We start from the raw sequence: 72,089 nt of genomic DNA, 5'->3' as shown, positions 1-72,089 counted from the left end.
AGGCATTGCAACGACCAGATAGGAAGCTCACCGAAAACCCAACAGAGATACAACCCATGGCTCTTGATTTCTATAAAACATTGTATACATCCAACGGAGTTCAGGGAGTCAAGATGTTCTAAATGCTGTGCCTGCAAAAGTGTCACCGGGGATGAATGAGATGTTGACAGCTCCGTATGAGAGGGAGGAAGTCCAAAAAGCCATATTCCAAATGTTTTCGACTAAGTCACCGGACTCGATGGGTTTCCGACACACTTTTTCCAAGAGCATTGGGACATTTGTGGACCTTCTGTTAGACGCAATTTTAGAGATTCTACCGGGAAAGGAAAGTGCAGCTTGTACTAATGACACCCTACTGGTTCTAATCCCGCAGGTATCCAATCCAACGCTCTTATCCAAGTTCCGGCCAATTAGTCTATATAATGTGTTTTGTAAAATAGCATCAAAGATGGTGGCCAATCGGGTAAAGATGATCCTTCATTAGACTATTTCTAAGGAGCAGCTAGCGTTTGTCATGGGCAGGCTCATCACGGACAATATTATCTCGGCTTATAAATGCATTTTATGAAGAGGAGTAGATCCAAAAATAACAGCTTTTGTGCACTCAAGTTGGATATGATGAAGACATACGCCAAGGTCGCATGGAGCTACTTGAAGGCAATCAAGGAGAAACTTGACTTTGCATCACAATGGATTCTGTTTGTTATGAATCTGGTGAGCTCTGTTTCTTTTTCAGTAATGTTTAACGGAACTAAATTGGAGGAGTTTAACCATCTCGGAACTAAATTGGAGGAGTTTAACCATCTCGAGGTATACGGCAGTGAGATCCAATCTTTTTATATATTTTCTTGTTAGTATCAGAGGGCCTTTCGTGCCTCTTAAAATCTTAAAATAAGTCATCACAACTCAGTGGAATAAAGGGCCCCACTGGCTCCGCCAGTGAACCATCTTTTATTCGCGAATGACATCCTGCTGTTTTTCAGGGCAAGTGTTAATGGAGCTGATGAGGTATCAAATCTACTCGATACATACTGTTTGGCCTCTGGTCAGAGGATTAACAGGGATAAATTTTTAATTTTCTTTAGCAAGGGCTGCCCTCAGATTATTCGAGATGCAATCAAAGGCTACTTGCATGTCCCTAATGAATCTTTGGCGAATATGTATTTGGGTATGCTGACATATGTTGGACAATTAAAGAGGAACTTTCAAATATATTAGTGATCGCATTTGGGACAAAGTTAAAGGATGGATGGGAAAACTTTTATGCGCAGGCTATACTTGTCTATTTCATGTCTTGCTTCAAGTTACCACGAGGGCTATGCAAACATATAAATTCTATCATCATTTTTTTTGGTGGGGATGTAAACAAGGAGGAAGGGAACCAACCTCGGTGTCATGGGAAGTGATGACTAAACCAAAATATTTGGGAAGTCTCGGCTTCCGGGATTTGGAACTTTTTAACCTCACTTTATTAGCATGGCAGGCGTGGAGATTACTTTAGGAACCCTCCTCACTGAGTGCAAGAATTCTAAAAGCATCCTACTACCCGAAGGGATAAATTCTTACAGCCGAACTTGGATCTCGCCCCTCTCAAATGTGGCGTGCTATTCTGGATGGTAGGTAAATTATGAAGCAAGAGATCATAGGAGGATTGGTAACTGGCAGTCAATGGTCATTTGATCTGAATAATTGGATACCTAGGAAATCATCACTTAGGCCAATCCTTTCATTAGTAGCCGACCCGCTATCAAAAGTCCAGAGCTACTGGTGTCAGCGACCGCACAATGGAATGAGGAGTTGTTATGTATTATCTTCTTGTCGATCGATGTGGAAGCTATATTGAAAATTTTAGTGTGCACCAAAAACATGGAAGATTTTTGGGCCTGGCATCCGGATAGGAAAGGCCTCTTCTGGATGAGTTTGGCCTATAAGCACACCATCAAAGTTCAAACACAGAGAGAAGATTGGCTCGAGGGAACAAGTGGAGCTTCGGACAATGCAAGGCAAGAGAAAGTTTGGTCCTTGCTTTGAAAATTTTCGGTCCAATCCAAAGTGAAGGTTTTTCTGTGGAGGCTAGAGTGTCACTCTTTGTTGACAATGAATGTGCTCCATAATAAAAATATGTCAACCATCAACACATGCCCATTGTGTGGTAGGGAAGATTCTCGGAGACATGCGTTGATAAGCTGTATGATGGCATGATGTATTTGGGATCCGTCAGATTAGGAGTTAGTAAATCATATGGTGGAAAATAAGGAGCCAAATGCTAAGAATTTCATCTTTTAAATGCAAGAAAGCTTGTCTCGGGATCAGTTCACAATGCTGGTAGTCACACTTTGGCCTATATGAGATGCAAGGCGTAAAGCAGTGCATGAGGCAGTTATTTTTTTTTCACTTTTTCGGTACAACCCCCTGGACACATCAACGGTCCAGATTAGAAGATAACCTTTCGTGAGGATAAGTGAGTAGGGGTAGGATGAAAAATTTAGGTGGGGGCGGCGTACCGCGGCGTAGCGAGGCGCGTGGCCGTACGACCCGCTGTACGCCCGTATGTGGGCGGTGTACGCCGCGTGAGGAGGAGGGCGTGCCCACACGTACTAAACCCTAATAAGATCCAGTAATTCAGTCGGATTAGGCGAATCCATTAACGCCGGCGCAGTGAGACGTCCCGTCGCCGACGTCGGTCCGCGGGCGGCGCCGATTCACACGCCACCGTCTGACCGCCTGCCGCGTACCTGCGCACGCCACCGCTTGACCGCCCGCGCACGCCGCCCCCTCGCAGGCATTAATCGCCGGCGCCGATTCTCATGCCGCCGCCTGACCTCCTGCGCCCTTAACCGTTCAGTGCACGCCGCCCGCTCGGCTGCCCCGACATTGATCGCCGGCACCCACACACCCATCACTACGCCCTATAAAGAGCGCCTCGCGCCCGCCGTCGGCTCGCACACCACCCTCGCCTCCCCTCCTTCTCCCCCTGTCGCCGGCGTCGCCCTCTTGCGCCCTTCCCCCTCTTGTGCCCTACCTCCCCCTCTCGCCGGCGATGGCACACCCCAACTTGACGCTCGAGGAGGCGGAGGAGCTCGCCCACTTCGTCATCCCCGCCACGCCCGACGTGCGCCTGCCGGCGAGGTGGCGCCTGAGCATCGACGACGTGCCTGTGGCGCCGGTGCCCGAGGTCGGCACCAACCTCTTCGCCTGCGCCGTCGGCCTATACAGGGCTCGCCTGTCGCCGGAGGAGCTCGCCGACCCCCAGTACGCCCCCAACAACCCCGGCTAGGCGGACCGCCTCGCCGACGACCACCTGCGTCACCTCCACGCCTACGCTGGCCCGCCCCCGCCCACGAAAAACAACCACGCGCTGCGGCATCAGCTCTGGGATGGGCGCACCTTCGAGGAGGTGGTCGCGCCGTACCGCGCGCAGGCGGTCGCCGGTGCCGTGCCCGCTCCGCCGAGGTACGACTTTGAGTTGTACCGCCGCGGCGAGGCGTGCTCCACCCGCGCCCACGTCGACTTCGGCGCCATGCACCCGCCCGCGCCCCGCGGAGGCCCAGGCGGTGACCGCGGCGCTATCCGCCTCGGCCCCGGCGATCGCCGTATGGCGGGCAGGAACGACGCCGGGTCCAGCCGTACCGCGGGCAGGAACGACGCCGGGTCCAGCCGCGCCCGTCCGCCCAAGCCGCAGCAGCAGCCAGAGCCGGCATTGGTGGCGGCGTACAAGCGGCTGGCGGCGGAGGCCGGCGAACCGGACGACATGCCGGGCTACCTGACGGCGCTGCGGGAGTCGGAGAACATGCCGCAGCCGCCGCCGCTCGTCCAAGAGTACATTCATCTCGCCTCGGGCGCCGTCCACCCGGAGGACTTTCCCGGGTATCACGCCGCGCTCGAGGACTCGATGGCTGCGCCGGCCGTGCCCGTGGTGCCCCTCGAGGACAGCAGCAGCAACAACGACAGCAACAACGGCGACGGGCTCTATGACGAGGCAGACTTCGGTGGCGTCGAGGACGAGTAGTTTAGGGTTACTTTCAAAATGTCGTTTAGTAATGTTTAATTATTTTCGTAATATTGTTTAGTTAAGTTTAATTTCTAGTATTATGTAAAATATCTATGAAAACTATAATGAAATATCGAGTGTTTGAATGGATGGTTTCTAAATATTGTTGAAGAATGAAGTGTTTGAATCGATACTGTTATTTTAGTTTTAAAAAGAGTTGTATTGTAAAAAATAAAAAATCAGAAAATAATTAAACTTGAATTGAAATAAACCTATGAAAACTAGAAAAGTAAATAAAAAACCAAACAATAAAAAATTAACATAAAATTAGGAAAACAAATTAGAAGATTTTTTTTAAAAAAGAACACCGGCCCGGAGCCGAGCGAGGCTTAGTAAGTCGATCCCGATCAAGCTGATCGGCGAAAGGGACCGCTTTTTGGCCCCGCAAGGCCCACGGGCCCAACCAGCCGGCGTAGAGAAAGTAGGCGTTCTATTTATTTTTCTTCGGATCACGGCGGTGTAGGGTGGGCCGAATTCTATGGGCCGCTGTAAGGCGCGCGTGCGAGCGGCCTCTCGCGGCGCTGCGCGTGGACTGGTAAGGTGGGCCGATTTCAGTAGGCCTAGTGGGCCGCTGGAAGGCACGCATGCACCCTAGTGGGCCGATTTCAGTAGGCCCAGACCGGCTTAAATAGGCGGATTCATGCACCCTAGCAGATAAGATAGTTAGTAATAATGTGATTTGACTCTGCACTGCCCGGACAGCTCTGCCGCAGCTGCGGGAGTGCTGCTAGTGCATTGTAAACTCAGATCACATCATTACTATGTATCTTATTTTTGATAGTTTAGCACTTTACGCAAAATTTGTTTTATTAATACCAACATTTTTGTAATATTTTTGTCCGATCAGCGTTTTACATGTTTCAAATTCATAAAATGGGAAGAAGGCACGAAACTTGTCATGCATCCGGTACAACACTATGGAAAAAATTTGGCTTCATTTGAAGGATGTCGAAAAAAAATTCGTTTTCGGACAGGGCCTTTGCTCCTACCCGAACGGTGTACGGAGAAGGAGGTCAATTTTTTGACATCTTCAGAATGGCCTGAAATTTTGCATGTGAGTTAGTATGCCCACTCTCATACGGAATCCAAAAATTGATTGTATTTTAATACGAAGAGCACGTTGCGTCACGTCCGGTCAGCGTTTTAAGTGTTTCGATCGAAAAAATTATAGAAAATTTATAAAATGGCAAAAAGGCACAAAACTTGTCATGCATACTAGTCATGATGATACAACAGTGTGGAAAAAAATTTGGGTTCATTTGAAGGATGTAAAAAAAAACTCGTTTTCGGACATGGCATTTGCTCCTACCTGAACGGTCTACGGAGAAGGAGGTCAATTTTTTGACATCTTCAGAATGGCCTGAAATTTTGCATGTGAGTTAGTATGCCCACTCCCACACAGAATCCAAAAACCAAACGCACGTTCTGTCACGCACAGGTCATGCAAATAACCATACACAATTTGAAGGATGTAACAAAATTCTCCGTCGGGACGTACAAAAAAAATCTTTAAGCGCGGATAGTCATACCTTACAACACTTATACAGGTCATGCTATATCAGTCCACAATAATTGTGGAGTGACAGAGCAGAACCTACATAAGCATAATGAGGTATGGCCACCACGATTAAAGATTTGATGTTGTAGACGGATGAAGCTATTTAAACACGTTATTAGCCGTGAAAACTAGCAATGTGCGACTAAAAACACAACACTGTGGGTGATTGGCGCCACTAGCGACGCACACACGGCCGGCCGCCACCTCTTCTCCCGTGTGCGCCGTGAGCCGCCCCTGATTTGGCCCATGTGCGCCGTGGGTCGCCCCCGCGCGCCTTTTAGGCCACCGTAGGCGAACTTTTTATTTTTAATAAATATAAAAATAATGTGTCTAAAAAGTACTGTATTTGTAAATATTAAAAAACAGAATAAAAAAACTCCTGTAGTGTTGACGGATTTACCACAGAAGATTAATGTGAATTTTTTGCTGTCACACTCCATGATTATGGAGTGCCAGAGCATCATTCACATTATCGTAATGAGAAAAGACCGCAACACCAAAGAAATTAATACTGTACGCAGAGAATGATGTTTAAACAGGTGAATAAGCGTGTTCAAAAGCAATGTGGGACTAAAAAATTAGCAGGTTGGGCGGTGGCCGCCGTGGATTTTTGGCTTTCATGGGCCGTAAAGTGTGCGCCGCAAATGGCGCCCAAGTGGCCGCCGTGGGTCGCCTGCCTAGCCCGGCAGTTTGCGCCGCGCGCGCCGGCTGTTAAAAAAATCATTGCATATTTTGTATTTTTCATGCACTAATTTATATTAAAAAAATGTAATGACGAAATGCATCCAACTTTTGCGTGCGCGTGTGAGTGACCCCCACGGTCTCGCACGCCAGATTTCGACAGAGTCGGAGTACGAACGGAAGTTGCGTCACGTCGGGAGACCATTTGTGGGTATTTTTACGGAGAAAATCGTAGTAAATGCATCGAGTGTCGAAACGCACCCAAATTTTGCAGGCTTGGTTGTGTGCCACACTGTAGCGTGTGAAAAAAATGGCGACGTTTCATGGCTTTGCGAAAGGGAACACCCACTGAATGCATGTCACACCCCAAACCGATATCTGAGGTTTGTACTGTGACTACACCAGATTTCAACGAAAACGGAGTATGAACGGAAGTTGCATCACGTCGGGAGACCTTTTCTGGGTATTTTCACGGAGAAAATCGTAGTAAATGCATCGAGTGTTGAAACGCACCCAAATTTGACACGCGTGCTTGTGTGCCACATTGTAGCGTGTGAAATAAAATCCCGTACTGTGTGAAAATAAATTGTGACGTTTCATGGAAACATAAAAAATAAATAAAAAACAAAAGTATAAAAAAATCCCGTAGTGTGGACGGATTTACTCAAGAAGATTAATATAAATTATTGATTTGACACTCCATGAATTTGGAGTGCCAGAGCATAATCTACATTAACCTACTTAAGTAAGGCCGCCACAATTAGGGACTTAACATTGCAGACAGAGAACGGTATTTAAACAAGTGACTAAGCATGACGAGAAGCAATATGGGACTAAACATTAGCAGGTCGGGCGGTGGCCGTCGTCGCACGGATAGGTTGGGCGGTATCGGGCCTGGCCCAATCGGCGTCGGACGCCCGTTTTTTCCTCTCCATCGCCGTATACCGCCACGCACGGGCGGAACCCTACCCAACCCCACCACTCGCCCCCGTACGCCGCCCCGTGCCCCCCCAAGACGCCCTACCACGATCGCCCCGTTTGTGCAGCGCCGTCACCGCGTGAGCAGCGCCGTCCATCACCGTCCATCGCTGTCGATCGTCAAGACCGCACGTTGCCACATTGGGTGTTAAGCCTCCCGAGTCCACCGGTGCAGATCGCCGATGCTCGGCTGCCTGCTTTCGTTCCGCCACGGCCGTTGTTTCGGCGGCTGCCGCCCGGATCAAGGTCACGTTTTTCCGTCTCGTATAATTTCTTCGGACGTATTGCGTAATTAAATTTATTAATAGGAAAAAAAATTTAACATGCAGTATGGACATCGATGGTGTGATTCCATGTTCCATAGAGAAGTGGATAAGTCTTATTGTGAAATTAACAACCGCTCAGCGATTTAGGTTCTACGAAACAAACTTGCAAGAGATGTTGATTATTCCGTTAGTACAAATGAGGGATTTTTTGCTGCATTTTATGATGTTAGGTTACAACCCAAACAACAAAAAATTCATGGTACGAGAAGATAGTTGCAGTAAAGGCCTTATTTCACTTAGACCGGACGACGTGTTTCCAATATTTGGGTTTAAGAATGAAGGTGAGGATGTTTTTGGCATTCTTGCAACGGAAGGAAAAGAGTTAATAAAGAAAATTCATATTCAGTACGTTCACAAAAAATGGTCAGATAATGATAGATGACTTGATTCAAAAAATTGTGAGGAATAAATCCGCCGACGATGAGTTTCTTTATATGGTTGTTCTTGTTTTGTTGGGGACTATTATTGCACCGATGTCGGCTGTCTCCATACCAAAGGAGTACTACGCGTTGGTGCATGACGTGAAGCGGATAAGCACGTTGAATTTTAACGTTTTCACTTTGCGAACTTGTTTGACGGAGATTGGTAAACTCAAGCAGGACGGCCGTGTCAGGCAATAGCCATGTGATAATCTAGCCCTACTCCAGGTATGGTATTAATTAATGCTATTTAATATTCCTTCATGTTATGTGTTCGTAATTTATTTTGTGATTTGTTTTGTAGTACCTGTATTGGGAGAAGGTGCAGCCAACCACCGGCCCGAAAAATGACCCGTTGTCGTTGCAAGTTCCCCTAATGAAAAACTGGACTGAATCTAAAGCGGAGAAACGAGACAAGTACGACCTGGAAAATGGTCGTGGTCATGAATTGGTAATATTGTAATGTTTATTTAACAATACATTGATTATCTATTGAGAATGTTATGTACTCATATTTTCATTACATACCCACTTTGCAGATAGATGACTGCATTACGAAAAAGTATAGAATGAAAAAACTTACAGATGAACAAGCTGAAAGCAGTAAGAAACATAGCAGCCGAAAGTCATCCGTTACGGGAAAGAAAAAAGTGGAATGTGTGTCCGAGGTCCCTGCTAACTTAAAGCCTTTTATGGACCGGGTTATGAATGATATGAAGGAAATTCGTAAGGAATTGTTTCGTATGCCGGAGTTATGCGCACAGGTAAAAATGTAGCAATTCTGTTATGCACTCTATTAAACTTGATAAATTGACAAAAATATATAACATGTAACTAGGATTACTTTGGCAAAGATTATTAGAGAAAATGAATAAAACAGGTGTACGATACAAACCAGGCACAATGGCAGAGGAGGAAGAAAATCTGTTTGGACAGAATAGTGAGTCCAGGTATGAAAACAAGTATCCTAAAAAAGAATTTCAGTATGATGACATACACACACCTAATGGCCGAAATGGCAGTGGGCATTATGATTTGGATTCTGAAGGAGGAGGTTCGTTCAAACTAAGTACTGGTCACTTGAGTAGCTATAAAGGTGAGAAGGATGATCCTATAGATGTCCCAGAGCAGTCGGAAAAAAAGAAGCATCATCTCTAAACACCGATGAAATAGAAGCAACAAGATGGCAAGTGCAAAAAAATGAGCAAGAAGTGTCACAGGGCGTGTTAGATGGTAATAGCGAGATAGAAGAGAAGATGGAGGTGATTCCAGGGAAGCGAAAGTGGAGTGCGTCAAAGTGACAGAAATCTCCTTATGTTAAAAAGACTCCGAGAAAACGTGCGAAACATTGCGCGAAAGCGAGTAAGTTAAACATGGTATGAATATTTTTTTGATAATTATATATTACAAATTTGTACTATAACTATATTGACTTCTGTTGTAGAACTGTTTAATGAAACAACCCCTCAGTTTGATCATTCTGTGGATGATACGGTGCGTGCCGCTGTGCAGTACGTGAAAGCGTACGAGCACTCACCAAAGTACAAGAACCATGAAATATTCAACAACGGTAAACATGAAGGACTTTTTGCGGCAAGAGTTGCCAGATACTTAACCATGCATGGTTATCCGGTGATGTATGTACTTTTATTGTCATGCTTATTTCACGTGTTAAATATATTACATCCATGTTAAATTTAGTCATCTATTTCAGGTAATTGACGCATATGGACGTACATATCGGATTCAAGTATCGTCAAGGACAGGTATCTTGTACCCATCCATAGGTCTTACTGGTTATTAAACACCCGTTCAAAGTTAGTAAGATGAGGGAAGTCGGTAGATGATCTAGAAGGTTTAGCACATGCAAATGAACCTTTCAACAGATGCATGACAGAATATTTTGCAAAACCGAAGATACCGTTTGTATTGTAGAATTGTACATTATTATCATATGCGAGCTTAGTAACAATATTTAACTTGTGAAATAGGCTTATTTTGCTTTAAATAAGGATAAAAGCCATTGGATTACGTGTGTTATGCACACTAGAAAGAAGGAGTTCCAAATTCTTGATTCTTTGAGGGGGGAAGAAAATATCTCTTAAGCTACCAGGAAATTCGTTGAAAATTTTGTAAGTCGTATTCATGTGTGTACAATTAACCATATAATTTGTTTACCGTATGTGGTCAACATGTTTATATTTTTTTTGTCAGAGAGAACAACTTGCAGGAGATATCCAAGATGCAAATGATAGTGCAATTATATCGTTCCCGGATGTGTCTGCATGGCCTATAGTCCTGTACGACATGCCTCAACAAGAAGATGAGTGAGTTACATGTTGCATGTGCTTTTGAAATACATTAATTGATTAGTGCTATCTTACTTAACGTGGTTTGAAAATTACACTTATGATTTTCGAACATAGGAATTCATGTGGACTGTTCGTTCTTTGCTGTTTTCAATCCTGGGACGGAAAAAAATTTATTACTGTTATTTCTCAGGTGGGTACATTGTTAGTATGAAAAATTACTTCATCATATTATATATAAGTGATGAAATTAAAATTATTTTTATTCCTTTTGAGGAATCTATTGACAGTTCGAGAGAAAGAATGATAGCTGAAATTATTTTGTCCCCAGAAAATAAGCTTACAGTTACAGAAGTGAAGAACAAAGTAATTCGACTTGCAAAGAGGAAACAAAAATAAAAATCTCATACGAGATTTCTACATAGTTTTCGAAACATGACGTGTTCATGAGTGAGGATTGTGTGTGGATGATTTTATTTTTTTATGTGAGTTCTAAATATATTTCACATGTCCAGATTATGTAGACTGATAAATTTATTTAAAGTATATTTTAATCATTTGATTTTTTTAGAATTTAATTTATATTTTATGTTGAATGAGTGTTCTCGCGAAAGTACCCAGTTGATATATCATGTTGACTTATCAGAGGCGAGCGTCGCCCGTGCCGTTTGAGGCGACCGTCGCCCGCGCCGCTCGAGGCGAGCGTTGGCTGCGCTGCACCACGTGTTCGGCGCGAGATAGCACACGTGGGCCGCGTCATTTGGCCAGCCGGCCCGCACCGCGCGTCGCTCCAGGGTTCGTCTGTGCCGCACCCGAGGTTCATTCCCCGTCGGCCCGCGTGCGCCCCTCTGCGCCCGAGGGCGGCGTCTGCCTCGGGATCGCCATCTGCGGCGGCAGCATAATCGTCCTCGTACGTACTGCCCATTTGCGCCCACTGGCGCCACTCGCCGCAACGGCTATTAACGTTTTTATTTTAAAATAAAGCAACCGCCAGCCGTACAACGCCTCCAATCGCCCATCATGCATGTTTTATATACAAAATCATATATTTTTACGAAAATAATGTATACATCATATATCGTATTAAAAACAATTCCTATAGCGCCAAAAAATATATATTATAACGTAATATGTGTATGTCGCATATCATATTAAGAACAACGAGTATAGTATTAACAAATATGACATAAGTAAACAGCGATTACAAGTCCCCTATATCGATGTTCCGAAACAAATATATAAGTACTATTCTTCAATACAACCAAATAAATCATCAACTCTATTCAGAAGTTGTTCTTCTTATTCGAACAATCCTTGCTATGATCATCATGCCATGTTCCTGCATAGAAAGATCATAATATACGTCATAATTTTGTAAAGAATAAACTTAATAAGAAAAGAACGTTAATAAAAAGGTATGCACATACTTAGGATTCTGAGGACAATTGTTTTTTAAATGACCTTTTATTGTGCACAAACCGCATAGGCGGACATGAGGTTTCTCATCAAAACCTTTAGGTCTACCGTTTTTAGTAACGTCAGGTTCCTTACCACGGCCTTTGTTATTCTGCCCTTTCGGTGCTCCTTTCGTATTGATTTTCTCTGGATCACCAACAAAAACATGATCTTGATCCAGCACAAAAGCATCGTCTTGTGCAACCCTATGCTGTCTCACATAATCTTCCTCCTCAACGTCCTTGTTTGCTATCACATCCTCCATAGCAGCCTTCAGTTTATCAAATAGGAATGGCCTATGACATGCCGCATGATTTGCTTTCGTTGAAAAAATATTCAACTCACTGTACTTAGTTCTCTCCTCAGTACCTGCCCATCCCCATGCGAAGAGATCGCTAGTGCATTTCACGGGCAGTCCACCTCTAGCATTCTTGGTGAATCTTTGCAACACTAAGCACTTAGGTAAGTCCTTCACGTTCAACCTGGCTAAAACATAAAGAACATGCTTGCATGGAAGACCTTTACGTTTCATACTATCACAACTGCACTTCACTATTTCTTCTGAATTAGTAGGTGTATAGTCCACTTTGAATCTCAGTTGCCTCTTATTTTTCCATGCCACTATGAATCTCCTAATGACGGCTCCACTGAGTATATCTATGATCTCAAGATCTGCTTCCTTCTTCATTTCTTTCTGCAAGAGGTAAAAGTTCACCGCAGTGAAGTCACAGGCAGCGGCTTTTTCAATGCATTTGAACTCGTCGAGTACTGGTACAGGGAGTGTCTGTGTGGGCATGCAGTCGTCGTGTGACTCGTTCTCATGGAGCCGAACAATGCAATTCTCATAATGCACAACCATATCAACAATTGTCATGCCAGAGTCAAGATGCATATGAAGGCAAGAGTTCAGACTCTCGCTCCTCTGGTTACTCCGCATACCAAGGAAGAACCCACCGGTGAGATATGATGCAGCCCAAAGCCTTTTCTTCATGTACATCCTAAGCAACCATATTTCAGTTTTCTCCGACTCCCATTTAGCTCTAAAAGCTGCCCATCTCGCCTCAAACTCATCATGTGTAGTGCCATAGTAAATAAGAGCTCTGAACTCCTTAAGGGACTTGTGGTGGAGGTGTTTCTGCATGTTTTTCTCTATATGCCACGAACAAAGTCGATGCCACACGTAAGTAAGGACCTTCTTGACGGCCCTTATCATGGTTGCGTCTCCGTCTGTAATTACAGACCTCGGCTTCTTCTGACAATGAGCTCTCAAGAAGGTCTGCAACACCCAAACATATGTATCCTCCGTCTCATCTGACACAACAGTACAACCGAACATAGTGGTGCAACGATGATTGTTTAGACCAACAAAAGGTATGAATGGCATTCCGTACCTATTCATCTTGTAAGTGCTGTCAAAGACGATTACATCACCAAAGTCAAGGTAATCCTGACGTGACTGAGAGTCACACCAGAACATGTTCTTCAGCTTGCCTTCTGCGTCAATAGTGTACTCAAAGAAAAAGTCTGGATCCTTTGCCTTTCTCGTCATCATGATACCAATCGTAGTGTCCGCATCACCCTTTGCTAGCAACTTCATTTTCTCCCTATAACACATGTTATAAAGCTTCCTCCTGCCGAAACCAGCCCGTGCATGTGATCCATACCTACTAACGAAGTTGTCATAAATCCAATGTTTTTTGAGCCCATCACCAGCCATTGCTAAGATCTCGAGCTTCTGGTATTCCTTTATCTGATTATGAGATCGAAGATATATAACTTCATCCGGTCTAGCAAGAGTGTGACTATGATCATCGCTGAAACTACTGACATACCAAATGGAGCGCTCTCTGTCAAGCTTCACAGTTAGATGGGCCTCGCAATAGCACCGAGTCTCCACTCTCAGCCTGCGCTTCTTCCCTTCCATGGTACAAAACTTGGCCTGTCGTTTCCCAGCCCTTGAACAGAGAAACCTCCTCAAGCGCCTAGGTGTGTCGATACCCTTTACATATTTCAAGTTGTCCTTCCTAATGCTGAATCCACACTTTTTTTGCATAATCATTATAGAAATCATATGCCTCCTCGTCTGTCCTGAACATCGTGGACATCACCGTCCAATGCTTGTCCAGTGATTCTTGCTGGTATTCATTGTACCCAGTGTCAAAATTGCACTCATCACCATCGGCATCATCATTGTTTTCGCACGCGCCACCAACCTCTCCCTGGAAAAAATTACAAACAACTGTAGCGACCCGACCTCAAACGTTCAAGTCTTTGTGCTTCCGTGTCATCCTTGGATCGGTAATGCTGACACACATAGTACTCGAAGACTTATAACAGAGTAGCAATCACACACTTATTACATCGAATGTCTCAAAAGAGAACTTATTACAATAAATATGGCTTAAGGCCATCTAATAAGATAACAACGGAAGGCTTGAAAGATAAAGTGAGTCCATCAACTCCAACGGCATAGCTGAGCTGCACGGCAACGACCTAACGAACCTTACTCCTCGTTTGAAAAGTCTGCAACATAATACGTTGCAGCCCGAAAACGGGTCAGCGCGTGGAATATGCTGGCAATATAACAAGGTAGAGCAAGAACAGAATATTGCTATCACTACATGCATATTTTGCTGGTGGAAAGCTCTATGGTTATAGTTTTTACGAAAAGCCAATTTTTGCCTACAACAAAGGAATAGATTTTAATTTAACTATCATGGTAGTTGAAACATTATTGAGAAGGTTCCTCCAACTCAATCCGAATTAAAGTAATTATCAACCCAACAATATTAATTTAAAGAGTGATGAGATACTTAAGATACTTCAAGTACTAGATACTCAAGATTATCCATAACCGGGGACATGGCTAACCATGATTAGATTATACACTCTGCAGAGGTTTGCGCACTTTTCCCCACAAGACTCGATCGCCTCCGTTGAATTTCTCGCACTACATGGTGTTTGAGAAACGGATGACCGAGACACAGTCTTTCAGAAATATTAACTCTCTACTCCGGGCAGACCATACCAAACCTACAACCCACTACCTGCTGATCTACCTCTTCGAGAGCTTCACGTAACTTACTCAACTATGCTAGAGCCCATAATAGCTTGTAGCTGCACACTGAAGTTTCTAGCATGAATCGTCTCAGTTCCCTTTGAGCCTGGGTGGCGGTCCATAGGAAGATCACACAGAACCCCGGGATTTCCAAAAATACAGGCAACACTGGGTTCTCCAGGTGCCTCAATCCACCCAGATGTGTATTCAAGTTGCCACCTTAAGTTGAACCGTTAATTAACAATCTCACATCTTTCATGGATTTCACTCACCCAAACCACGTCTACAAGCATAGCATAGCAATATAAGCAATACGTGGAAGTAACTCCCAAGGGTTTGAATGTAATAGGGCAATAGGTTCTACCTCATCAACTACTTTCCAACCCACATGTTAATGACATCCTAATCATGCAATGTTTGAGGATTGAAACTAATGCATAAAAACTGGGTATGGAAACATTATGATCAATGTGTTACTTGCCTTGCTGACAATCCGTGAACCTAGGGATTCGATGTAGCACGCTTCGCACTCCGGGAATTCTATCGCAAACAAACAATAGCATACATAAGAAATCAAGCAAAGATGCACGGGCAAAACTCAAATAAGAAGAATTGACCAGAAAGTTCAACTTAAGAACTCCGGTTTGCAAAAAGAATCAAATCGAACGGAGCAACAAAACTCAAATGGCGAAAGAAACAAGATCCGTTTACTAATCTGGACTAAGGTCAATTTTTACAGTAGAAAAATCTTGTTTAAGTTGATTAAGCAGAAATAGGGTCTCGAGACGAAGATCTAGGCGCTTGAATCGCCTGATCCGATAAACGAGCGAAAAGATAAACTGAAACGAAAATCGGATCAGAAATTGTGATTGAAAATAATCGCGGAAAAAATTGATAAAAAGAAAACTGATGAACAGGCTAACGAACGAGCGTTCGTTGTCTGTAACTAACGAGCGAAAACCGTTCGTTTAACCGAATGTACGGACGAACGTCCGCTAAAAAGAAGAATCGGGAAAAACCGACGAACCGATCTAAAAAAACGAACTAGGTTTTTTTTAAACCGAATCGGTTTTTCTTAAAAAAACGGCGGTGAACGGCTAACTCGTCAGATCCGGCGAGGCGCGGGGCTTCGGCGGCGGGCTTGCGGGGCGGCGGGGCGAGGCGGCGCGGCGGCGGCGGCGAGGCGCGGGGTGAGGCGGCGCGGCTCGGCTCGGGGCTGCGGGCGGCGGGGTTTGGTGGTGGTGGCGGGGGCTTGGGGCGGCATAAAAAGGGGGGCGGTGGCTTGGGGGAAGGGGCAAGGCGGCGGCGGAAGAGGAGTCCGGCTCGGATTCTTGTCCGAGTCGGCGGCGGCGGCGGCACGTCCTGGGGAAGACGGCAGCGCGGGGAGATGGGCCGGCCCGGCTGGGTTTCCGCCCAGTCGGTGGCCGAAGTTTTTTTTTTAAACAATTCCCCGAACAGAAAAAAATCCTAAAAAATTAAATAAAAATCTGAAAATGCCAAAAAAAAATTCACCGTCTAAATAAAATATTTAGAATGATATGAACATTTTCTTGGACCTAAAATGCAATTTTTCTAATGTAAATAAAATTGCAATAAAATCCGAATAAAATCAAATATTTGATTTTAATATTTTTCCTCCAATATTTCAATTATTTTGGATAAGTCATATTATCTCCTCTCATATGTTTTTATATGAAATATTTTACGAGAGAAAAATAATTAAAACCAACCTCCTCGTTTCAATATTCGATAAAAATCAAATATGAAAACCGGGAAATCCCCAACTCTCTCCGAGGGTCCTTGAGTTGCTTAGGATTTTTGAGGATCGCAAAACGAAAATGCAATAACATATGATATGCAGGAATGATCTATGTATAACATTCCAAATTGAAAATTTGGGATGTTGCAAACCTACCCCCTTAAGATGAATCTCGCCCTCGAGATTCGGGTTGGCTAGAGAATAGGTGTGAGTGGTCTTTGCGAAGATCATCCTCTTGTTCCCAGGTGGCTTCATCCTCGGTATGGTGGCTCCACTGAACTTTGCAAAACTTGATAACCTTGCTGCGGGTGACTCAACTGGCAAACTCCAAAGTCTTGACTGGCTTCTCCTCATAAGTCAAATCACTATCCAACTGAATCGCCTCCAAGGGTACGGTATCTCTTAAAAGTATATCGGCCATCTCAGCATGGCACTTCTTCAACTAGGAAACGTGAAACACATCGTGAACTCCTGACAGTCCTTCAGGTAACTCCAACTTGTACGCAACTTCTCTCATCCGTTCCAAAACACGATACGGTCCTACAAATCTCGGGGCTAACTTTCCCTTAACTCCAAAACGTTTCACTCCTCGCAAAGGTAATACTCGCAGATATGCTCTATCTCCAATTTCATAGGATACCTCCGTGCGTTTCGAATCTGCATAACTCTTCTGCGTGGACTAAGCTATCTTCAGTCTATCTCGAATTAGTTTAACTTTCTCCTCAGACTCTTTGATCAAGTCTGGTCCAAAGAACTGTCGGTCTCCAACTTCATCCCACATCAACGGTGTTCTGCACCTTCGTCCATACAGGGCTTTGAACGGTGCCATCTTCAAACTGGCTTGGTAACTATTGTTGTATGAGAACTCTGCGTAAGGCAAATTGTCATCCCAACTAGATCCATAATCTAGCGCACAGGCCCTCAACATGTCCTCCAGAATCTGGTTGACTCTCTCGGTCTGTCCATCCGTCTGTGGGTGAAATGTTGTACTGAACTCCAATCTCGTTCCTAAAGTCTGGTGCAACTGATGCCAAAAACTTTGAGGTAAACTGTGTTCCTCTATCTGATACGATGGTCCTCGGAACTCCATGCAGACATACGATCCTGGACATATATATCTTGGCCAACTTCGCACTTGTATAAGTTGTTTTCACTGGGATAAAGTGAGCCACTTTGTTCAAGCAGTCAACTACTACCCATATTGAATCATATCCTGATTTGGTCCTGAGTAATCCGGTGATAAAGTCCATGCCAAGTTTATCCCACTTCCATTCGGGTATCGGCATAGGCTGTAACAATCCTGCTGGCTTTTGATGCTCTGCCTTCACTCTCTAACATACATCACATACGGCTACATACTCGGCGATATCTTTCTTCATCCCTTTCCACCAGAAATGTTCCTTTAAATCCAAATACATCTTGGTGTTTCCGGGGTGTATCGAGTATGGTGAGTCATGAGCCTCTTGAAGTATTAACTTCCTGATCTCTGTATTATTGGGCACATAAACTCGGTCCTCAAACCATAAGGTGTTGTGTTCATCCTCACGAAAACCTTTGGCCTTTCCTTTGCTCATTCTCTCTTTTATCTCATCAATCTCTTTGTCATCCTTCTGAGCTTCTCGAATTAATGTAGACCGAACCTCCATTGTTGCAACAAAACCTCTAGGAACAATCTCCAATTGAAGTTCCCTGAGATCCTCTGCTAACTCCTTTGGTAATCCCATACCCCTTAGGATATTAGCATAACTCTTCCGGCTCAAAGCGTCTGCTACGACATTGGCCTTTCCTGGATGATAGTGCAGCTTCATGTCATAATCCATTATAAGCTCTAACCATCTTCTCTGCCTAAGGTTCAACTCCTTCTGTGTGAAGATGTACTTCAAACTCTTATGATCCGTGTACATGTCACAACGGTTTCCAATAAGGTAATGTCTCCAAGTCTTCAACGCATGCACTATGGCTGCTAGCTCCAAATCGTGCGTGGCATAATTCAACTCGTGTGGTTTTAGTTGTCGTGAGGCATACGAAACAACTCTTCCGTCCTGCATAAGCATACTTCCAAGTCCTAAGCATGAGGCGTCGCAATACACTTGGAAATCCTTGCATATATCTGGTAGTGTCAGCACTGGGGCTGTAGTCAGCCGTTTCTTTAACTCCTGGAAACTTGCCTCCCAATCTTCGGTCCATTTAAACTTGGTATCCTTCTTCAATAACTCTGTCATTGGCTTCACAATCTTGGAAAAATTCTCAATGAATCTCCGATAGTATCCTGTGAGTCCAAGAAAACTGCGAATCTCGCTAACTGAAGTGGGTGCCAACCATTCAGTGACAGACTGAACCTTGGTGGGGTCTACTGCTATACCTTCTCCTGATATAACATGTCCAAGGAATCCAACTTCCTTCAACCAAAACTCGCATTTGCTGGACTTGGCATACAACTGGTGTTCCCTGAGTTTCTCGAGAACTAAACGCAAATGCTCCTTGTGCTCCTCTTCATTATTCGAGTATACCATTATATCATCAATAAACACCACAACAAACTTGTCCAAATACTCCATGAACACCTTGTTCATCATGCTCATGAAATAGGCAGGGGCGTTAGTCAGTCCAAACGACATGACCGTATATTCATACAACCCGTACCGCGTGGTGAATGTTGTCTTTGGTATGTCCTTCTCTCGAATCTTCAACTGATGGTATCCCGATTGTAGATCGATCTTCGAAAACACCTTAGCTCCTTGCAGCTGGTCAAACAAATCATTGATCATTGGCAGTGGGTATTTGTTCTTGATGGTCACTTCATTCAAGGCCCGATAATCAACAACCATTCTTAAAGACTTATCCTTTTTCTCAACCAAAAGCACGGGGGCTCCCCATGGTGATGAGCTCCGTCGAATGTAACCTTTCTCCAATAATTCCTTGATCTGTTTCTTAATATCCTCCAGATCATTTGCGGGCATTCGATAGGGTCTCTTGGATATTGGTCATGTACCTGGCAATAGCTCTATCAAAAACTCGATGTCTCGATCCGGTGGCATGCCTGGTAACTCCTCTGGGAAAACATCCGGGTAATCCTTCACTACCGGCACTTCCTCCTGAACAACTCTCGTGAGGGTATTCACTTGGCTCCTCCTAGGCACATGCCTAGATACATACTTGATCCTTTTTCCCTCCGGGGTGGTGAGCTAAATCGACTTACTAGCACAGTCAATGCTTCCCCCATACTTTGACATGCAGTCCATGCCTAATATCACATCCAATCCTTGTGACTCCAAGATAATTAGGTCGGAGGAAAAACATGGTTGCCAATGGTTAAGGGTATCTGGTCGCACCATCGACTAGCCATATATTCTGCTCCAGGTGAACTCACTAATAGAGGGGTCCTAAGGGTTTGGGTTGGTAGTCTAAACTTATCCACGAATTCCCTTGATATGTATGAATGCGATGCACCAGTATCAAAAAGAACAAGAGCAGTAAATGACTTAATCAAAAACTTACCCATAACCGCGTCAGGCTGCTCTTCAACCTCCTCCACGTTAACGTGGTTCACTTGTCCTTTGTTGAATGGATTGGGCTTCTTCCCAATGCTCCCATTCCCGTTTCCATTCTTCCCTTTAGGGCACTCCATGGCATAGTGTCCAGTCTTCCCGCACTTATAGCAAGTACTGTGACTTAGATCTCTTTTGGCGGGTGTGGCTGGATTAGGGCGGTTCTGATTGTTGCTTGCTCCATTCCCATTCCCATTCCTTGGGCCAGTATGGTTATGGTTACTTCCTCCATTATGGGTGTGGCCTCCATGGTTATGAACAAGTCCTCCTGAGTTCGGGATTAGGCGAGGCTTCTGCTGAGCTCCTGGGTTATACCTCCCTTGTCCATACTTCCTCTTACGGCTCTCAATCTGCTGCTGCTTCCCTTCAATCGTAAGAGCCTTATCTACCAACTCCTGGTAGTTGTTGAATGTTGCCACCATCAACTGCATGCTCATCTCATCATTCAGCCCTTCCATAAACTTCTCCTGCTTCATGGCATCTGTGCCCACGTCATCAGGGGCATAGCGAGATAACTTTCTAAACTCATCCACGTACTGAGCTACAGTACGGTTCCCCTGGCATAAGTTGCGGAACTTACGCTTCTTCATACTCATAGCTCCAGTTAAGACATGGGCTGTACGGAAAGCTTGCTGAAACTGATCCCATGTCACCGTGGCTATACGGTAAGTGACAGTGTAATTCTCCCACCATGAGGCTGCTGGTCCATCCAACTGATGTGCGGCAAAACACACCTTCTCAGCATCGGTACATCCTGCAGTGGTTAACTCCCTTCCAATCCCGCGGAGCCAATCATCTGCTACTATGGGCTCGGTGCTACTGGAAAACACTGGCGGTTGCAATCTCAGAAAACGGGCTAAGTTATCAACTGGTGGTGGTGGTGGATTGTTGTTGTTGTGGTTGTTGCCTTGGTTCTAGACTAACAACTACATCAGGGTATTCTGCTGCTGGATCAACTGAGTGAGCTCCGGTGGGAAGGTAAACCCGGGGTCACGTCTCGGAGGCATCTGATGGGTTTAGAGGGGAGAGATTAGAATAGAATGAGATCTAATGAGAAAACACTACCCATATGCACATGAGACAAACACAACCATTTCACTCAATCAATCAAGCAAGGGCATACAACGGTCTAGAACTATCGCAAAAGTGCTCAACTACTACTAAATACATGGGGGAATACTACTAATTATTTGGTGGTCATCTAGAAATTTTGATCGGTGGAAGACTCCATGATGTATGCTCCAGTTTTGTCTTCAAAGTCATCATCACTGGGGTCAGAGTCGGTGTCGTCGATGATGATGTAGTTCTCCGGGCAAGTGGAATCATTGTCTTCTCTTCCCGGTGCTGGATCTCCCATGAAAACTCCGATCTTCTTAATCAGGTCGTCATTCTTCTCCAATAGTGTCGCAATTTCCTCCTCGTATCCATCGCGTCTAGACTTAAGTTCTTCTTCTAGCTCGATGATCCTTGTCTTCGCCTTCTTCAGATCTATCATGCCTGCGCACATCTGGTTCTCCTGGCGACGAATGTGCTGGTTTAACTCCTGGATGAAAGCTATAATTGATCTATCTTTCCTGGTGCTGATCATCTCCCATTGCTCATCTCGGCGCCCACAAATCTGGTAGATAGTATCCTTAAGCTCCTTTTGGTAAACTTCTCCAATGTGTCCCATGGTGATGTGAGCTGCCATACTCTTTCCTAGACTCCAGGTTGGTGCATCAAAGGAAAACTCTATGGGCTTAGTGACTGGCGTGAATGTCCTTCCTGGAACTTGAACTTGAATCATCCATCGCTCCTCTTCTGGTAAAGTGGCATTGTAAGTCCCGGTGAAGCTTGGTATTCCTATGTTCAGGTACCTAATGACTTCCTTCAAGTGTCGTCCAAAAGGTGCGTCTTCATCCGGTTGTGCAAACTTGTTCCTTGCGTCCGGCATCCTAAAGAGTGGAAAATGGAGAGGAGTCATAAATGAGAAGAGAATAGTGATCTAGGGATTTAGCTTAGTGGTCGTGTCCTACACTCAGCGTGTGCTCTGATACCATCTTGTAGCGTGTAGCGACCCGACCTCAAACGGTCAAGTCTCTGTGCTTCAGTGTCATCCCTGGATCGGTAATGCTGACACACACAGTACTCGAAGGATTTATAACAGAGTAGCAATCACACACTTATTACAGAATGTCTCAAAAGAGAACTTATTACAATAAATATGGCTTAAGGCCATCTAATACGATAACAGCGGAAGGCTTGGAAGATAAAGTGAGTCCATCAACTCCAACGGCATAGCTGAGCTGCACGGCAACGACCTAACGAACCTTACTCCTCGTCTGAAAAGTCTGCAACATAATACGTTGCAGCCCGAAAATGGGTCAGCACATGGAATATGCTGGCAAAATAACACAGTAGAACAGAATAATGCTATCACTACATGCATATTTGGCTGGTGGAAAGCTCTATGGTTATAGTTTTGTGAAAAGCCAATTTTTCCCTACAACAAAGGAATAGATTTTAATTTTAACTATCATGGTAGTTGAAACATCATTGAGAAGGTTCCTCCAACTCAATCCCAATTAAAGTAATTATCAACCCAACAATATTAATTAAAGAGTGATGAGATACTTAAGATACTCCAAGTACTAGATACTCAAGATTGTCCATAACCGGGGACACGGCTAACCATGATTAGTTTGTACACTCTGCAGAGGTTTGCGCACTTTTCCCCACAAGACTCGATCGCCTCTTGGATTTCTCGCACTACATGGTGTTTGAGGTGTTTGAGAAACGGATGACCGAGACACAGTCTTTCAGAAATATTAACTCTCTACTCCGGGAAGACCATACCAAACCTACAACCCACTACCTGCTTATCTACCTCTTCAAGAGCTTCACGTAACTTACTCAACTATGCTAGAGCCCATAATAGCTTGTGGCTGCACACGGAAGTTTCTAGCATGAATCATCTTAGTTCCCTTTGAGCCTGGGTGGCGGTCCATAGGAAGATCACACGGAACCCCGAGATTTCCAAAAATACAGGCAACACTGGGTTCTCTAGGTGCCTCAATCCACCTAGATGTGTATTCAAGACGCCACCTTAAGTTGAACCATTAATTAATAATCTCACATCTGTCATGGATTTCACTCACCCAAACCACGTCTACGAGCATAGCGTAGCAATATAAGCAATACATGGAAGTAACTCCCAAGGATTTGAATGTAACAGGGCAATAGGTTCTACCTCATCAACTACTTCCCAACCCACATGTTAATGACATCCTAATCATGTAATGTTTGAGGATTGAAACTAATGCATAAAAACTGGGTATGGAAACAGTATGATCAATGTGTTACTTGCCTTGCTGACGATCCATGGAACCTAGGGATTCAATGTAGCACGCTTCGCACTCCAGGAATTCTATCGCAAACAAACAATAGCATACATAAGAAATCAAGCAAAGATGCATGGGTAAAACTCAAATAAGAAGAATTGACCAGAAAGTTCAACTTAAGAACTCCGGTTTGCAAAAAGAATCAAATCGAACGGAGCAACAAAACTCAAACGGCGAAAGAAACAAGATTCGTTTACTAATCTGGACTAAGGTCAATTTTTATAGTAGAAAAATCTTGTTTAAGTTGATTAAGCAGAAGTAGGGTCTCGAGACAAAGATCTAGGCGCTTGAATCGCCTGATTCCGATAAACGAGCGAAAAGATAGACTGAAACGAAAATTGGATCAGAAATTGTGATTGAAAATCATCGCGGAAAAATTTGATAAAAAGAAAACTGATGAACAGGCTAACGAACGAGCGTTCGTTGTCTGTAACTAACGAGCGAAAACCGTTCGTTTAAACGAACGTACGGACGAACGTCCGCTAAAAAGAAGAACCGGAAAAACCGACGAACCGATCTAAAAAAACGAATTAGGGTTTTAAAAAAAACCGAATCGGTTTTTCTTAAAAAAACCCGGCGGCGAACGGCTAACTCGTCGGATCCGGCGAGGCGCGGGGCTTCGGCGGCGGGGCGGCGGGCTTGCGGGGCGGCGGCGGCGACGCAGCGGCAGCGGCGACGCGCGGGGCGAGGTGGCGCGGCTCGGCTCGGGGCTGCGGGCGGCGGGGTTTGGTGGTGGTGGCGGGGGCTTGGGGTGGCATATCAATGGGGGGAGGGGCGGTGGCTTGGGGGAGGGGCAAGGCGGCGGCGGAAGAGGAGTCCGGCTCGGACTCCTGTCCGAGTCGGCGGCGGTGGCGCGTCCTAGGGAAGACGGCGGCGCGGGGAGATGGGCCGGCCCGGCTGGGTTTCGGTCCAGTCGGCGCTCGAAGTTTTTTTTAAAAAACAATTCTGCTGAACAGGAAAAAAAATCCTAGAAAATAAAATAAAAATCTAAAAATGGCAAAACAAAATTTCACCATCTAAATAAAATATTTAGAATGAGATGAACATTTTCTTGGCCCAAAAATACAATTTTGAAAACGTGCAATTTTTCTAATGCAAATAAAATTGCAATAAAATCTGAATAAAATCAAATATTTGGTTTTAATATTTTCCTCTAATATTTCAATTATTTTGGAGAAGTCATATTATCTCCTCTCATATATTTTTATATAAAATATTTTAGGAGAGAAAAATAATTAAAACCAACCTCCTTATTTCAATATTCGATAAAAATCAAATATGAAAACCGGGAAATCCTCAACTCTCTCCGAGGGTCCTTGAGTTGCTTAGGATTTTCGAGGATCATGAAACGAAAATGCAATAAAATATGATATGCAGGAATGATCTATGTATAACATTCCAAATTGAAAATTTGGGATATTACAACAACCTTATATATCAGTAAGTAGTTGTATAAGGACTATCATATGTATTCACTTTCCACTACTTACTTTGCTCGAGCTATCATTATAAGATGCATCAATATCATTTTCGTCATTGGCATCATCTAAAAAATTCCACTCATAGTACCCTTCCACTTCCATCTGCGCAAATTGTAAATATGATATGTAAGATTTGATGCGTTTTTCATGTCACTTAAAAAAACTACAATACATAAATCTAAACCTACATGGCTTCCGTTTTCAGCATATGAATCATCTACATCCATATCCTCATTGTCATCATCCCCTCCTATCTGTGAAAATTCAAACATGTTATTGTCATCGCGGATGCTTGTATTTAATATGTAAGACAACATGCAGTACATTGCCACTGTAAGACTCATCCAAACTCATATAATTTTCGCCGTCATGTTCGTCTTCATCCAATGACAATGATCCATCCTCGCTACCGCCATCATCACCGTCATATCCTACCGCCATCAGGACTTGGAGGAGGAGTGGCTGACTCTTTGCTGGACTTGGAGGAGGAGGAGTGGCCTGACGCGTTGGTGGACTTGGAGGAGCGGGAGTCTGCTGACTTGGTGGCGGACTTCGACGAGGAGTCGGCTGACGCGGTGTCGGTGGCCTTCGAAAGATGATGCAATCCTTTCTCCATAGGATGATACGATGTTTGGCCTCTCCCAGTGTGTGCTCCTCGTCACCTCCAGGAATGTCAAGCTCTAGTCCCGAATATTGGTCCACCACCTCACCAACCAAGAGACGAGCATAGCCCGCTGGAATCGGGTTGCAATGGAAGGTTGCCTCGGGGGGATTTGTAAAAGCAACGGCGTCCGCCACCTTCATGGATAGGTTCTTCATTTTGAAATGTAGCTCGCAGTTAGTGTTCTCCATGATATCATCCACGGGGTATCTATCCAGCATTGCGTCGCCCGGGGCGGAACCCACGCTGCTTCTCGGCATGGATGGGACGGTGCTATCCAATGCTGGATCATCCGCTAGTTGCTGCAACTATTGAGACCCCCTTTGCTGGCTAAGTGAGTCGATCTGCTCCTGCTGCCGCTGGACTTTGACTGCCAAGTCTGCGTGCACTGATTCTAGGCCTTGAAGGCGTTCATAGTCCAGCTTCCTCTGCTCCTCCTCCATCTTCCTCTTCTTCTCCTCCACAATCTTTTTTCTCGCACAGGTTCTGTAGTCGGTGTTCCAGTCCGAAAACCCCTCATACCACGGAATAGCGCCCTTGCCTCGTGTTCTTCCTGGGTGTTCAGGATTTCCCAGGGCACGCGTAAGCTTGTCGTTCTCTCTGTTGGGCTGGAACACCCCCGATCGAGCCTCTTCTATTGCAACAAGTAGCTTATCTTCGGCTCCGTTCAGACATGCCTTCTTCGAAACTTTGCCTGTCTTCAGGTCCAACTCCCTCCCATGCGCATAGAACCAAGTCCTGCACCTGGGGGGCCAGCTCAATGTTTCTGGAGTGACACCTGCATCCTCCATCTCTTTCTCAGACTTAGCCCACTTAGGCATTGGCACCGCATAGCCACCTGACACCAGTTTATGGAACTTATCCTTTTTTCGGCATTGGCCTTGTTTATTCCCGACCGTTCCTTAGATAATTCCGAATCCTTGAATTTCACGAAATCGTCCCAATGAGCACTTTGCTTCTCTAGTGTTCCCTCGAATACTGGAGTCTTTCGTTCCTCCCTTGACGTACTTGTCCCATACACGATTCTTGTGGTTGTTGAATGCAACCGCCATCTTCCTAAGAGCAGCGTCCTTGACTTTCTCCACATCTGCATCTGTGAAATGATCTGGTAGGGTGAAATGTTCCATGAGAGTTTCCCAAAGCAGAAGTTTTTGTCTTTCGTCGACAAATGTAAGATCTGGACGTGGCTTTGCTGGCCCTCTCCATTCTTGAAGGGAGATCGGGAGTTGGTCCTTCACAAGAACTCCGCACTGACGAATGAACTTGTCCGCAATCTTCTTAGGCGCTAATGGTTCGCCATTAGGTTTGATGGCCTCGATATTGTACTTTACGCCCTCCTTCAACTTTTTGTTCGGGCCTTGTTTCCTGCTGCCTGAAGATTTGCTCGATCCGGATGGCTGAAAGAAGAAAGATCGATTCGTTAATATATCTTCAAGTCATTTAAAACATGTGATGATCACCAGATGCCTGCTTATATAAATATACCTCGCCGATCTTTGTTTTTTCAAGGTCAACATTTTCTTCGTCATCAATATCATAATCATAGTTCATGACTTCATCAATTCGGTCGTCGCGATCGAATATCATATCACCCTACCCGGTGTTGTTTAGATATCTGGAGCCGTCATAATCTTCTTCATTCTGATCATCATCTGGCCCGCGAGGATGGCGTATGATATTGAACAGGGTCTCTTCTCCCTCTCTGCCGGTATTGTCCGCCATAGCTTTTATTTAACTAATCCAAAAGAAATATAAAACAATTTAGTATTCAAATTACAATGCATGGATGCAATCAATTAATAAGGAAAAACTGAATCAATCATAGTACATAATAAGCATTATCGAATATAATCTTGAATACATCGTCTCGAATAATAGATATAATCTCGAATACATCGTCTCGAATAATATATATCGAATACATCACTAGCTAGCTAGATAATAAAGATTGAATACTAAAGAGTAATCTAGGCCACTCACGGTTCCTGAGGCGCGGGCAGTGGACAACCAAAGTGAAGGAACTATCACTGGATCATAGCTCGTGTGATCTCCCCAAAGAACCTGCCAGGTATTGGAGAACCTGATGTCCATAGCAGCCATGTAGCGATGGACATGCTCGTCCTCCTTCCTGACACAGCGACGTACCACCTCCGGCGGGGCCGGCTCCCTCCGCACCGAAAGTGGCCCACGCGAACGCCATCAAAGGAGATCAGGGTCGACGGTAGGACCTGGGGCCGGGTTCCTCACCAAAGCGTCGCGCCCCTGAAGGTAGCACCTCCCAGTGCCAGCCCGGCGGAGCCCAGTCCCGGACATGGGTCCTCTGAAGCAGGACGTCGTCGCGAACATGTCGACGACGAGGATGCGGGCAGGGCATCATCGACAACAAATACTATATGCCGCAAAAGTAAAGTAACATTTTTAAATGATGGATTGTGATTTCATATATGCAAATTCTAAATTTTATAACTAAAAATATAAGAAACTAAAAAAACATCGATCATCGTCTAACAATTTGAAATTAATCTAATTCATCTAGCTAAAACTAACATTTCCAAAATTTCTAACATTTCTATATAACTAACATTTCTATAACATTTGTATAAAAATAGAAAAAACCTTTGACATTATATATATATCATAACTAACATTTCTATATACTATTTGACATTAATCTAATCTAATTAATTAATTCATCTAAAACTTTGTATGAAAAACAGAAAAACAGAAAAAACTAAAAACTAAAAACAGAAAAATTGTGTGTGTGTGTGTGCGTGCGCGCGCGCGTGTGTGTGTGCAGTAGGTACGGCCGGCGCCGGTGGCGCGGTGGCTTTGATCGGGGGGGGGGGGGGGGGGGGGGGGGGGGGGGGCTCACAACGCGCGCGGGCGAGGTCGAGGCGGCGGCGACGACGAGGCGAGGGGACGGCGACGGGCCGGTGCGGCCACGGGGACGGGCCGACGACGGGGGCGGCGCGGAGTCGATGGGGACGACGCGACGAGGACGGGGGTGTCGCGGAGTCGACGGGGACGACGCGATAGGGGCGGCGACGACGCGGGACGGGGCGACGGCAGAGAGAAGTGGGAGATGAGAAACTGAAATTTTTCGAAGTGTTTGTTATATAGGGGACACCTTTAGTACTGGTTAGTGCCACCACCCGGTACTAAAGGCCTGTTTTGGCCAGGCCAAGCGGCGGGAAGAGCACACCTTTAGTACCGGGTGGTGGCTGGAACCGGTACTAAAGACCCACCCTTTAGTACCGGTTCCAGCCACCAACTGGTACTAAAGGTGGTGCCCTGGCGCAGGTGCGGTGCGGCAAGTTTAGTCCCACCTCGCTAGCCGAGGGGCGCCCGCACTGGTTTATAAGCCCCAGTGCGGTAACTCTCTCGAGCTCCTCTCATAAGCAGGCCTTCCGGGCCTACGTCTGCTGCTATGCCCTGATGGGCCTATTGGGCTAGCGGGTCTGCATCCTGGCCCAATTAGAATTTGGGTTTCTAGTCGTATGCAGGCCGCTGTGGCCCAGTAGGTGGGCTTTTTTTCATTTAGTTTTTTCTTTTCTGCTTTATTTATTTATTTTTATTTATTTTTAGTTGTTTTTTTGCTGTATTTAGAGTTTCTTTGTGAATATTTTTGCTTTAGGTACAAAAAATTAGAAACTTTCTATTAGTGCTGGTAGTTTTCAAATTTGAATAGTTTAAATTTTGAATTTTTTGAAATTTGTGTGAATCACTAGTTTGTGAATAACTTAACTTTAAAAATACATTTTTCAGTGATTATTTTTTATTATGTTTAATATTAGTGTGTTTTATCATTATATTCAATTTGGTAATGCTTAGGTTATTTAAAAAATGAAATGCCTTTGTAACAGATGAGTTTTCGTCCGAAACCCTGATAGTTCGAAAGAGATTGTCCATTTTGTACATGAAGTGCATCCAGTTTTTGCAGTAACCCTCTCTACTTTTTTGCACATGCTATGTGGGTGAAATTATAATACCATGCCAACTTCCAACCTTTTCAGAGTTCATTTGAAGTGTTTTTCAATTTAGCTGAAAAAAATCAGTAAATGCATGAAAGAATTTGTTTGCACATAAAATTTCTTCGCGTTTCAAATGCCAAAACACATAACTACCCCTAACTATTACAGAGATTCTCTCCTGGGTGTGAAACACAGAAGAAAGTGATGATATATAGTGAAGCCGATCACATCCCAGATCTTTGGGTGTGAAACTTTTTCTTTCCGTGTGTCCCTTTGCGCCGTAACCATGGAAAATTTTCATCATTTAACGGGATGCTCGAGTCAATATTCACTGTGAATGGAGCAATTTCATTAAACTTTTCATAATCTCCTGACGTCTGTTTTGTTATCCACTCCCACGATGTTTCTCTTCCCAAAAAGAACTATGTGCCGCTTTGGCTCATCGTATGATGCATTCGCTTCCTTATCTTTTTTTTCTTGGCTTGGTAGACATGTCCTTCACATAGAAAACCTGTGCCACATCATTGGCTAGGACGAATGGTTCGTCTGCATACGCAAGATTGTTGATATCCACTGTTGTCATTCTGTACTGCGGGTCTTCTGTTACCTCGCCTCGTGTCATGTTGACCCATTTGCACCGAAACAAAGGGACCTTCAAACCATGTTTATAGTCAAGTTCCCATATGTCATGTATATAACCATAATATGTTTCCTTTCTTGTCTTGGTTTCTGTATCAAAGCGGACATCACTGTTTTGGTGGTGCTCTTCTTATCTTGGGCGATCGTGTAAAATGTATTACCATTTATCTCGTACCCTTTGAAAGTCATTATATTTGAAGATGGTAACTGGGACAACAAGTACATGTCATCTTCAATAGAGGCGTCATGCATGGTACGTGTCTGCAACCAGCTGGCAAAACTCCTGATTTGTTCACGTGTAATCCAGTCATCAGACCGCTCCGGGTGTTTGGAGCGTAGCAAATTCTTGTGTTCTTCCATATACGGAGCCACCAAGGCGGAATTCTGTAGAACTGTGTAGTGTGCTTTAGTGAGAGAATGTCCGTCCATACATATTATTTGATCCCCTCCTAGCGTGTCTTTTCCATCCAGTATGCCCTTATGCCGCGATTCAGGAACACCAATCGGCTTAAGGTCAGGAATAAAGTCCATACAAAACTCAATGACCTCCTCATTTTCATGGCCCTTGGAGATGCTTCCTTCTGTCCTAGCATGGTTATGAACATATTTCTTTAAGACTCCTATAAACCTCTCAAAGGGAAACATATTGTGTAGAATTACATGACCCAAAACGTTAATTTCTTCACATAGGTGAACTAGGACGTGCGTCATGATGTTGAAGAAGGATGGTGGGAACACCAACTCGAAACTGACAAGACATTGCACCAAATCATTCTCTAACCTTGGTATGATTTCTGGATCGATTACCTTCTGAGAGATTGCATTGAGGAATGCACATAGCTTCATAATGGCTAATCGAACGTTTTCCGATAGAAGCCCCCTCAATGCAACCGGAAGTAGTTGCGTCATAATCACGTGGCAGTCATGAGACTTTAGGTTCTGGAACTTTTTCTCTGCCATATTTATTATTCCCTTTATATTTGACAAGAAGCCAGACGGTACCTTAATACTGAGCAGGCATTCAAAAAAGATTTCCTTCTCTTCTTTGGTAAGAGCGTAGCTTGCATGACCCTGATGTATGCCGTCTTTTCTGTGCATACGTTGCTGGTCCTCCCATGCCTCAGGTGTATCTTTTGTCTTCCCATACACGCCCAAGAAGCCAAGCAGGGTCACACAAAGATTTTTCGTCACGTGCATCACGTCGATTGCGGAGCGGACCTCTAGGTCTTTTCAATAGGGCAGATCCCAAAATATAGATTTCTTCTTTCACATGGGTGCGCGTCCGTCAGCATCGTTTGGAACAGGTTGTCCACCAGGACCCTTTCCAAAGACCACCTTCAAATCCTTGACCATATCATGTACATCAGCACCAGTACGGTGGCGAGGCTTCGTCCGGTGATCCGCCTCACCTTTGAAATGCTTGCCTTTCTTTCTTACGGAATGCCTACTCGGAAGAAATCGACGATGTCCCAGATACACATTCTTCTTACAATTAGCCAAATATATACTGTCAATATCGTCCAAACAGTGCGTGCATGCGCGGTATCCCTTATTTGTCTATCCTGAAAGGTTACTGAGAGCAGGTCAATCATTGATGGTCACAAACAGCAACGCCTTTAGGTCAAATTCTTCCCCCATGTGCTCATCCCACGCACGTACACCTGTTCCATTCCACAGTTGTAAGAGTTCTTCAACTAATGGCCTTAGGTACACATCAATGTCGTTGCCGGGTTTCTTAGGGCCTTGGATGAGCACTGGCATCATAATGAACTTCCGCTTCATAGCACAACCAAGGAGGAAGGTTATACAAACATAGAGTCACAGGTCAGGTGCTATGATTGCTGATCTTCTCCCCAAAAGGATTAATGCTATCTGCGCTTTGACCAAACCATACGTTCCTTATGTCATCTGCAAACTCCTTCCCGTACTTTCTCTCGATTTTTCTTCACTGCGACCCGTCAGCGGGTACTCTCGACTTTCCGCCTTTCTTACAGTCTTCTCTCTGCCATCGCATCGCCTTGGCATGCTTTTTATTTTGGAACAAACGTTTCAACCGTGGTATTATAGGAGCATACCATATCACCTTGGCAGGAATCTTCTTCCTGGGGCGCTCGCCCTCGACATCACCAGGGTCATCGCGGCTGATCTTATAGCGCAATGCACCGCATACCGGGCAAGCGTTCAAATCCTCGTACTCACCGCGGTAGAGGATGCAATCATTAGGGCATGCATGTATCTTCTGCACCTCTAACCCTAGAGGGCAGACAACGTCTTTGCTTCGTACGTACTCTCGGGAAATTCGTTGTCCTTTGGAAGCATATTCTTTATCATTACCAGCAACTTTCCAAATCCCTTGTCAGATACACCATTCCATGCCTTTCATTGCAGCAATTCCAGTGTGGTGCCTAATTTTTTCTTGTCACCTACGCAGTTCGGGTACAACTATTTTTTGTGATCCTCTAACATGCGTTGCAACTTCTTCTTCTCCAAATCACTTGCGCAGTTTCTCTTTGCATCGGCAATGGCCCGACCTAGATCATCAACGAGCTCATCCGATGCCTCTTCTTCAGCTTCTTCCCGCATTGCCGGCTCACTTCTTCCCGCATTACTGGCTCAACTTCTTCCCTCATTGTTGTATCATCGTATTCAGAGAACCCATGGCCAGGATAGATGTCGCCGTCCTCTTCTTCTTCATTGTCTTCCATCATAACCCCTCTTTCTCCGTGCTTGGTCCAAACATTATAGTGAGGCATGAAACCGGACTCAAACAGGTGGACGTGAATGATTCTTGACGTAGAGTAATTATGACCATTCTTACAGCCAGCACATGGACAAGGCATAAAACCATCCGCCCGCTTGTTTAACTCAGCCGCAAGCAGAAAAGTATGCACACCATTAATGAACTCGGGAGAGCATCGGTCATCGCACATCCATTGCCGGCTCATCTTCAATACACAGCACCGAAAACACCAAATTAATACAATACATAAAGTTCATACATAAAGTTCATACAACACTTAAATGCAACAAACAAATAACTCTCTAGCTAAAGAATTTAAATGCAACAACAAATGCGATCAAGATCGCAACTAAGGTAACAATTGATCCAACAGCATAATGATATCAAGCCTCACTATGAATGGCATATTTTCTAATCTTTCTAATCTTCAAGCGGATTTTCTCCATCTTAATCTTGTGATCATCGACGACATCGGCAACATGCAACTCCAATTCCATCTTCTCCCCCTCAATTCTTTTTAATTTTTCTTTCAAATTCTCGTTTTATCTTTCAACTAAATTTAACCTCTCGACAATAGGGTCGGTTGGAATTTCCGATTCAACTACCTCCTACATACAAATATCTATGTCAGCTTGATGGGCATAATTTTTCATAAACACGAAATGCAACAAATAGTTTTAAAAGAGAATATACCACATACGAATCATAACAAGGACGAGGGCCGACGGGGACGGATATCAAAACCATGGCACTATGTATAACAAACAACGTACGGGTAAGATAATTATACGAGTAACTATATATCCCAATCACACAGACATCAACTTTTTATATAAACTTTCATGAACAAGAGGCTCACCACAAAGTGGTGCCGGCGACGGGACGATGCGGGCGATCGACGGTGGTTACGACGGAGATTTAGAAGGCACTAAGTAAACCACACCTACATATGCAAACTAAGTGTTATTTTGACCTCAATTTGCATATAAATCAAATACTACCACATATAATCCCTCCCAAATTACTAAAACCCACAATTAATCACTATATAAACTAATGCAAGAGCTAATCTAGCAATGAGAGATGAAAGGACAAAGTTGCTAACCTTTGTGATCATTTGAATGAATGGAGGCCTGCAAATCTTGACAAATTTGGGGCAAATTTTGTGATGAACTCGAGAGGAAGAAGGGAAGAACAGAGGAGAGGGAGAGGGGAAAGGGAAGAACAGAGTGCTGGTGGACGAAGGGTTTATATAGGACGACCTTTAGTACCGGTTCGTAACCGGTACTAAAGGTGCTGGAGGGGCCCCACTCTGACAACATCCTGTCACCACTCTCATTAGTACCGGTTCGTGGCACGAACCGGTGCTAAAAGTTCGTCACGAACCGGTACTAAAGATCTCCTCCTGCCTAGCCGTTGGAACCGGCACTAATAGACACATTAGTGCCGGTTCTGTTACAAACCGAGACTAATGTGTCTCACATTTGATCCTTTTTCTACTAGTGATAGAATCACGATGAACAACGGCTTATGATCAACACATTTGTCAGTGTGTGGTCATGTGCGTTTAGATCTGTTAGTACTAGCAAAGCGGATTTCCCCCCACCCGCATATGTGTGTGGTAATTGTTTGATTTTCGCATTTAGTTTAGGCGTGTCGGTTGATTCTGTTTCGTACACACCAAATCATGGCTGAACCCATCAGTTGTGTTCTATACTCTAACACTCTTATATTTCTTTATAGAAGGGTATAATGAAACTGTTATTGGTGAGAGCTGGACCAAGTTAAGTTTTGATGTTAGTGTCACATGGCAGTGTTGTCGTGATGCAGTAGTCCCGCGTGGACAGACTAAAAAAAAAGTAGTCCCGCGTGGACGTGGACGTGGCGTTCCTGCAGACCGAGGGGGCTGGCAGCGGCACCGACCGACCTGTCAAGGCTCGAGAGCGTCTTCTCTGCGAGTTCAACAGTTGGTTTGACCATGACTGCGGTCCAGTGTTCCGTGTGTGCACGGCGTGTGAACACCGAAGACCCGAGAGCAGATCCGCTTCGTTTGCTCGTCCTCCGGGAGAGATCTCTATTGGCAAAGACATGGAACAATCCTAGCAATGTCTTCCCTGTTACTGTAGAGAGGATTCAGGAAGTTTCCCCAACTCGCTGGAGTTACAGCTTCCACATGTCTGCTTCAATTAGTTAGTGCGTGAGGATGGTGGCAATAGATGGACAGAAAATGGGTCTCAACTCTCAACTTCCAACCATGAGGGCACCGGCACCCGACTGTGATTGTTACAAATCTGACTCCTCTGACACTAATGTTTTCTTCTCCGAAAAGTGGCGGGCATTGCTCACTTTTGAAAGAAAACATGCGTAAATAAATCCTCGCCATTTTAATTAAATGAAACAATTAGTTAGAGGATGTTATGTTATGCTTCAAATTCAAGTATAAAAAGAAAGACTAATTTCTGACGAGCGAGCGGAGTGAGGTCCGTCGCTGATATCAGTATTGACCCAGGTCATCTGTGTAATACATACCTCTTGTAAGCTGCCGCACGGGATACGTTAATCATTTGTAAATCCCGTCGTTTGTCAGCTCCCCCAATATAATGAAGATTGGCTAACTGGCGCCCGTGGTTTTCCCCCCTTTGTATTGGAGGGGTTTTCCACGTTAAAATGTCATGTCTCCTGCTTGTTTTCGTTCTTTGTCGAGTTGATTTGCCTATCGCATCTTTGACAGAGGATACTATGATTCATCATACATCAATAGTTTTCTACGGGTTTCTTTAACTAAAGGCATGCAAGAAAATCGAGGTGCGGAAAATAAAGCTAAAAGTGACGACCTTAAGGTGAAGTACCTTAATGGTTGGTTTTATTAGGCATCACTGTTGCTCTTATTTGTTTTAGGGTCTTCCGTTTAGCATATTTTGCTTGGTTAATCAATAAAACCAGGCCGTTTGCTAGAAGCCACCACACAATCCATCAGTAAAATGCAACAACTACAACACGACTGGGAGCACAACAAACATTTTTGTTGTACCAAAGTATCATGCACCGCGGAGCCAACACATTCTTAGAGCGTGGACAAGTCCTAATTGTGGGCACAATGATTATTGTTTTGCTGAGAGAAAGTCCAAATTCAAGCAATAACCTTTTCGGTTAATACTTGAAAGGAGGTTTTTTACACATGAAGCTTGAGCAGGGGCGGCGGGGCATCTCGGTTAGTGGTATCATATGATCATAAGATAGAGTAACTTCACAGAAAATCAGATCCATAAGTTTAAAGAATTATATGGATACAAATTGTAAGTAGGCAAATATTATGTGAAACTAACAAAAAAATGATCATTCGCGAGGTGGAGGAAAATCTTGATCCACCCAGGATGCCTGAGGTTATGAGATGGACTTTATAGCTTTGCTAGTGATCTTGCTTGTGGGGAGGTGGAGTTGCAGACCGGTCTTTTCCCTTGTGCAAGTAGATATGTAGAAATTTAGTGTCGACTCTTGCTACGGGCTTCAACGAGTATTCACAGATTCTTGACACCGGTAGATGTTGGATGGTGGGTCTTGATCCAGTGGAGCCAATTCCATGTTGTTTCGGTCCCAATCAATATTTCTTTAGGGTCGTTTCGGTTGACTGTTGTCCCTCCTACTGATTAGTCAATCTTTCATGAAGATCGTTTTGGTGGGGCCACTACACCTTCATCTGCCTCGCTATGAAGCTACTCTTTTGTTTGGGTTGTTGCTAATGAAGTTGCTCTTCTGTTTGGGTTGTTGCTAATAGGGATGAAAACGAAGCAGAAACGAACGGAACTCGGTGCTACCACATTGCTACCTCTTAAGCACTGAGTTGATTTTTCCTTGAAGAGAAAAGGGTGATGCAGCAAAGTAGCGTAAGTATTTCCCTCAGTTTTTGAGAACCAAGGTATCAATCCAGTAGGAGACTACACGCAAGTTCCTTGTACCTACACAAACAAATAAGAACCTCGCAACCAACGTGATAAAGGGGTTGTCAATCCCTTCACGGCCACTTACGAGAGTGAGATCTGATAGAGATAATAATAATAAGATAAATATTTTTGATATTTTTATGATATAGATTGAAAGTAAAGATTACAAAATAAAATAGATTGAAAACTTATATGATAAAAGATAGACCCAGGGGCCATAGGTTTCACTAGTGGCTTCTCTCAAGATAGTATAAGTATTACGGTGGGTGAACAAATTACTGTCGAGCAATTGATAGAAAAGTAAATAATTATGAGAATATTTAGGCATGATCATGTATATAGGCATCACGTCCGCGACAAGTGGACCGAAACGATTCTGCATCTACTACTATTACTCCACACATCGACCGCTATCCAGCATGCATCTAGAGTATTAAGTTCATAAGAACATAGTAATGCATTAGGCAAGATGACATGAGGGATAAACTCAAGCAATATGATATAAAACAAATCTTTTTATCCTCGATGGCAACAATACAATACGTGCCTTGCTGCCCCTGTTGTCACTGGGAAAGGACACCGCAAGATTGAACCCAAAGCTAAGCACTTCTCCCATTGCAAGAAAAATCAATCTAGTAGGCCAAACCAAACTGATAATTCGAAGAGACTTGCAAAGGTAACCAATCATACATAAAAGATTTCATAGAAGAATCAAATATTGTTCATAGATAAATTTGATCATAAACCCACAATTTATCGGATCTCGACAAACACACAGCAAAAAGAGTTACATCAAATAGATCTCCAAGAAGATCAAGGAGAACATTGTATTGAGATCCAAAGAAAGAAAAGAAGCCATCTAGCTAATAACTATGGACCCGAAGGTCTGAGGTAAACTACTCACACATCATCGGAGAGGCTATGGTGTTGATATAGAAGCCCTCCGTGATCGATGCCCCCTCCGGCGGAGCTTCGAAAAAGGCCCCAAGATGGGATCTCTCGGGTACAGAAGGTTGCGGCGGTGGAAATAGGGTTTCGTGGTGCTCCCGGATATTTTCGGGGTATATGGATATATATATATATATATAGGAGGAAGAAGTATGTTAGTGGAGCCACAAGGGGCCCACGAGGGTGGAGGGTGCGCCCAGGGGGGTAGGCGCACCCCCCTGCCTCGTGGCCTCCTCGTTGGTTTCTTGACGTCCACTCCAAGTCCCCTAGATCACATTTGTTCCAAAAATAACGCTCCCGAAGGTTTTATTCCATTTGGATTCCGTTTGATGTTCCTTTTCTGCGAAACACTGAAATAGGCAAAAAAAACAACAATTTACACTGGGCCTTGGGTTAGTAGGTTAGTCCCAAAAATAATATAAAAATGTATAAATAAGCCAATTAACATCCAAAATAGATAATATAATAGCATGGAATAATAAAAAATTATAGATAAGTTGAAGACCACACATTTGTTTTCAATTTTTTCAGAAGCAAAAACTAATACAGTAATGCCAAAAATGAATATGAAAATTATATACTACCGGAAATGAACATGGAGCGAATACGATGCGAAAATGGTAACCGAAGTAGGTGTTCCTTCAAACATAAAAAAAACCTTGAACGAAAGGGAAAAGCACAAGCAAACCAACATATTTAATCAATTGTTAACATGACTACAAAATATTATGATGGCTATATCATAAGATATGGATTTATGCCTATTTTTTCAACTGTGGCAAACAAACACATTTATGGTAATCAGAAGGACAAGCTCCATATATAAGCAAAACCCAGTGTATCAGGTCACCCTCTTACAAGCAAAACCCCGCGAAGGGGAGTTTTAGGTCCAGCCTCCATTGTGGTTACAATCAGAGCTAGCTTCTTGCATGGTAATAGAAGTTGGGCCACACATGGACCATTATTTAATTGTTTGATGTTTGATGGTTGGGCTATAAAGTAGCCATAGGCTTATTAGAACGGAAAATTTTATATTCACAAAAATGAAAGGTTCTATTTTTGTGATTGTTCCATCAGGAAACATCATTCCATTTCTGTTTCCAATTCCACATAAAAATAAAATTCTATGCACTTTCATTTTCATATTTTCGCTTCGTTTCCATTTTTTGCCGGAAAAGCAGAAAGTTTTCACTCGGTTTTCATCCCTAGTTCTAGTTGTTAGTAGTATTAGTAGTTAGTTCTAGGTCGATGTTTTTGTTTGAGTTGTTTTGGAGGATGGAGGTCGTTTGTACCCAGACTTTGCATGGTGTTTCCTTCCCTTCGTTTCCATCTATTCATTCAGATACAGCCCTTCCGCATGGATTGAGAAATAAATAAAAAATATTATCATTCGCAAGCCGGAGGAAAATCATAGATTAATTTTTTTGCGGGTAGTCATAGATTAAGTTACTGCTTGATATACCAGTTTAAGGTAACTTGGTGTAAAACACGTCTTTAATTTGCATGGCACAAATATCATTCTTCCTAGATTTGACATGTAGGTCTTTCTACTGCCCTCGACATGATTTTTTTGTATTTATTATTTAAACTTGTAGGCATGATCTATTACCTAGCTACAAATGCCCCATACTCATGTGAATATATGATGCCACTATAGCTTGATGTCCATTTCGCCACACGCAGGCGACGAGGGGACGAGCGGACCCGGCGGCGTCGATTCATGGGGAGAGGGGCTCCGGCGCGAGGGGGAACGAGGAGACCGCCCCGCCGCCACCATCCCCGGGCGCGGCGCAGCTTCGCCGGCCGGCCCTCCGGCAACGGCGATGCGGTGGGCGGCGGTGGGGGCGGGACTCCTGGCCCCCCCGGCAACGCCGCTGCCGGAGGCCCGGCTAGCGAGGTCGCGCCGCGTCCGGGGATGGCAACGGCGGGGCGGCTTCGCCCCCCCCTCATGCCGGAGCGCCCCCCTCCACCCCTCCTCAGATCCGTTGCGGCGCTCCGTGGGCACACCCCTGCTCCAACTGCCGCGTGTCATGTCATGCCGGCCCGGCGCAGCGGCATGGCTACAGCTGTGGTGCTCCTCCCCCGGTTGCCTCTTGTCCTCCCCCGGCAAAACATCTCCTCTCTGCGTGTTGCTATGGTGGTGGTGTGGGAGGCCATTTGGGTGGAGGTGGCGGCGGCTTGGTCCTGCCCTAGCGTTGGTTTCCCTTCGTCTCTGATGGTGCCTTCTCCGAGCGGTGGTGACGACTTATGTGTGTTTGGTCAAGGTGGTCTATTTTGGCAGAAGGTCGAAGGTTTGCGGTGGATCCTTGTCAGCACCGCTCCGGCCCCGGCGGCCACGGACCTGCGTTCTCCGGTGTTCGTGGCTTGCCGGCGTCTCTACTGGCGTGGTTGCATCCCCGGCGTCCCATTTGTTGCGTCCCCTCCAGCTTTGGCTCGCCGATGCTCTGGCGGCTCCGCCTTCGACGGCTCGGCACCGCGTTCCCTTCCGGTTATTGGCCTGTCGGCGGCGGCGGTCACCACCTGACCCTCTGTGTTGGCTCTCTACCCCGCTGCCTTCCCGACCCCGTCCACCTACACGCCATGTCGGATCCAAAGCTCGCGTATTCTCGACGGCGGCAGGTGTAGCCCCACCCCCTTCTATGGTGGCCATCGTCCGGCAAGCTGACTTCTTCATCTCTGGATCTTGATCTGGCGGCTATGGGATTGCGCGGACTCAGGCCAGGAGAAATCCTTGCTCGGCTTGCCGATGCTGGCAGCGGCGGCACTCACGGGTGTCGTATCCCTTCTTAGAGGCGTTGCCATGGTCTTTTTCCGTGCCCCTCTTCGAGCATTGGGGGAAACCCCACGTCCGGTTCTTTGGATCGGATGGCGGCGGCGTCACGACGTCGTTCCCCTTCCTGAAGGCGCTATCTTGCGTGCTCGCGGTGTCCTCGGTGTTGGATTTGGGGATGTTTGAAGTCATGCTGGTTTGGCATGTCTCTCTAGTTATAGGCTTGGTGGGTTTAGTTGTGTCATTCTTCTTTCGGGCCGAGCATCCCTTCTCTCTCTGCTCCGGGTTCCATGATCATACCTTCCCTCATGTCATGCGTATTCGCGATATAGCTTGATGTCCATTTCTCAAACGAGCTATTACAAATTCATCCAACGGCACTAAACAGGTCCCCGGAACTACTTCGACAACAATCACTATGAGATACCCTTTGTCCGGAATTACTTGTCGGAGAAATGGATGTATTTAGACATACTTTTAATTTTAGATACATCCATTTGCGCGGGGGCAGAGGGAGTATACAAATAAGAGCGGGCCGTGGCATCCAGGATGCCTCCTCGCATTCGGTTTGAAGTTTGATTTTTTCTTGGTCGCAAAAGAAAAACGGACTATAAACTCGGTACATAAATGGAGACAGGACAACAACCTAGTACTGTACTGGTAGACTAGAGTACAGTACACAACATAAATACAGAATATCCTTCTTGGGGTGGAGTAAGCATGCGGGCGGGTCCCACCTCCACGTCGCGGTCGCGCAGGTTGCCTCGTCGTCGCGCCAACGCATCCGAGCCATGGAACGCAGCCCAGCTTTGATTTTCAAATCATTTCCATTTGGCACCGTCCAACCGAAGCCAAGTCACCCCGTGCTCTCACCTCTCATCGGTCTCAGAGGAGGGAGGTTCCAGCGCTGCGAGTGGTTGTTGCTGACTTGATTAGTTGGTTGACTCCGCAGCCGCCGCCGCTGCCGCCAACGGGCTCGGGCCATCCTCCTTCTCCCCCCCGCGCCGGCGTCGCTCTTGAAGAAGGAAGGAGGTTAGTTAATCATCGCCGCCGCCGGCTGCCGCGCGGCATGGCCTCCTCGGGTGACCCCCTGGCGGTGGCGGTGGCGGTGGCCGTGCGCGGGGACGGCCGCGCCAGCCGCCGGGCCGCCAGGTGGGCCGCCGCCGCGCCCGGCCGCGTCGCGCTCGTCCACGTCATCCCGCCCCTCGCCTTCGTCCCCACCCCCAGTAAGCTGATCTCGCCGCCCCTCTCCCCCTCGGTTCGGTTCGGTTCGTGACGTCGACGGCGGGAGCTGAGGTCCTTCTTGTTGTGGCCGCGCGGTCCAGCGGGGGAGCAGGTGCCGGTGGAGAGGATGGCGGCGGGGGTGGTGGAGATGTTCTCGCAGGACCGGAGGGCGCGCGCGCAGGACGTCTTCCTCCCCTTCCGCCGCCTCTTCGGCAGCAAAACCGTCAGTCCTCGACCGTCTCCCCTTCTCGGCGCAGCCTCGAGCTAGCAATCTCAGTCGTTCTGATCCATCGATCTGCCCGTGTCTGAATTCGAGCGTGCGCGCGTGCAGGTGGAGACGGTGGTTCTGGAGGGGCACAGCGTGGCGGAGGCGCTGGCCAGGTACGCGGCGGAGTCCGGCGTCCGCACCCTGGTGCTCGGATCCGCAACCTTGAGCTGGTTCCGAAGGTATATGCTGTATTTTCGACTTCAGAAAAGGCCGGAGTTTCGCTTTTGAGAACCCAACGAATCTGGATGGTTGCTGTTACTTGCCCCGCTTTTCCCCAAAAGAGGAACCAGAAATGTAAGTTAGTGCAGGGAGCAGAAAGGGGCGAGTCCCTTTTGCGGATGGTGACTTGCCTCACTATCTCATGTTACACATTTGGCATCAGAAAGGTGGATAGATGCATCCACTGATCCACGTACATACAAAATTAGTTTCTGTTTATAGAGATTTGGAAGAAAATACTGTAGGATAGTTTGCAAAGTGTGTGTTGGTAAGATTTGTAGCAGCAACGACAGTCCTGTTCATGCTGATTGGTCCCTGTTATGCACCTGCTTGATTGTCAGCATATGCATCTGGTTTTGTTTTATGTTTCAATTTTGTGCCCTATTTAGTCCTAATGGTCTCATCTCTTAGGAAGATTCTAGCTAACTGAAAGGTCCTTCCTTAATTATTCTCTTTTACAAGGTTGAGAGTAGCTCAAAATGATAGCACATACGTACATTCTCATTATCTACCTCTGCTCTCATGAAATATTTATAAAAGGGCTTATTACTCTCTAGACTCCTCCATTTAAAGGTCATACCTGCCATCTGTGCGCGGTGTTTCCTGAATCTATAGAATTCCTGGATGCAGTTCCATAACTACATTAGTATATTATTATTTCAGGGCTGAATCAAAGTTAGTACATATTTCTTGGTTCCATAAATTATCATTTTATCAACTTCAGATGCATTACCAACACTTGAGCATCTCTGTTTATGTATGGAGTTTTTTTAGCACGTTCAGTTTTAAGCAAGCTGTGCCAAATCTCAAATATGTTATAAATGCTAGCACTGTTATCTTTTCAGGATATTATGGCTCCAAGATTTGCCCAATACTGTCTTAAAAGCCATGCCATGTTCTTGCAATGTATTTATCGTGTCCCGGCACAGATTAACTATAAAACTTGCGTATCAGGCTCAAACAGACAGTATGTTTTGCTCTATTTCTCTTTCTTCGTTACGTCTCAATCTGTTCATTTTTACCAATGGAATGGCATTCTGTTCTTAAACACATGCGTTTTTACAGACTCAAATACTTGCTCAAAGATCCAGTCAGTTAGTCATAGAGCATTTGCCCTGCAACTGATGAGCCAGTTGCAAGACAAACAATCACTGCACGACCTTCCTGATGTCAACACACCAAAATCTTCTGGAGTTACTAGTTCTGACTCGTGCTCTCAAGCCCGCAGTTCTCTTAGCAATTCTACGAGTGCTGCTAAAAGTTCAGAAAGTCACAGAAGACGTCTGTTTGGAAGCTTATGTCGAAAGACACCAGGGCGAACAGGGGACACAGATTTTGACGCTATTGGCCAGTTGAAGGAATTTCCTTATGTCTCCTTAAGTTCTACTGAAGAGGTCAGAGCTGTCTCCGATTACTATGATTGATGTTGGCTTCCAGATTTTCTGACATTAATACCGGTAATTGTGAGCTGGCATGTATTTTTGAGGTTGCCTGATTTTTGTTGCTGTCATGATTTACAGTCTCAACGTATAGATGAAGTAGCAAAACAGAGGAAGGAGTTGCAGGATAAACCGATGATGTATGTCGAGGCTTGTGAAAATCACGTCCATGCTAAGAAAAAGGTTAGTGATATATGATAAACCTGCAAATATCTCATTCCAAACCAAGGTTAAACTCTTGTGATGGTTGTTGTATATCTTAGTTACTTTGTACCAAGAAAAAGTTGTACTAAGGTTAAGACACTTATTTTGGGACGGAGGGAGTATTTGGTAATGCTAATCAATAACTAAGTGATACTCTGGACGATCCGTGTGCTTCATCGAGTGACATTTTATTCACATTTGCCACATCTCCTACTTAGAAGGTTGATACTAACCCCCTAAGTTAGTTGCTACTATGCATACACTACGCTTTGCATTTGGTCATTTTCCATTCCAGGGAAGGTTTTACTCAGTCCTTATCCATTACATTATGATGTTTCAGATCCAGGTGCTTTCTAATGGGTGTAGTGAAGATTTGCAGAAAGTGCAAGATGCACTACAGTGGGAGGACTTTTTCAAACAGAAAGCTGCACCGGAGAAAAACAAACATTTCAGAGCTATTGAAGAAGCTGAGATGGTGAAAGAGGCATTCACTCGTGAGGCTTATTCCAAGCACAATGCTGAAACTGTAACCAACATGGCGACTACCGAGAAGGCAAAGGTTCTGGATGCTCTTCTGTCGAGAGGCAAAAGTTGCAGGCGCTACTCGAGACATGAAATAGAGCTCGCCACCGAGAACTTCTCTGATGCAAAAAAGATCGGTGAGGGAGGCTATGGGATTGTATACAGGTGCACCCTTGATCACACTGAAGTAGCTGTCAAGGTTATCCAGCAAGATTCCCGTGGCAAGATTGATGAGTTCTTTAAAGAGGTACTCTGATTTATATTTCTTTTAATCTCATATAATAATATCTAGCCATGAGTTGATTGCGAGATCTTATGGATTTCATCTCTAGCCTATCCCAACTTGTTTGGGACTAAAGGCTTTGTTGTTGTTGTTGTTGTTGTTGTTGTTGTTGTTGTCATATAATAATATCTAACTAATCTCTTACCTTGGCTAGACATTAAGGCACTACTTGTAGTTTTCGTGTCTCCTTGTAAATCTCATAACATTTTTACCGTGTTGTTAATACCCACTAGTAAGCTTGCACGTGCAACACACGTCTTAACTCCATCACATAATTATGATTATTAATACAGTTGTTTGGTTCTACATAGTTTTTCATCTGCATCTGTTTCATCAAAAAATAGTATTTGTTTGGGTGAAAGAAAAATTAAATCGCATGAAAGGTGTAAATAATACTCCCTCCATTCACCAATATAAGATGTTTTGAATATATCAATATGAACTACATATGGACTAAAATGAATGAACAAACACACTAAAACGTGTCTTATTCTTTCGATTTAGAGAAAAGTTAGAACCAGAAATGCAATTCGGCTCTCGGGTCCAGATGCTCCTGCAATCTAGACCACACAGGTGCCTCATGATTTGAGCATGGCTTGGTATTCGGTTCGTATTTCTAATATAAAAACAGTACATGATGCCCACCCAACAGTATCACTCAATGCACGCTGCCTCCCGGACGCCATCGCTGGTGCAGACATTGGGACAAACGGAGCCGCCCGTGGTACTCTAGCTGCCCCCACCACCTCCATCGACACCTTACGTCCCATGATTAACGATTTTTTAATTCAAACTGGTAGATGTCACATACAGATAGGCCAAGTACAAGTTTTACGCATGAGCCCCCTAAAATGTATCAGGCGTCTTCTAAAATTTCACAACAGGAGTCCATCAGTAGAGGTTTTATTTTTTACACGCACAACCAACACATGGCAAGATTTGTCACCGACACAGGAAAAAAAGTCGGAAAGACATCACTTGGGTAAATAAAATGCTGGAAAAACGTTGGTTGTCAGGTTCTCAGTCTATCTACGAAGGTGCATTTTGCAGCTTGACAGCATCAGGCATTTTGGGGTAATCTCACATAATTAAACATTAGTCCACACGCACGTTGGCTACTACACTGCAATAATAACAACTAATTTAGAGATAGTTCCTCCCAGCGATGAACACACTAAGCGTCCAGCAAAATACACGGAGGCGCAAACACAAAATACACACAGTTAATTTCTAATTCTAGCCAATTGGTCCATTGACTCGATTTAGCGTCTAGCAGATGAAGCGGATCTGGATGCATACCATGTAGAATGCTTCATTGTCAGCACTCTAAGCCAAGCCTGACGCGAGGACGCCGGAGCTCGGCCAACTGATGGATGGAGCAATCTTCTTCCTCCTGCCACCACTGCTGCACCACTCTCCTCTCCCAACCATCCGCAGAAAACTTCCTTTATACATTTTGTCTTCCTGACATTAAGCCTACTTTTCCCATAATATCTAATGGTGAAACCATGCTTCCATGAATAAAGATTGTAAAAACCATAGGTTTCTTACATAGGGTCTAGTGTTAGCCCAATAGCACCGTGCTCACCCAACTAATCTGTATACCCCTAAATCATTTGCTCCAGTGCACAAATTCTTCCCAGACATAGTGTCCGGTCCTGTAATTTCAGCGGAGCGGAGAGTGTCGAGCCTGCTGGGACAGGGTGTCCTGTAATTTCAACGGAGCGGAGAGTGTGCCGAGTCCGCTGGGACAGGGTGTCCTGTAATTTCAGTGCAGCGGAGAGTTAGCATACTCCATAAAATGTACTGTATAAACTTAATCAAGCTCTGCAATGACATGACGAAATCGTGTGTTTCTAATCTACGTCATATTTTACTCCGAAAATTTAGTCGGCAATTAGCATACATGTTCACACACTGTCCATGACCTACAATCTAATTTTAAATGATCAATATTCTAACTCTGTTGGATCGATGACCTCTTACTCTAACTCTGAAAATTCCATGAGCAGTGACACACTTCGTCAGACATCGTGTGTAAACTAAGGAATCTTCAGTCAATGGTTCTACTGCTTCATGCCCGATGGATGACTCTTTACTGAAACATTGAAAACTATGTGTGCACTTGCCATAGATGTGTTTACCACGAAAAACAAGCAAAATGGCATGTCTTACCTGATACCAAAACCATGCTCCCACGAATAAAGGTTGCAAAAATCATATGCTTCACCCAAGGAGTTGAATGTTAAGCCAATAGCAGGCTCAACTACATGGTCCCCCAATTTATCTGCATGCCCTCGAATTGTCTCCTCCAGCGCGTCTAATCTTTCTGGGCATGGGGCTCTATCCGTTGGCTGATTCCCGACTCTTACTCTGCAACAACATGAAGCAAAATTCTTATATATGAAATACCAATCATTTTTTGTACATCTGTCTAGTTTTTTTTGTAACAAGAAACTAATTCAGGGGAAATGCAAGATCTAACACATGGCAGTACAACTACAACACTCATATCCATCACAACATTTCCAGTTCTATTTACTTTCTCATAGTCCACGCAACCAAAACAAAAAAGCTGAGCTACTCCGACAATGCCTCAGGGGATCATATGAAACTACAATAACCAAGACATCATCGCAACTTTGCTACACACCATTTACCTCTTATAAGTAAATGCCTATTACCTCTAAGTCCACCCAGGGGCTTGCGGATCCACCTTGCAAGTAGTAGATTGAGCAGACCCTCCATCACCACATTCAGTTCGATCTTAAATCACAGCCTCTTGGTGTTCATCAATATGTGCTTTGGTCGTCGGCTTGGTCAATTGCATCTGCGTTGTCACCCTCGCTCTCACTGAAACCGGACATGGCGGCACCACCGGTAGCTACAGTCCTCTCCTTGCTGCACACAACACCACGTACGAACTGCCCAGATGAGTCGTGCGCAAATCCGGCGACAACAGCCCCACAAGATCCATTGGCGGATTCCTCTTCGCCACCAATCAAATCCATTAGGGCCACCGCGCTAGCCGCCTCATCCAGGAAGATGGGCAACTTGCACGCGTTGAACTAAAGCTCTAAGATCTCTCTGATGCTGGATAGTAAATGGAAGAAGATTTCTTTTCCAAGAAGGGGATTTCTGACCTGTCTACCGGAGAGATGGAGAAATCCATCGCCATGTCTGCGCCGCTGGAAATAGGACACCCGCGCTGTCAACGCTCGTCCTCGAGCACACCGCTGAAACACCCTCCGGGAGCTAAAACGCCTCTCCCTGTTGTTTTATGATCACTACTTGTGAAAGAAGATCATACTCTGTTTCTTCAAACCAATTCCAATAATAATCAATAGACATGTATTTCTCTAGGAAGAAAAGCAATACACATGAGTGCCTCAAGATCAAGGGCCAACTGTTCTGGAAAATATCATAGCATATATCATATTTTTTATAAATCTGTACTAAAAGGGGATGCACGTACACTTATATTGGCTTGATCACCTATAAAATCAGATCTTACTACTGGACATTGGTACTCTCAAATGCTTCCCATTAAACATCATGCAATTTATGAATTACCACTGCCCTAGGCACTCCATAGTCCAGCTATCTTGCTTGTGACGATCTTATATGTGCTCAGCATATCATCCTAATATACAGCTACAGGACCGCGAAGTAAAAGCAGAGAGAAAGATTATAGGGAAGAAAGGGTGAACAAAAATTAGCTAGTGCGCGCGGGCTAGCAGCTCATATGATGAGGGAAGGTTTCGGCAACAACTTTAAATAATGCGGAATAGAAGGCAATCACATTTGAAATGATAGGAGACAAATTGTATCAGGTTATTTGAGTGATAGAGGCTATAATACTACTTTGAGGTGCTGGGCATATATTGGCAATGTGAGATGGCACAATGAGATTCTGTTTATACCAGAAAAAAAAGGATCGACAGAGGTGTGGGGAGGCATGCATTCGACCACTCGCCATGCAGTTATAAGTTGTTGAAGCTTAGTTGATTGTCACCATCATCATACTGTAAAATGACTTATGCGTCAACCTGCATACTTATGCATGTCTATCTAGCAGTGTATAATTGGTATAAGCACACGACGATTAGTTATGCTAAAAAACAGCACATTTTAGAACTGATAAGGTTTGCTTTTCTCAAGCTATTCATCATCTAATATGCAGGTAATCCAGCAATACTATCAAACTTAAAAGGCCAACAATAATAAATAGCTAAGCTGCTTACTGCTCACGGCTTCATGCATATATTCTCCATGGCTGCCACGGTGTCATTGCACCTGAATCAAAAACAGCAACTTCACATGAGTCACCAATGACATCGCTGAATACATCATATGTAAGTCAAAAGTATGCACCATGCATGAGCAGAAAAATTATGCATAGACAAATGGAAGGTGCATATCCTATACTTAAGTTGTACCAAAATACCGAATAATGCAGGTGCCCCCTGAATCAGTAAGAGTAAGCCTTCATGAACTTCAAGACGTAACAAATATCCCTATGCTCACACTACCAAAAGTTTCCTTTTAGGACCTTCTGCTACAGGTACGCCGCCAATTTTATTATCCTTCATGAACTTAAATCTTCTAAGATTAGATCATCACTGTTAACCGTAATAACCTGAAGAAAACACGTTTGTACATATATTAATAAGGAGCAACACAAATCCAAATATCCATTTGCTCCTCCTTCACGAACTCAGATCCAATATCGTCTGCTCCTACCACAAGGAAACGTCATTCAGACTTAAGAAGTATAGAACTACTTATGAGAGGGAGAAGATCAGAGAAAGAAAGAGATGCACATATAAGTTGCGTTCATCGCACAATAAAGATGTGGATCTCTTGGTGCCTGTGATACATACCATGAAAAAGGCATGGTCATCGCCATCGGTTGGAGGCACAAAGATCGCCACCAGCGGACGGGGGTGGCCGCGAGGCAGTTTGGCGGTGGCCGTGCGTGACAGGAGTTTCCTGGCCTTCTGCTGCTCCTCGTCCTCGTAGTCGACGTTGTCCTCCTCGTCCTCGAACTCGAAGCTGCAGCCCCTTCCCGCCGCCCCGACGGCCGCGGGGCCTCCAGCTTGTCATCCTCCTCCTCCCCGCGGACACCCACCGCCACTCAATGGAGGGCGCCTTCCGCATGTCGGCCACGGCCGACAGCTGCCATTCCCGGGCCGTGGCTTCAATCAGATCGAGAGATGAGAGGACGGGGCAGGGCTAGGGAAATCCTCCCGCCCGTGCACCAGTAGTCTCACGTGAAGCAGAAGAGGAACAGCGGCGAGCGGCACGGCGGCGGCCTGCGGCGAAGGGCAGCTCCGACGGCGGCTCCAGCGGGGGGGGGGGGGGGGGGGGGGGGGGGGGCGGCGAAGGGCGGATCCAACGCGGCAGGGGACGGCTCCAACGGGGTGCGGCGAAGGGCGGATCCAGCGGGGGGCGGCTCCAGTAGGAGGGGGTGGTGGGGCGAAGGGCGGCGAACAGGTGCGGGAGGAACGGGGCGGGAGGACGTGGGGGTCTGCCGGGGAGGATGTGGGGGAAGAGGTGGGCGGTGGCCAAACTGCCCGAGGGCGTGGTCGCGGGAGGACTCGGAATATTTTTTTTGGACGGGACGTGTTTGTAAGGATGGTAACCCAATGGCATGGTGGGTAATTAAAGCATAAAACGTGTTTGGTGTTTTGAAGGGATGTAGACCATCAGATTGCAGGTTTGGATGGATAGGATGACTTGGTTCTCCATCCTCTCCTGCTTTTATAGTGGTAGTAGATAGATAGTAGATAGTAGATAGATAGTAGATAAACAGGGGGTAAACGTAATTTGATTTAATATTATTTTTATTATTGATGGGGTATTTATTAAATGCTTTGATTTTTTCCACATGATGCAGGTTGAGATTCTCAGCCGACTTCACCATCCCAACCTGGTTTTGTTGCTTGGGTTTTGTCCTGAAATTGGATGTCTTGTATATGAATACATGGAGAATGGAAGTCTGGAAGATCAACTTATCGACAATGAAGGGCGCCAACCACTCCATTGGTTTCTGCGCTTCCAAATTATTTTCGAGGTAGCTCGTGGGCTTGCATTCTTGCATGGAACGAAGCCAGAGCCGATTGTGCACCGTGATCTCAAGCCTGGAAACATCTTGCTGGACAAGAACTATGTAAGCAAAATAGGCGATGTAGGTTTTGCGAAGCTCATATCAGATCTTGCGCCAGATGGTTTCACAGAATACAGAGACGACACCGTCATTGCCGGCACAATGTATTACATGGACCCTGAGTATCAGTTAACTGGGACAGTTCGTCCGAAATCAGATCTTTTCGCTCTGGGGGTTATCATTCTCCAGCTGCTAACTGGCAAGCGTCCGCATGGGCTAATACTTAGTGTAGAAGAGGCCGTCCGAAAGGGCACATTTCCCGATATTCTCGACGTGTCTCTGAATGATTGGCCAATCGCTGAGGCGGAGATGCTGGCAAAACTGGGGCTGCATTGTACGGCGCTAAGATGCAGGGACAGGCCTGATCTCGAGCAAGTGGTGCTTCCAGAGCTCGAAAATATTCTAAGCAGGCTTACCAGCTCCCAGAAGTTTGAAAGTCCAAACACAGTTGTGCCAAGCCACTTCATCTGCCCTATATCGCAGGTAAAATTCTCTACATAAAATAGTGTCAGTTCAACTGTCACTTCAGCTTAAGAGACAATTTCGATGCAGGAGGTAATGGACGATCCTTGTGTTGCTGCTGATGGTCATACCTACGAGCGCACGGCGATCGAAGCTTGGCTCAAGAAACACAAGATCTCCCCTATCACGAAGCACATTCTTCCGAGTCTGACCATAATTCCCAGCCATTCCTTGCATGAAGCGATCCAGCAATGGAAGCGGTCATCTAGATGACTGTAGTTTCCAGTCAAATCTTGATGATTTTTTGGTTATTTTTTTTTCTGTTCCATTTGTAAAGTAGGAGATAGTTGTATATCGTAGTAGCAGGAAGATTTGGTTCTCTAGGTGATTCATCTTGTCTTCCATTCAGAGCAGGTACAGCCTAAATGGCTTCCTGAAATAATTACTGAATCAGATGCACCCAAGTGTTAGTGTGTAACTATGGTTTGGACATTGCTGCTGGCTACCTGAACTCTTGAACTTGAAGACATCCATCTATAAATGATCTGACAACTGGAAAAATTATCTGACAACTAATGTTGTTTCCGGTGGAAGGAAGGGTTTTATATAGGACAATTGTGTGTTCATTGCTTATACTATAAAAATATGGAGTACAACACCAAGAATGCAATTCCGATACCGAATCCATATATACTTCTCCAACAGCACAATTTGGTCCTATATCTGTGTTCCCCAGTCACGTAAATCTTTCGAGATACAAATTTGTTCTTTCTCGCGCTTGGAAACTGCAAACTTTTTATAAACCATTTAGATAAGAAAATATTTTCGACAGACATTGCCAGGGTCAATGCTGAAGTACCAGAACACTGAAGTACAATTTATTCAAGGAAGATAACCGTTCAACACAGAAAAAAAAATATTACTAGGTACAGCCTCTGTGATGGATGATTCTCAACATATAATTCTACTTCGCTCCAGAAATGTCCAGCGGTACTTCTACTTCTTTCGGAACAGGTGATGTGCAACCATCCATTCATCGCCATTGTTATACACAAAAAGTTCAGCGACTGAGATGAAGAATGTCCGCCAGTAAGCAATCCATTTAGTAGCCGATTCCCTCCCGTAAGTCTTCTCGAAGATTGGCCTTATGGTAGTGATGTTCTTGTCCATACGTTTCAGCCACTCCTCACTACAGGTAGACACCGTGTCATTATATTGTATAAACTGTAGACACCAATGAACTTTCGCTTTGCATCAGTAGCGAAATGCAAACCAGGAAATTCAACAATTAACATTTTCACTTTAATATCAAGGCCTGGAATGTATTTTGTATTTCCTACCTAATCAATTAAGCTCATCAGGAATCATGTCGAAAAGCATGTAGTAACAGGGACATGAAACTTTGAAACTTAGGAAAGACATACCTAGTTCTAGCATAATGTGTGCCGCTGACAAGCCAATGATTGACCACGGATACATCTTCCTGCAAAATCATAGCAACTGAATATCAAAAATTGATGTTTGATCACTGGCCAACCAACTAACATTCATATTTGGCTAGGGCAGGGACAAGCAACCTACTCAAGAGGAAAGATCCGTTAGGTACTAACCTGAAAGTAGAGAAGGAGGTTTGCTGATGGCATTGTTCCTCCAGTGAAGAAATACCTTGTGATCCAATCATCATCATTCTTGTCCTGTTGAAAATGTGACGTCTCAATTCACATGGATTACACTACAGATACATTTATAGTAATACAACTCTCAACAATAACTTAATGAGTCTATTTCAGTACCAGAGGCGAACTTATTTCACTAATGCAGAGGCGAATAAGAGTTCTAAGGACACTCGTGGAGTGTTAGTAATGAATGATTTTATTTTTACCATAAGGAACTTCTATCACTATCAGTAGGAACGAGATTGTTAAGAACTGAATTTCACATATGTGTCGATGAATACAAATAGAGCTACAAATGTAAGAGGCACTACCATGATCCGTGTAATGGGAAAGCTATTTCAGATGTAGCCAAGACCAAATGACTTGTGAAAATGCAGGATAATCAAAGTACCTCAAAGTGATACGCAAATGTCTTGTGGCAGAAGTAGTGAACAAACAATAAGGAATCCTCTTTCATCCATCTGGATATCTTCTTAAGAAGTGCCTTGTAGTTTTTCATGTGCTGCATAACAGGCCCATTACAAACACTTCTTTACCATGAGGAATTATAAAAGGGCTCGAAACCACAGAAAATTCCAAGTTAAGTTATACCTCAAACATCTCTATGGATATGATCCTGTCAAAAGAATGTTCCATCTCAAACTTGCTGATGTCTGCTACAATTATCTCAACATTGGATAGCTCATTTTCCCTGCAACAGAAATGGGGTGATATGCACCAAAGTGAACTCTGTCAGCATGTCTAGCAAAAGTGAAGGTTGAATAGTTGATGCATGTGAAAGATCAGTATTTGAAATAACTAGAAAATTATGAAACTAGTAAGCGATACATGAACATGATAAAAATGAAATCAAATTGAGCTGTCATCCCTACGCTCTGGTGCAAACTTAAAAATTATCACGAGGAATATAAAGTGGTCACTACATGGCAAAAGAATACAGTCATCAGGTCCTCTCAGCACTAAAACTGCTGCACTTACCTACACTGCTCTTCTATAAAAGCCTTTTGAGTTGTTGAGTTGCATATCCCCGTAATATTGCAGTTCCTATATTTCTTTGCGATGTATAGAGAGAGGGATCCCCATCCACATCCAACATCAAGGATGCTTTGGCCATCTTGCAGCTGCGCCCTCTCACAATACAACTCCAACATTGCAACCTCAGCATCTTCTAGGGTGCTCGAATCATCAGGGAAGTAACATGAGCTGCAAAATCATGGAGATACATGGTAAATCAGTAGCTTTTACTCGTGTAGTGTAACATTATAAGATTCAATATTTTCTCCCTGGCACCTTTTCCACCGCTAAAAAACTAGCCATTTAACCATTCTTGATGCTAGTGTGCACCATGAAGCACAAACCTGTATTTGAGGTTTTTCCCGAGCACTAGCTTGAAGAATGTGGTCGGCAACTCGTAGTGTTGGGTTTTAGCTGTGTCCGTTTCAATGGCAATGGGCATGCCTTCAAGCGCTGCATCACAAACCAAATTTTACAACGTCACCACAAAGGAATCAGACTAACAATCAACTAATAGCAGAAGTTCTTTTTTTGCGAAGTACTCCCTCCGTTCCATAATATAAGAGCGTTTTTTAACTAATAGCATAACTCAACAATCGTATTCACATCTATCCTGAAGAATTACTTCTACGGTAGGTCAGAGGGAACAGTAGCTAGGCACAATTTCTGAATTCGAATTTTCAGAGAAGTTACGGAAAGCTGCTACCAGGCGTTTCCCTCGCAAAAAAAGAAAAAAGAACTGCTACCGGGCGTTCGCCCGGACATTCGGATAGTATTTGCGGAGATTAGAGTCGCAGCGCAGCGAGCAGCGAGGGCGAAGGAAACTGCATTTGGGCGGGGGGCGCGTACAGTGGGCGAAGAGGAGGAGGTCCTGCAGCTGGAGCGGCGCGGAGGGGAGGTAGCCGAGGCGGAGGCGCTGCGCGAGCAGGAGGCGCGTGAGCCGCCGGGTGACCGCGTCGGGCAGGAGGTTGCGCTCCAGCGCCGCCAGCGCGGACCGCGTCGCCGCCTCGTACGCCCGCGCTGCCACGGCCGCCGCCGCCATTCTTGCTCGCTCCTCTCCCGGCGCCGGCGGCTGCTGCTGTTGCTGCCAGGAATTTGGGCCGGGCTGCCGTTTGCTTCCGTGATTGACGTTTCCGTGCCTGGGTTGGTGGCAGCCTAATCGGCTGGGGCTGGTCAGTGGCGCGGCTCGAGTGAACGTGATACGGACACGTCGCCTCGATAACGAGGGGAAGGGGCACGTGACGGTGGATTTGTCTCAACAAGGAAAAAACGTGACAGTGGATGGATGCGGTAGGCGGAGCAGAAAGTTTTGCCAATGGGTTCACTAAGGATTTGGACATGAACTAACGATTGTCTGCGGTGGCAGAGAGTGCTAATAAATCCGGGTAAGCTTTCCCAAAATCTTCCCAACTTATTCAAGGATGGGGGCTAATGCCACCCCCCGGATGATATGTACGTAGGTCTACCTCAGATTAGTTTTACAACCTTATACTAACACTCAAAGGACAACATAAGAAACTGAAATAGCATACCACATATAATTGTTACATAAAATTACATGACGAATAAATATTAGTTGAATGAAAACATAAAACCCCTTTTCAAATGTTTTAAATAAAGTAGTCAAACGCACAACTTTATACTTTCATAGGTAGTTAGATAAGGTATTCCTTGTAAAAAAACAAAATGACATGTTAATTTCTTAAGTTGTAAATAAGTACAATTAAGCGAAACATGTAGAGTCAATGTCATTTTCAAGTTTCTTTGATCTTTCATTGTTACTACTTACTAATGATAAGAAAACTCTCATCCATTAGCAAATTAGAAAACCACTCTTTAATTGATCACCCATTTTATTACATATTTTGTTGACAACAATCATACATCAAAAACATTGGTCAATTAATTCCATGGAAACCGGCAATATGTACTTTACAGGTAGATAGACCAAAGTAAAAGGAGTATGTTTACTTGCCTTGCACCATTAATTTAGCAATATCGGTAATTCCATCAGGACCAACATCATGCAGTTTATCTGAATCAAAATTATCTCGATAAAACTCAGCCAGTTTAGTAAGTTCCTCACATCATAGACAAAACATAACTCTTCTCCTAATCTCAATCTTACTTTATTAAAACATTTTATATATTCTGAAATTCCCTTCGGATTAGTCATAATATGACAATTAATTTAAACCAGATTCTATCTGAATAAAAGACTATGTGGGACTAGGAGTAGCGCATCATTTGTTTGCTTGCCTATAAGGGTGGCCTTGAAGTACATGCGTTATTATATTTATCATGATATAATGACCGCCCCTTTTGCAAAAAAGTTGTTCCATACTAGATCAAGATTTGACCAAAAAGGAAATCATATAATTAAGGTTGGATAAGACTTGTACAAGCGGGACAGGACATGCTATTGATACGTCTCCAACGTATCTACTTTTCCAAACACTTTTACCCTTATTTTGGACTCTAACTTGTATGATTTGAATGAAACTAATCCGGACTGACGCTGTTTTCAGCAGAATTGCCATGATGTTGTTTTATGTGCAGAAAACAAAACTTCTCGGAATGACCTGAAACTCCATGGGATATCTTACAATAAATAATAAAAAATCCTCGCCAAAGATGAAGACCAGGGGGCCCACAACCTTCTCACGAGGGTGGGGGGCGCCCCCCTAGGGCGTGCCCCCTTCCTCGTGGGCCCCCTAGAGACCCCCCGACTCCAACTCCAACTCTATATAACTGCTTTCGGGAAGAAAAAAAAATAAGAGAGAAGAAATCACCGCGTTTTACGATACGGAGCCGCCGCCAAGCCCTAAAACCTCTCGGGAGGGCTGATCTGGAGTCCGTTCGGGGCTCCGGAGAGGGGGATTCGTCGCCGTCGTCATCATCAACCATCCTCCATCACCAATTTCATGATGCTCACCGCCGTGCGTGAGTAATTCCATCGTAGGCTTGCTGGACGGTGATGGGTTGGATGAGATTCACCATGTAATCGAGTTAGTTTTGTTAGGGTTTGATCCCTAGTATCCACTATGTTATGAGATTGATGTTGCTATGACTATGCTATGCTTAATGCTTGTCACTAGGGCCCGAGTGCCATGATTTCAGATCTGAACCTATTATGTTTTCATCAATATATGAGAGTTCTAGATCCTATCTTGCAAGTCTATAGTCACCTATTATGTGTTATGATCCGTTAACCCCGAAGTGACAATAATTGGGATACTTACCGATGATGACCGTAGTTTGAGGAGTTCATGTATTCACTATGTGCTAATGCTTTGTTCCGGTTCTCTATTGAAAGGAGGCCTTAATATCCCTTAGTTCCATTAGGACCCCGCTGCCACGGGAGGGTAGGACAAAAGATGTCATGCAATTTCTTTTCCATAAGCACGTATGACTATATTCGAAATACATGCCTACATTACATTGACGAATTGGAGCTAGTTCTGTGTCACCCTATGTTATGACTGTTACATGATGAACCACATCCGGCATAATTATCCATCATTGATCCGATGCCTACGAGCTTTCCATATACTGGTTTACGCTTATTTACTTTCCCGTTGCTATTGTTACAATCACTACAAAACACCAAAAACATTACTTTGCTTTCATTACTCTTTTGTTACCGTTACCATCACTATCATATTACTTTGCTACTAAACACTTTGTGTTGAAAATATGCCCTAGAGGCAATAATAAAATGATTATTATATTTCCTTGTTCATGATAATTGTCTATTATTCATGCTATAATTGTATTATCCGGAAATCGTAATACATGTGTGAATACATAGACCACAATGTGTCCCTAGTGAGCCTCTAGTTGACTAGCTCGTTGATCAACAGATAGTCATGGTTTCCTGGCTATGGACATGGGGATGTCATTGATAACGGGATCACATCATTAGGAGAATGATGTGATGGACAAGACCCAAACCTAAGCATAGCACAAAGATTGTGTAGTTCGTTTGCTGTAGCTTTTCTGAATGTCAAGTATCATTTCCTCAGACCATGAGATTGTGCAACTCCCGGATACCGTATGAGTGCCTTGGGTGTGCCAAACGTCACAACGTAACTGGGTGACTATAAAGGTACATTACAGGTATCTCCGAAAGTGTCTGTTGGGTTGGCACGAATCGAGACTGGGATTTGTCACTCCGTATGACGGAGAGGTATCTCTGGGCCCACTCGGTAATGCATCATCATAATGAGATCAATGTGATCAAGTGGTTGATCACGGGATCATGCATTACGGTACGAGTAAAGTGACTTTCCGGTAACGAGACTGAACAAGGTATTGGGATACCGACGATCGAGTCTCGGGCAAGTAACGTACCAATTGACAAAGGGAACTGTATACGGATTGATTGAATCCTCGACATCGTGGTTCATCCGATGAGATCATCTTGGAGCTTGTGGGAGCCAACATGGGTATCCAGATCCCGCTGTTGGTTATTGACCGGAGAGGCTTCTCGGTCATGTCTGCATGTCTCCCGAACCCGTAGGGTCTACACACTAAGGTTCGATGACGCTAGGGTTGTAGAGATATTAGCACACGGTAACCCGAAAGTTGTTCGGAGTCCCGGATGAGATCCCGGATGTCACGAGGAGTTCCGGAATGGTCCGGAGGTAAAGATTTATATATAGGAAGTCCAGTTTCGGCCTTCGGGAAGGTTTCTGGGTCACCCGTATTGTACCAGGACCACCGGAAGGGTCCCGGGGGTCCACCGGGTGGGGCCACCTATCCCAGAGGGCCCCATGGGCTGAAGTGGGAGGGGAACCAGCCCCTAGTGGGCTGGTGCCCCCCCCTTGGGCCTCCCCCTGCGCCTAGGGTTAGAAACCCTAGGGGTGGGGGCGCCACCCTTGCCTTGGGGGGCAAGGCACCCCTTGGCCGCCGCCCCCCCTAGGAGATTGGATCTCCTAGGGCCGGCGCCCCCCTAGGCACCCTATATATAGTGGGGGGGGGGGAGGGAGGGCAGCCGCACCCAATCCCCTGGCCTCTCCCTCTCCCTCCCGTGACACTCCTCCGTCTCCCAGCGCTTGGCGAAGCCCTGCCGAGATCACCGTTGCTTCCACCACCACGCCGTCGTGCTGTTGGATCTTCATCAACCTCTCATTCTTCCTTGCTGGATCAAGAAGGAGGAGACGTCTCCCAACCGTACGTGTGTTGAACGCGGAGGTGCCGTTCGTTCGGCACTAGGTCATCGGTGATTTGAATCACGTCGAGTACGACTCCATCAACCCCGTTCTCTTGAACGCTTCCGCTCGTGATCTACAAGGGTATGTAGATGCACTCCTCTCTCCCTCGTTGCTAGATGACTCCATAGATTGATCTTGGTGATGCGTAGAAAATTTTAAAATTCTGCTACGTTCCCCAACACTTTGCTGCAGATACTAAGTTTCCAGGTGTGGTTGAATTGACAACTCAGCTGCTAATACTTGAGAATATTCTTTGGTTCCCCTTGTGTCGAATCAATAAATTTGGGTTGAATACTCTACCCTCGAAAGCTGTTGCGATCCCCTATACTTGTGGGTTATCAGCTATCACGTGTAATAATATTTTGAATAGCAATTGTCAGCTTGGCTCTGCTGGTTCCCAGCGTGAGGGTGGTGAGAGGATAATACAGATATTTTCCATGCCGGCTTGCCGCTGACATATGCCGCATGTCAGCGTGAGGGCGATGAAGGTGACAAGAGTATTCAGATTTATTTTCCATTCACAAAAATAGATTTATTTGCTTCTATCCATTGCAGCGGTGAAGCAACTCAGATCATGCGTCTAGCCAGCTGCGAGCTACGAAATTAATTTATTTTATTTGGGCTTGCACACTTGCACTGAATATATGGACTAATAAGCTTTTTGTCTAATGCAGCTAGGTAGTCAATGGGTTCAAATATGATTTTTTTTGTTGGGTTCAGGCATCAACTACATGTAAAGCGCTACATTATCAATTAAAATTTTGTTGGTGTCATTTGCATCCGATGCTTCTATGCTAGCTACGCCTCTGGGTTCAAACCATGATGGCGGCGTCGGCGGAACAAGAAAACCACGGTGATGTCCAAACGATATAACGAGATATACATTTCAAATCCGAGAGTGGTGTTCTAAATTTTCGAGAAAATTGTTGTTCTATCCGAAAATGTGCCTTGGACGAGAAGGAAAACGGAAATGATATGTACCCGAAGTCAGGTACGAGCACATGACAAATCAGATGTTTTTTTCCGGGGAAAAAGGATTGTACTCCTCCTTTTTTAGTATGCATGTACGATTTAGTCAAAAAGAAATATCAACATCTACAGTACAAAAGTTACATGTTATGATAATTTATTTTATCATGCATCTAATAATATTGATTTCATAGTGTGAATGTTGATATCTTTTCCTACAAAGCTAGTCAAACTTTACAAAGTTTGACTTTGGTCAAATCTTATATGGGAACAAAAAAGAAACGGAGGGAGTATTACTCAAGAGCATAAGAATTGTATGAGACCAGGTCTCACAGGCAAGCATGTGAGACCCATCCTGATGGATGACACGTGGCATTTACAAATCACAAAGCATCTACCCCACTGTCGGTGTCAAAACCGGCGGATCTCGGGTAGGGGGTCCCAAACTATGTGTCTAAGGCGGATGGTAACAGGAGGCAGGGGACACGATGTTTTACCCAGGTTCGGGCCCTCTTGATGGAGGTAAAACCCTACGTCCTTCTTGATTTATTCTTGATGATATGAGTATTACAAGAGTTGATCTACCACGAGATCGGAGAGGCTAAACCCTAGAAGCTAGCCTATGGTATGATTGTATGTTGTCCTACGGACTAAAACCCTCCGGTTTATATAGACACCGGAAAGGGCTAGGGTTACACAAGGTCGGTTACAAAGGAGGAGATATACATATCCGTATTGCCTAGCTTGCCTTCCACGCCAAGTAGAGTCCCATCCGGACACGAGACGAAGTCTTCAATCTTGTATCTTCATAGTCTAACAGTCCGGCCAAAGGATATAGCCTGGCTGTCTGGAGACCCCCTAATCCAGACTCCCACAGTAGCCCCTGAACTAGGCTTCAATGACGATGAGTCCGGCACACAGTATTGTCTTCGGCATTGCAAGGCGGGTTCCTCCTCCGAATACACCATGGAAGAATTTGAATATAAGGATAGTGTCCGATCCTACAAAATAAGTTCCACATACCACCGTAGAGAGAATAATATTTCCACAAATCTAATCTGCTGACTTGTTTTGGCAACATGACATTATGCCATGGCCCGGTGATTATTCGAACCGTTTCCTTCAACTAGCCCCGCACATAACGCAAGGCAGTTTTTTGACATGTCTTGTCAAAGCAGAGATCGTGTCCCCCTATTACGGGATTCTCATCAATACAGGCGTGGGTAACCCAACCGCGCCATCGATCACGGCGCTTGGGGGACAAGCGAGTTTCACCAGGCTAGTGGGGGCGCGTAGTTTTGGCCGCCCCTATAAAGGGACAAGGTTTAACCTTTTTCTACCCACGCCTTCTTCCTCCTTGCCCATCCATTCTTGCGCACTCGAGCTCCAACGCCCAAGTCCACATCCTTCCCCTCAACCTTCTCCAATCATGTCCGGAGTGGGAGGAAAATGGATGGCTTCCTCTGTTAAGGAGGGACACATCAAGAAGCTGCGCGGAGCCGGATACTTAGCTGTGAACATTGTGCATCGGCTGCCCGCTGCGGGGCAGATCGTTCCTACCCCTGAACCTCACGAGAGGGTAGTCTTCCTCCACCACTTCCTCCGCGGACTGGGGTTTCCCCTCCATCCATTCATCCGTGGTCTTATGTTCTATGACGGGCTCGACTTCCATGATCTGGCCCCGAACTTCATCCTCAACATTTTGGCGTTGATCGTCGTGTGTGAGGCTTTCCTCCGCATCCGCCCCCACTTCGGCCTATGGTTAAAGACCTTCAATATCAAGCCGAAGGTGGTGGGCGGCCAACAAGCAGAATGCAGCGGAGCCATGGTGGGCATGATGCTCAACGTCATATGGCTTGAAGGCTCCTTCGTGGAGACCATAAAGGGGTGGCAATCGGCGTGGTTCTACATCACCGAGCCGCGTGACACCAACTGGGTGGCTACCCCTGAGTTTCGATCCGGAATCCCCACACGGCTCACCTCCTGGAAAGAGAAGGTGTCGGTGTCAAAACCGGCGGATCTCGGGTAGGGGGTCCCGAACTGTGCGTCTAAGGCGGATGGTAACAGGAGGCAGGGAACACGATGTTTTACCCAGGTTCGGGCCCTCTTGATGGAGGTAAAACCCTATGTCCTACTTGATTTATTCTTGATGATATGGGTATTACAAGAGTTGATCTACCACGAGATCGGAGAGGCTAAACCCTAGAAGCTAGCCTATGGTATGATTGTATGTTGTCCTACGGACTAAAACCCTTTCGGTTTATATAGACACCGGAGAGGGTTAGGGTTACACAAGGTCAGTTACAAAGGAGGAGATATCCATATCCGTACTGCCTAGCTTGCCTTCCATGCCAAGTAGAGTCCGATCCGGACACGAGACGAGGTCTTCAATCTTGTATCTTCATAGTCCAACAGTCCGACCAAAGGATATAGTCCGGCTGTCCGGAGACCCCCTAATCCAGGACTCCCTCAGTAGCCCCTGAACCAGGCTTCAATGACGATGAGTCCGGCGTGCAGTGTTGTCTTCAGCATTGCAAGGCGGGTTCCTCCTCCGAACACATCATGGAAGAATTTGAATACAAGGATAGTGTCCGACCCTGCAAAATAAGTTCCACATACCACCGTAGAGAGAATAATATTTCCACAAATCTAATTTGCTGACTTGTTTTGGCAACACAACATTATGTCATGGCCCGGTGATTATTCGAAACGTTTCCTTTAACTAGCCCCACACATAACGCGAGGCAGTTTTTTGACACGTCTTGTCAAAGCAGAGATCGTGTCCCCTTATCACGAGATTCTCATCAATACGGGCGTGGATAACCCAACCGCGCCATCGATTACAGTGCTTGGGGGATAAGCGAGTTTTACCAGGCTAGTGGGGACGCATAGTTTCGTCCGCCCATATAAAGGGATAAGGATTCACCTTTCCATCCATGCCTTCCTCCTCCTTTGCCCATCCATTTTCGCACACTCGAGCTCCAGCGCCCAAGTCCGCATTTCCCACCTCAACCTTCTCCAACCATGTCCAGAGCGGGAGGCAGGTGGATGGTCTCCTCCGTCACAGAGGGACACATCAAGAAGCTGAGGAGATCCGGATACCTACCCGACGACATCGCGCACCGGCTCCCAGATGAGGGGCAGCTCATCCCCACCCTCAGGACCCATGAGAGGGTAGTGTTCCTTACCCATCTCCTCCGCGGACTGGGATTCCCTCTCCACCCATTCGTCCGGGGGCTCATGTTCTACTACGGCCTGGATTTCCACGATCTGGGCCCGAACTTCATCCTCAACATCTCGGCGTTTATCGTCGTGTGTGAGGCCTTCCTCCGCATCAAGCCCCACTTCGGCTTATGGATGAAGACCTTCAATGTCAAGCCGAAGGTAGTGAGCGGCCGCCAGGCGGAGTGCGGAGGCGCCATGGTGGGCAAGATGCCCAACGTCACATGGCTCGAGGGCTCCTTCGTGGATACTGTAAAGGGGTGGCAATCAGGGTGGTTCTACATCACCGAGCCACGTGACCCTAAATGGGCAGCGGCCCCCGAGTTCCGATCTGGCATCCCCACGCGGCTCACCTCCTGGCAAGAGAAGGGCCTGTCCTGGGGTAGTTCGGGAGAGCTGATCGGACTCCAAACATGTATTCAAAACATGGTGAACAAGAAGCTCAAAATCGTCAACGTAGTCCAGGTCATGCTCATCCTCCGGATCCTTCCGTGCCAACAACGGGCTTTCAACTTGTGGGAGTTCGACCCGGCCCAGCACCAAACTCTAAACAGGCTCTTCGACACAACTCATGAGGATGCCTGGAAGGTGCTATTCAAGGGTGCCGAGGTTCCCCCTCCCACTACCGAGGATCGCAGATTCTGCATGAAGCGCCAAGTCAGCGCGGTAAGCTGTTTTACCTCTCGCAGGATACTTGTTTTTTCACAGTTTGACTCTATGCGGGATCTAAGCTCTCGTACCTTTGACAGGACTGGCAGGAGACGGCCGGACAGATCGACTGTCCGGCTCCCCAGCAGACGCTCTCCTGACGAAGATGTTGACTCTAGCTCCTTACAAGGTGCCGGAGAAGACCAAGAAGGCCAAGGGAACCCGAAAGAGTTCCCGACGCCAGGCGTCATCGAACTCATTGTCCGATAACTCTGCGACACACTCCTCCCCTGAAGATGAGGAGGAAGAAGAAGATGCTCCCCCTTCCGATGGGGGAGACAAGAAAAGGAAGGCCGCCCCAACTGGGGAGGCCGAAGGGTCCAAGAAGGGAAGGACTCTCCTTCCGGACAGTTCCACCACCGCCGCTGAAGGCGAAGACGACTGGCTGCTCAGGGCCAAGCCCCTGGCGAAGTCGTAAGTATTCAGATACCAGAGTAACTCATAGTATTCCTTTGTCGCACTGCTTCCCCTAACGCCGAATATGATTATGCAGGACGCCACGAGCCCGTATCGATGTGTCGTCGGACGGCTCCCTGGGCTCGTCGGATATGGATAGCGATCCACTTCTGACTGCCACCTCCCCTTGCCCTGCGGACGACGCTGAGGTATTGTCTCAAGAGGCACCGGGTCGAGGGGAGACAGTCCCGGAGGCACCTCAAGGCGACCTTCCGGACTCCGGGAGCAGAGGGAACAAGGCCCCTGAGGCTTCGAGTTCGGCCCTCAGCCGAACATCGCGCCGGAACCTCCAGAGGTTCCGGACTCGGGTAGGCGTCCTCCTTCCAAGAGGGGTAAGACGCCTACGCCGGTGACCTCTGTCCATCCAGAGGCGCCAGACAATCTGCTGGGAGCGCTTCGCAGCGCTTCCATCGACGAGGAGCACCGCACGATTATGAGTGCGGTGGTACAGAAGGTTCAGTCCACCAAAAGCGGATTGACTGAAGCCCGTGCCAGCCTTCTAACAGGCTTCGAGGTAAGTGTTTTAAAATATAGGAAAAATATTACCGCATAGACAGTAGCCCCTGATGCTCTGTTCGGTGTTCACAAAGAAAAGCCGAACAGAGGATCAAACAATATCGCAGGAGTCTAATATAAGTATGTCAATTATGCGTATGCAGGCTTCGCTGCTGGCATCTGCCGCACTGACTGCGGAGGTCGCCGCACTGAAGCAGGACCTTAAAGGGTCCAAGGACGAGCTCGGCCTTGCCAAGAGGCAGCTCGAGGAGAACAAAGGTAAGTAGTACCTAGTCTACGGATATGTATAAAAAGAATGCGATTGCAAAATGACAGGATCATCATGAATTTGCCAAGGGCCACGACCGAAGTGGCGACCCTAAAGCAAGCGCTGTCCGAGGCCGAAGATAAAGAGGCCAAGGAGCGCACCAAGCGGGAAAGGCAAGAGGCTCGGGTGGGCGAGGTGTAGCAAGAGCTCCAGGCTCTCGTGACGAAGCACGAGGCGTTGGAGCTTAACTCGAAGACGCGAGAGTCTGAGCTTGCCATGGCCCTCGAGAGCGCAAAGAGTGCCAAGGCCGAAGCCCAAAAGGCCCTTCAGGAGATTGACGCGATGAAGAAAATAGCAGCGGGTAAGGCATTCTATATGCAAAGCAAGCATGTGAAAGTAAATTACCTATTACTTACCCAAATCCGGAGCTCTCCAGGAGCATTCGCAGATTTGCCCCGCAGCGTGTCGGATGCCACACAGTTTTACCAGGCCAAGGAGGGAAGCTCAACGGAGAAGCTGTTCTGATCTCAGTATACTGGGACCGAACACCCGGTGCCTATGAGCGACCAGCTGAAGCAGCTGGTCAAGCTACACAAGGCGGCCGAATAGGCCATGAAGGGCTTTATAGTCCGGCTGTGGCCTGGCGACGCCCTTCCGAACAGCTACTTCGGCCTGGTGAGGCGGCTTGTAGATGCCTGCCCACGACTGGAAGTCGTCAAGCGGTCCGTCTGCATCGAAGGTGCACGCCGGGCTTTTGCCCGTGTGAAGGTGCAATGGGCCAAGCTAGACGCCGTGAAGCTGATCAAGGAAGGACCGCCGCAGGGCAAGGAGCATCGCACCCCCGAAATTTATTATGAGGGTGTCCTGAAGGGTGCCCGTCTTGTAGCGGACGAATGTTCAAAGGATGTAATATTTGAGTAGACTTGCTCGTGTGACCCTGTATGATGAAAACTTGTTTCATATGCGCTATGCAATGCTTGTTTGAATTTAAAATATTACCTTCTGTTTGGCTATTTATCCAATCTGAGAGATGGCTAGTCCTCGGCTTCTGCCCCCATGCCACGAGTGCTGGGGTGTTCGGGATAAACCTGAGCACTCTTTTTCCCATTTTTGGGTCCTTCGAGGGAGGTGCTCAACACGGCGAACAAGGCAACCGGACTAATAGTGCTTTATCACTCTCACTTAGCCATAGAATTCTATAATTTTAAATTTCGGCGAAGCCCCTGGTATTCGGAAGGCCGAATTCGGGGCGCGATACACTCCTTTAAGCCGGACAGGACCGGCTCCTCGCTCTAAGCGGCATAAGTCTTTAGGGACTCGAAACCTCGCCGAACAGCGACCAGTCTCTCGCCTTATCATGACAGTCAGTTTTAGCTTTCTCTACTGAGGTGCTTAGCCCAGCAGAACCGGGGCACAATCGCAGTAGTTCTCCTAATGCTACCTTAACCGATAGAGCGGAACGTAAGGTACCAAAACATAGGAGCCAGGCAAACCCAACATTTGACCAAAGACATGATTCGGAGCTGATGCATATAATGCTATAAGTTCGGGGTGCCGCACTTGTGAAAGTGTTCGGACTTCTCACACCATATTGTGGGGTACTTAAGCCTCTGGTGTATTGGTCGTACCAAAGTGTACGGTTGTAAGGCGTCATTAATGAACACATGTATATAAAAAAGAAGAATCCAATAATAGTCGTAATGCTATGCAATGTTTATTCAAAAAGGTGCGTTAAAGCATAATGATACAGATAGTGCGATAAGCAAAAAGTAGGACTATGTCCCTTCCAAGGGCAAGCTGAGGAATAGTATCAAAGCAAATATTTCACTCGTTATCGTAATCCACCTGGGAGTTCCGTGGTGTGACGTAGCTTTCTGCCTCCTTGGTTGCTGCATCATGTGTTCGGCAATCATGCTGCCGGACAGGGTTTCAGAGATTAAAGTCCTGAAAGAGAAAAATAACAAAGCGGGAAGCCCCTAGTGCGGTTTAAGCCGCGTATTGGGGCGTGCTGTAGTTGTGCCCCCCTCCCCGCCTGTGCCCATGGTATTTTTAATGCGTAATTATGTACGTGTGGCACATATTTCGCCGTTTGGTTGGGACTGGGTGGGGGCCGCATTGCTACGCGAGCTCAGGTCGTGCCAGGCGGTCTAGTTGCCGATTACTCCGAGCGCGCTTGAAGGTGTCCGGGTCTTGAAACGCTGAAATGGTGGATTGCCTTGAGAGGCTGCTTTGCGCTTCTGCTGCGAGGGCTGCAATGTGCTCCTCCGTGCGGAGAGAGCGCTCTGTGTTTCCATTAACTATGATGACCCCCCGAGGTCCTGGCATCTTGAGCTTGAGGTATGCATAATGCGGTACCACATTGAATCTCGCAAATGTGGTTCGCCCGAGCAGTGCATGATAGCCACTGCGGAACGGGACTATATCGAAGATTAATTCTTCGCGTCGGAAGTTATCCGGGGATCCGAAGACCACTTCTAGTGTAATTGAGCCTGTGTAATGGGCCTCTACACATGGAATGACGCCTTTAAAGGTCGTTTTTGTGGGTTTGATCCTTGAGGGGTCTATACCCATTTTGCGCACTGTGTCCTGATAAAGCAGGTTCAAGCTGCTGCCTCCATCCATAAGGACTCGAGTGAGGTGAAATCCGTCAATGATTGGGTCTAGGACTAGTGCGGCAAATCCTCCATGACGGATACTAGTGGGGTGGTCCCTGCGATCGAAGGTGATCGGACAGGAGGACCATGGGTTGAACTTTGGGGCAACTGGCTCCAACGGATATACGTCCCTGAGCGCATGCTTCCGCTCACTCTTGGGGATGTGGGTTGTGTAGATCATGTTCACCGTCCGCACTTGTGGGGGGAACCTCTTTTGTCCTCCGGTGTTCGGCTGCCGGGGCTCTTCCTCGTCATCGCTATGTGGCCCCTTATCTTTGTTTTTGGCAATTAACTTGCCGGCCTGCTTGAATACCCAACAATCCCTATTGGTGTGGTTGGCTGGCTTGTCGGGGGTGCCGTGTATTTGACACGAGCGATCGAGTATGCGGTCCAAACTGGACGGGTCCGGAGTGCTTCTTTTAAATGCCTTTTTCCGCTGACCGGGTTTAGAGCCTTTGAATCCGGCATTGACTGTCGTGTCCTCGGTATTGTCGCTGTTAATGCGACGCTTATGTTTATTTCGACGTGACCTGCCATTGCCTTCCTTGGTATCCAAAGTACCACGGTTCTTTGATATGTTATTACTGCGAGCCAGCCAGCTGTCTTCTCCCGCACAAAAGCGGGTCATGAGTGCCATGAGGGCTGCCATAGATTTCATCTTTTCCTGACCAAGGTGCCGGGCTAGCCACTCATTGCGGATGTTGTGTTTGAAAGCTGCTAGGGCCTCTGCATCCGGACAGTCGACGATTTGATTTTTCTTTGTTAGGAACCGAGTCCAGAATTGCCTGGCCGATTCTTCTGGATGTTGAATTATGTGGCCCAAGTCATCGGCATCTGGTGGTCGCACATAAGTGCCCTGAAAGTTGTCGAGGAATGCGGCCTCCAGATCTTCCCAACAGCTAATGGACTCTGCTGGCAAGCTGTTAAGCCAATGCCGCGCTTGTCCTTTGAGCTTTAGTGGGAGGTATTTGATGGTGTGTAAGTCGTCACCGCGGGCCATGTGGATGTGGAGGAGAAAATCCTCGATCCATACCGCAGGATCTATTGTGTCGTCGTATGATTCTATATTTATGGGTTTGACCTCTGGGATTTGATGATCCATGACTTCGTCTGTGAAGCATAAGGGGTGTGCGGTGCCTCTGTATTGGGCTATATCGCGACGCAGCTCGAATGGGTCTTGCCCACTGTGTTCGGCCCGGCCGGATTTACTTTTACTGTATCCGGCGTGACGTTTATTGTCTTGCATAATGGCATGCCCTCGTGATCCGTAGATCGATCTTGCATGCTTTGCTTTGTCCTCCAATATGTCTCGCAGGTCTGGTGTATTTCCCCATGCCTTTTTATTTGAATGATGTCAGGGTGCGGGCTGAGTTTTTGGCTGTAATGCCTCTCTATCGCGGCCACGAGGTGGCCGATTAGCCGCGTCATACGCTTCTTCCTCCAGTCGGGGTAGCAACCTGCATTTTGGGTAACTCTTGGAGGGGCGTTCGAGTTTATGTTCCTCGGCCGTGAGGACTTCAGTCCATCTGTCAGTTAGCAGATCTTGATCACCTTGAAGCTGATGCTGCTTTTTCTTAACGCTATTTGCCGTGGCCATAAGCCGATGCTTGAAGCGCTCTTGTTCGACGGGATCCTCTGACACGGCGAATTCTTCATCGCCGAGGCTTGCCTTGTCTTCGGAGGGGGGCATGTAATTATCATCCTCCGCCTCTCCATCTGCCGCTCTCTCAGGAGGGCTGGCTCCTCCATCTTCCTGCTCTAAATCTTGCTGGAGGGGATTGTTGTTGTCTTTGGCACTATCCAGAGTGTTATTATCTCTTGTGCCGGTATCACCACTTTTGCTTTGGCGGGACTTAGAGTGGCGCCGCTGACGTTGGCGCTTGGGTTGCTTCTCGGAGGGGTCATCCTCCACTGTCTCATCGCCATTGCCTTCTTTGGGTGTGTCCACCATGTATATATTGTATGATGAGGTGGTTGTCCAGTGCCCTGTGGGCAGTGGTTCCTCTTCGTCTCCCGCATCGTCGTCCATACCATCGATGTCTTCGGAGTCGAAGTCGAGCATGTCGGTTAAGTCATCGACAGTGGCTACTAAGTGGGTGGTGGGTGGGCCACGAATTTCTTCGTCGTCCGCATCCCAATCCTGCCGGACATAGTTCGGCCAGGATCCTCCTGACAAGGAGAGAGACCTTAATGAGTTCAGTATGTCGCCAAAGGGAGAGTGCTGAAAAATATCCGCGGAGGTAAACTCCATGATCGGCGCCCAATCGGATTCGCTAGGAACGGGCGCAGGCGATTCGGAGTCTGTGGCCGGAGAAGGATCCGACAGTTTGACAACACGGCTCTCGTGTAGGGTAAGGTCAATGTCCGGCTCGATCGCCGATGAGGATAAGGCTTCCGTGGCGGGGTCCATCCACCCGTCCGTGGAAGGCGCAACTGGCTCCGAATTGAGGGTCGGAGCCGCTGCCGGTGTGATCTCCTGAACACTGTCTGATGGTAGAGCTAAATCGTACTCATCATGACCGCGTGACGCATAAGGAAGAGGCTCGAATACGTCGAAGATCAAGTCTCTGCGGATATCGGCCGTGTAGTTTAAGCTTCCAAATCTGACCTGGTGGCCAGGGGCATAACTTCTGATCTGCTCCAGATGGCCAAGCGAGTTGGCCCGTAGTGCGAAGCTGCCGAACACAAAGATCTGTCCGGGGAGAAAAGTCTCACCTTGGACTGCATCGCTATCGATGATTGCAGGAGCCATCAAGCCTAACGGCGACGACACAGAGGAACTCTCAATGAAAGCACCAATGTCGGTGTCAAAACTGGCGGATCTTGGGTAGGGGGTCCCGAACTGTGCGTCTAAGGCGGATGGTAACAGGAGGCAGGGAACACGATGTTTTACCCAGGTTCGGGCCCTCTTGATGGAGGTAAAACCCTATGTCCTACTTGATTTATTCTTGATGATATGGGTATTACAAGAGTTGATCTACCACGAGATCGGAGAGGCTAAACCCTAGAAGCTAGCCTATGGTATGATTGTATGTTGTCCTACGGACTAAAACCCTTCCGGTTTATATAGACACCGGAGAGGGTTAGGGTTACACAAGGTCTATTACAAAGGAGGAGATATCCATATCCATACTGCCTAGCTTGCCTTCCACGCCAAGTAGAGTCCCATCCGGACACGAGACGAGGTCTTCAATCTTGTATCTTCATAGTCCAACAGTCTGGCCAAAGGATATAGTCCGGCTGTCCGGAGACCCCCTAATCCAGGACTCCCTCAGAAGGGCCTGTCCTGGGGTTCATCGATGGAGCTGGACGGACTCCAGAAATGTATCCAGAATATGGCGAGCAAGAAGCTCAAACTTGTCAATATAGTCCAGGTCATGCTCATCCGCCGGATCCTCCCGTGTCAACAACGGGATTTCAACTTGTGGGAGTTCGACCCAGCCCAGCACTAGACTCTAAGCGAGCTCTTCGACACGACACACAAGGACGTCTGGAAGGTGCTGTTCAAGGGCGCCGAGGTCCCTCCCTCCCTCACCGAGGACCGCGGGCTAAGCGTGAAGCACCGAGCGCATTCGGTGAGTTCTATACATCCGGTAGGATATTTTATTTCCCCTAGCTTAATCATGTGCGGGGTCTGATCTCCATGCCTTTGACAGGACTGGGTGGAGACGTCGGGGCAGATTAACTGTCCGGCCCCTCTGCCCGAAGACACTGCGGACGCTCTCCTTACGAAGATGCTGACTTCGACCCCTTATAAGGTGCCGGAGAAGACCAAGAAGGCCAAGGGAACCCGAAAGAGTTCCCGACGCCAGGTGTTGTTGGACTCATCATCCGATAACTTTGTGACACACTCCTCCCCGGAAGACGAGGAGGAAGAAGAAGATGCTCCCCCTCAGTCGGGGGAGACAAGAAAAGGAAGGCCGCCTCAACCGGGGGGGCCAAAGGGTC

General features: G+C 46.0%; 2 protein-coding genes and 2 long non-coding RNA genes across 4 annotated transcripts; 1 reads left to right on the top strand and 3 right to left on the bottom strand.

Annotated features, from left to right (window-relative positions):
• The first annotated feature begins 41,521 nt into the window (after positions 1–41,521).
• LOC125522989 (U-box domain-containing protein 34-like) lies at positions 41,522–52,035 on the top strand. Its single transcript, XM_048688028.1, has 9 exons — positions 41,522–41,899; positions 41,999–42,120; positions 42,229–42,344; positions 43,230–43,351; positions 43,450–43,778; positions 43,905–44,006; positions 44,368–44,796; positions 50,732–51,484; positions 51,554–52,035. Exons 1-9 carry the CDS (start codon positions 41,743–41,745, stop codon positions 51,734–51,736), a joined length of 2,313 nt encoding a protein of 770 aa, XP_048543985.1. The 5' UTR covers positions 41,522–41,742; the 3' UTR covers positions 51,737–52,035.
• Positions 45,944–47,886, bottom strand: LOC125522991. Its single transcript, XR_007290076.1, has 2 exons — positions 47,517–47,886; positions 45,944–47,205 (listed from the first exon to the last, which is right to left on the bottom strand). It is a non-coding gene; the product is annotated as an uncharacterized LOC125522991 (long non-coding RNA).
• LOC125522992 lies at positions 47,976–50,194 on the bottom strand. The gene is made up of 3 exons (XR_007290077.1): positions 49,716–50,194; positions 49,472–49,571; positions 47,976–49,128 (listed from the first exon to the last, which is right to left on the bottom strand). It is a non-coding gene; the product is annotated as an uncharacterized LOC125522992 (long non-coding RNA).
• Positions 52,036–52,314: 279 nt separating the features above from the next.
• LOC125522990 ((S)-coclaurine N-methyltransferase-like) lies at positions 52,315–55,299 on the bottom strand. Its single transcript, XM_048688029.1, has 8 exons — positions 55,003–55,299; positions 54,498–54,606; positions 54,118–54,342; positions 53,731–53,830; positions 53,531–53,641; positions 53,074–53,157; positions 52,888–52,946; positions 52,315–52,652 (listed from the first exon to the last, which is right to left on the bottom strand). The coding sequence occupies exons 1-8, from the start codon at positions 55,193–55,195 to the stop codon at positions 52,460–52,462; spliced, it is 1,074 nt and encodes a 357-aa protein (XP_048543986.1). The 5' UTR covers positions 55,196–55,299; the 3' UTR covers positions 52,315–52,459.
• Positions 55,300–72,089: the final 16,790 nt, after the last annotated feature.

Source organism: Triticum urartu, chromosome 7 (assembly GCF_003073215.2).
Source record: "Triticum urartu cultivar G1812 chromosome 7, Tu2.1, whole genome shotgun sequence".
In the NCBI taxonomy this organism is placed as follows: Eukaryota; Viridiplantae; Streptophyta; class Magnoliopsida; order Poales; family Poaceae; genus Triticum; species Triticum urartu.
The sequence above is the reverse complement of the archived record's forward strand: the minus strand, read 5'-3'. Positions and strand labels throughout refer to the sequence as shown.

Excerpts from the sequence above, each read along its gene's own strand:
- LOC125522990 (XM_048688029.1), bottom strand. The coding sequence starts at position 55,195 with ATGGCGGCGGCGGCCGTGGCAGCGCGGGCGTACGAGGCGGCGACGCGG. Across the intron at positions 53,831-54,117 it reads TTTATAGAAGAGCAGTGTAG|GGAAAATGAGCTATCCAATG; the intron begins GTAAGTGCAGCA and ends TTTCTGTTGCAG. Across the intron at positions 52,947-53,073 it reads ACCTCCTTCTCTACTTTCAG|GAAGATGTATCCGTGGTCAA; the intron begins GTTAGTACCTAA and ends ATGATTTTGCAG.
- LOC125522989 (XM_048688028.1), top strand. The coding sequence starts at position 41,743 with ATGGCCTCCTCGGGTGACCCCCTGGCGGTGGCGGTGGCGGTGGCCGTG. Across the intron at positions 42,345-43,229 it reads ACCTTGAGCTGGTTCCGAAG|GATATTATGGCTCCAAGATT; the intron begins GTATATGCTGTA and ends TTATCTTTTCAG. Across the intron at positions 44,797-50,731 it reads TTGATGAGTTCTTTAAAGAG|GTTGAGATTCTCAGCCGACT; the intron begins GTACTCTGATTT and ends CACATGATGCAG.